This window comes from Gobio gobio (genome assembly GCF_949357685.1).
Source record: "Gobio gobio genome assembly, chromosome: 12".
Classification (NCBI taxonomy): Eukaryota; Metazoa; Chordata; class Actinopteri; order Cypriniformes; family Gobionidae; genus Gobio; species Gobio gobio.
In genome coordinates this window covers 13,457,385-13,509,694 of record NC_137105.1, presented here as the reverse complement: position 1 = coordinate 13,509,694, position 52,310 = coordinate 13,457,385, and the positions used below count along the sequence as shown (strand labels likewise).

The window sequence follows — 52,310 nt, the reverse complement described above, 5'->3', positions numbered from 1 at the left end:
GGTGTACATCAGGAAAGAAAAGGCTATCTCATCTTCTGTAATGCCGACTTTTAACAAAAACATTCACTCAAAACACCAGACTAGATTCACACTCATGTCATTTCATTGCACACTACCCACATTTCTGGCATGTCCCGGTTTTTTTCCACTGTTATCTGGTCACCTCATGTGGCCCAGTGATCATTTAGAACATCACCTTCTCTATCCTCAATTAGAATGTCATCCATCATGGCTGTAGCACCAAATTCCCACTCCAGTCAGAGAGGTGAAAAGAGCTGAACTGTAGGAAGAGTGCCTGCGAGTGTCTGACAGAGGGAATCACTCCACATGAGTGCACCTGACTGGCAGGACGTCACCCTCAATCTCTTTACTGACAGAACTCTTTGAGTTCTTAAACAACAGCTCATTTGCATCATGCCACTTCACATACATAATGGGCCCTATCTTGCACCCAGCGCAATTGACTTTGTACACCGACGCATGTGTCATTCCTATTTTGCACCCGCGCAAAGCGCGCTTTTCCCTCCACAGAAGCACGTCGCTAAACTAGTGAATGAACTTGCGCTCCCTGGGCGGTTCAGCGCAAAAAAGGAGGCGTGTTCCGGCGCAAACAATCCCTGGTGCTATTTTGCTGTTCCATTAAACAATTGCGCCACTGACCAGAAAAAACCTAGTCTAAAGTCAGTGGCGCGTTGCGCGTTGTTCATTATGCTATTTTAAGGGCGCATGCTTGACCATAATGTATAGCGTGCACAACGCGCATACACTTTGCTCATGTAACCTACACAGATGCAACAGTTATTTTTGCAAATCATAAATTGTTACACTAAAAAAATATTAACACATGAGATGACGAAAATCATTGTGGTGTGCCACGAAGATGTTACAGTTTTTCTCAATTGCTAAAACACTAAACCCTATTGTCTGAACCAAATGCTCAGTTGCCTGAACCCACTGATTGAATCAATCACTCTTTTGGCAAAACCATAAGCACTTTTCACCTGTTTAGACACAACTTGCCAACACATTTTCATTGTGATGCACCCGTGCTGCAAAATGGTGAGCACAGGTGACAAAAGTCAAACACAATTAAAGCACAGATGTCACCACTTGAACACAACAACTCAAAATTGATCACACTTGTGGCTAATGATGTGAGGGAACATATACAGTAAGCCAGTTCAGAGAGCACTGGTTTGTGAGGCCCTACAATGGATAGAAATCTGAGAGGAAGAGTTCGTGAGAGAGGAGGTCAAGGTGGTCGAGGTGATCAGCGAAGACAAAGAACAGTAATTCCTGATGAAATCAGAGCTACTGTAATTGACCATGTTCTTGTCCATGGTATGAGCATGAGGGAGGCTGGACAAAGGGTACAACCAAACATCAGTAGATTCACTGTGTCCACCATAATCCGAAGATTTAGAGAAGAGAACAGGTAATTACCTTTTTTTGACATTATAGTACAGTATGTAAATGTTTACAGCAATTATTGTATGACATACTATATACTGTACCACAGTATACTGTAAGTAAATTTATGTTTCAGTACATCACTGTACCAATATACTGTAGTATTGTATTGGAGGGTTTGTCTAACTGTTCGTAGGCCAAGTATTCCATGTATATTTTTGTACTTTATTTTCACATGGGCTTACTGTACACAAGTGGCAAATGCATAAGATTTCTGTTTTGTCTTTTTGTACAAGTGCTAAATGAACAGGTTTTTTTTTTTTTTTGCAACATGCATTTAGCCTCCAGTGAACAATAAACATGTATTTCTCCAGCTTCATGTCCTGAGCATTGTGTTTTCTATTTTTCTACGTAGTGTTTAGTGACTGTTCAGTAGTGTTTTTAATTTTGATTGACGCGGGGCACGATTTGACAACATAGTTCAGTTTTGAGCAAAGATTGAACTGTTTTGAGGTGAAAGTTTGGTTTTGAAAGAAGAGTCTGAGGTTTTGTGAATGTAGCTTGAAAATTGGGTTTTGTGTTCACAGTTTAGAGAAAAGGAGAGCAGCATTCAAGAAATGTGTCTTAGCAATCGAGAAAAACTGTAAAAAATAGGCATAAATCTAACTTACAAATGATTCAGGCTAATTGTAATAATTAAGGATAAGTACTGTTTGCCCAATAGTGGCAAGACATATATGTATATAAGGACATCTGACAAATTGGTTTGTCCGTCAAGAACCAGGAAAAAAAAATCGACTGAAAAACTGAAAAAACTGAAAGACTAAAAAAAAAAAAGACTGTGAAATCACCTTTACCATAATGTACAACATTACAACTTCACTTCTCTGTCTTTCACTGCTCTTACAAGAACATCAGTCTCCTCGGCTGTGAACCGCTCCTGGCGTGCGCCTGGTAAATAAGCCATAATAATAGCAATCCATAATGGAACTTGCGCACCTGCTTTTAAAGGGAATGTTGGATGACGCTCGGATTGGTTTATTCACGTTACGCCCAAACCACACCTATGAATAATGAAGCTACTTCAGACCAACCCATTTTAGATTTGCGCCGGGCGCAAGAGCCATTTATCCCGCCGGGAAAATAGCAATATCCCGCCCACAAAGTTACTTGCGCTTCGCGCTTTGATACTTGCGTTTCAGATCGTTAAAATAGGGCCCAATGTGTTAAAAAAAACCGGATGTTTTGATATTAAGAGTTAAAATTGTTTATATAAAAACTGTGTATTCTTCTGTGAGATTGCTTGCATTGATGTAGCTCCTCCATTATTTAGAGATGTAAATAATCTAATCTCTCTCTGTCCGATGAATTAATGTGCCATTCAAGCATCATTCATTCACTCACATTTCAAAGCCGTAATATTGCAGACATTAGTAACAGTAACCAAACACATCACACTTTAAATAGCCATGAAAAGTAACCCTTACAGCCTTAACCCAGCAAACATACTCAGAACTTTGAATAACATTATGGCAAGGTTTTCTCAAAGTTATGAACAAACATTCTTACAGTAACGTTAACCGAATGTTCTTTCAAAGTTTTTTGGTATTAAATAATCTTCTCAAGAGATTAGCACAAAAACATTATTTATACATCGTTCAAGGAACTTTTTTTTTTTTTCTGAAACGCTTTAGTTGGACGTTCATCTGTTTTTTTTTTATTGTTACGGTATACTTGTTACTTTTGAATGTTCTCTTAACATTCGCATAATCAATATTTTTTAAAACCATATTAAACCCTTTTGAACATGAAAGAGAAGAAATAATATTAAAGGATTAGTTCACTTCAAAATGAAAATGTCCTTATATTTTACTCACCCCCATCTCATTCAAGACATTCACGTCTTTCTTTCTTCAGTCGAAAAGAAATTATGTTTTTTGAAGAAAACATTCCAGGATTTTTCTCCCCGTCATAGACTTCCATGGCAACCAAAATGTTGAAGGCTTCAGAGGCTCTGCGCAATCCCAGACAAGGAATAGGGTCTTATCATCTGTCATTTTGAAAATGAATCCTCTGCGACGTGCCAAGGATTGCGCAATCATGTTAGATAGGTCACACTAGACGTAGATGGAACATCTTGGATGAGATTTTCATTTTGAAATGAACGAATTGCAAAATTAACAAAATATTCTTAAAACATTTTGGTTAGACTTTATTTGCGATGGTCCACTTTAGACATTACCCTGTTGAAACATATGATGGTTAGGTTAGGTTTTAAAGCATGGCAGCTGGTTTGAGCTGGTTTAAGCTGGTCCTTAGTTGGTCATGAGCTGGTTTAAGCTGGTCAAATGCTGGTCCTAAGCAACTAGCTCCAGCTCAGGACCAGCTTATAACCAGCTCAGGACCTGCTTAAACCAGCTCATGACCAACGAAGGACCAGCATAAACCAGCTCAAACCAGCCGCCATGCTTCAAAACATACCTAACCAGTATTTGCTGTTTTTTTCAACAGGGTCTGCTATCTATAAATAACTTGTCAACTAACAGTCAGAGTATTAGTAGACTGTAGTTAGGTATGGGTTAAGTTTTAGGGTAAGTAGAATAAATTGTCATGTAGTAGCAAAGTTACTTATAGTCAGTAGAATGTCTGTCGGGGGAGCATCAAAATAAAATGTTAGCAGATATTAAAGGTAGGGTAGGCAATTTTCTGAGAGGCTAGCAATAGCGAGGTAGCTTTGAAAGCATAAGATCCCACCTCCCTTGTGAGCGTCTCCAACACCACGCCTCCTTCAAAACACACAAACGCATACAGCAGGGAGCCAACAAAAGCATCACGAGAAACGGTGTTAAACTAGTTCATGTCTCAAAGCACATGACATTACAATAATAATGAACATAAACAACTTAAAGAGCACTAACCTGTACCACCTGACTGCTGCAGATTCATTTCGGCATGATAGTGTTGCCATTGAAACACATAAATTCGCTTCACAAACTGCTCCAAAAATAACTTCAACGGTTTTACATCTCTTCCAAATTACAGTAGTTATGGTGTGAACGCAGGGTGCGTGGAGGTTGACAGGCAGGTAGGACATTGTAGCATTGTATTCGGACCGAATGATTGGACGAACATTTTATGGTTCTACACTTTCCACAGACGATATATAGACGATAAAAAATATCTGTCGTCTACTAATAAATGACTGGTTGACATGTAGTTCCAAATTTACTTATAGTTAGTAGAATGCCTAAAGTGAATCATTGAAATAAAGTGTTACCCATATTTTTGTTAGTTTGGAAAGACATTTCAAAATTAGTCATATCGATGTGAATCTACACGAAAACCAGAATAAGTCACTTCTGCAGTTATAACGGAGTGAAAATAAATGCCTTCATATAAAAACTGAAATCTCATAAACTACTAAAGAAGCAATGAGATCATAATGTATCCATCTAAAAGGCAATAGAGAATTTAGCGTAATAAAATCAGTGTTATTTCTAACATTGATCTTTTGCTGAAAGTCTAGGAAAATCAGAGCCACACATCATGCAGCAGCAGGCGTCCACAGGAAGTGATTCTGGACATTGTGGGAACACTGAATTGCCTTAATGGCCATAATAATGTTCAGCTATTAGCGTAGGGCAGTAATATTTGATACAGGCCACACATTTACAGTGCTGTTTAATCCTGCTGCGCAGTGGATAGCAGTGCTTTGATTGACCCACTAATCTGCCAGTGGTTCTGACCCACCTGCAGTTTAGTGCATCAGTCCATTAGCTTCCTCACCATTAGTGATCAGGATGGGTGATTTTAACATCTCACTCTGTTCTCCTTTCAAATCCGCCATCACTCCCACCACCATACATTTCCATGCATACTATGCCTTTTATCTTATTTTATCCCTTTGAACACTGTCATTTATTTTGATTTGTGTCTAACTTCTGATAATGAGTGTGAATGGAAAAACTAGCAGTCCTCCTCCCAGAGGAAATGTCATTGCTTAAATGTTGTTTGCATTGCACAAAAGATGTTTTATTCAAAGTCAACATGAAACAGCATTCACAACCATTTTAATGGGGTGAGAAAAAAAATGTAGGATGGGACTTGATTTTATCCACTAGAAACTGATTGAATCATGAAAAAATAAGAGCACAGATGTGTCACAGGCAGAGCAAGTTATATATTGTTTAAAAATTATGAAGACAATTTTTTTTTTTTTTTTTGGGTTTATATAGATTAATTCACAAAAAGGTCAGGAACATACATCAAAGTAAAGTATTTTAATTTTGTCTGATATTTCTTCTAAAATCCATTTAAGAGAAATAAATAAGACAGTTCACTCAAAAAATTGCTGGGTTAAAACAACCCAATTGCTGCGTTAGTCCATTTTCAACCCAACTTGGGTTGTTTTTAACCCAGTATTTTTTAGAGTGTTGTTGACATATAGCTGTGGTCAGAATTAATGGCACCTCTGGTAAATATGATCAAAAATAGCTGTTACAAAAATAAAATAAATCTGCATTGTTTATCCTTTTGATCTTTCATAAAAAAAAAAAAACACAAAAATCTAGGGGGGGGGGGTACTGAATACATTAACATTAGGTCAATTCAGTCATTAACATTTAGTCAGTTCATACATTAAGGCAATTCAGTTTTGGAGAAAATACTTTTTTTCAGAATTTGTTAGGAGTAAAATATCTCTGAATTTTTTAAAAATATTAAAGGGGACTAGGAACCTGAAATTGTCTAGCTATGACTTCGTGTTTCACAGCCACAGGAGTATAAATATGAGGAAACACAAAGGCCAAATTCCCCTAATCATCCACCACAATGAGTAAAACCAGAGAATATAGTTCTGATGTGCAGCAAAAGAGTGTTGAGCTTTACAAAATAGAAAGTGACTGAAAGAAAATAACTAAAGCATTGAAAATCCCCATTTCCTCCATCAGGGCAATAATTAAGAAGTTCCAATCAACTAAAGATGTAAGGAATCTGCCTTGAAGAGGACGTGTGTCTATATTGTCTTACTGCATGGCGAGGAGGAATGTTTGAGTGGCCAAAGACTCTCCAAGGATCACAGATGGAAAAGTGCAGAGATTAGTTGAGTCTTGGGGTCAGAAAGCCTAAAAAAATAATCAAACAACCCCTACATCACCACATTGTTTGGGAGGGTTTCAAGAAAAATCCAAGGAGGATTTTTCCATCCAAAAAAAAAAACTCTGGCATATTCAGTTGTCAGACACGACTGTAACTTCAAAAGGGACCTGGTTCTATGGTCAGGTGAAACTTAAAAAAGCACTTTTTGGCAAAAAGTAAAAAGTAAATATAGTGCTGGATCTTTAATGTTGTGGGCCTTTTTTTTTTGCTGGAGGTCCTGGACATCTTGTTCAGATACACGGCAAATACCAACAGATAAAATATAGAAACCTGACGGCTAGAAATCTTATAATGGGCCGTGGTTGGTCGGGACAACAATCCAAAACAAACATCAAAATTAACACAAAAAAAGTGTCACACAAAATGAAGCTCCTGACATGACCATCTCAGTCCCTTGACCTGAACCCTATAGAAAATGAGTGGGCTGAACTGAAGAGAATAAGCAGAAACATGGAACTGGGAAACTGAAGGATCTGAAATCTCAGAGCTGTTATCTTGGCAAAAGGAGGTTGCAAAAAGTATTTAATAAAAGGGTGCCAATAATTATGGCCAACTTGTTTTGGAGAAGAGCATTTATTTCATAATGTAATTCTGACCACAACTGTATCTAGTATAACTCTAGAGGGTGCAGACTGTAAGCAATCACATCTTCACTGCATGGCACAAGCTGATTGGCCTCTGGTGACCCTGCATTTGTTCAACATTTAAATAGTCTGGTTAATTTTTTGCTGTATTTTTTTAGCCAGTCCTGCAACGTGCTATAAGAGTTCCTCTGAAACCCTGCACCTTCCCCAGCTCCACTTGCCTAGATCTGCTATGGGATTTATGTATGTATATTTATGCAGCACAAGAAACATATCTTACATGCTCACAGCTGTGTGTCTGAGCTTGCTGATTTTCATTGCATACTTCAATATTTTGGCAAATCTGCACAGTTTGAGACACTGATGAGGTCTCATCTGAAACAATGACTGGGGTGTTTCAAGTTTTCTTTTAGTTAGTATAATCTGCTGACTGTGAATGCTGTCTAGAAGCTACAATTGAAAAATGACTGTAAAGAGATCTCATTTGTGATATTTCTTTTCAAACTGGATTATCCAGAGCTAGCCGCAAAACCCCCAACATCTGATATGGTAAATAAGACATAATTTTAACAGGATTGAAATATACGCCTTGGCGTTTATGCTATTAAACACTCTGCTGTATGGCTTAATATGTGTATATAATTGGATCCTTGTGGAGCCACTCAAACTGTTAAATGCTCAGAATGAGCCGCCAGCCCACATCTCAGCTCAAGCAGAGAGAACGAGAGAAAAATGTTTTTTTCCTATCAGTACAGTAATGCTACACAACCACGAACTGTTAGGAAATTGGACTTGTGACAAAGTCACAAAAAGATAAATGCAGGATGGCAGATTCTTGAATTTATGTAAGCTCTATTTGTGATACCACTATATACAGATCTTCCCAGATAATTCAAGAGTGAATTGGCACAAACAGGTAGCAGGTCTGCATAGCCTCGTGGGCTCCACCAAAGTGACAGAATCACACAAACACACGCTAGATGCTATGCCTGGCGAACTCATCAAGATGTATGACACATTATAAATCAAGTCTACATGAGCTGCCCCAGAGATTTAGTCCTTAAATATGATAAGACAGATGGAGCATTGCACTCCCTAGGTATCCACCTCTCTCTGCCGCTTTATGAGTCTGTCTCCTTTCATTGTTCCCTCAAAATTTACTCGAACACCTTCTGCGGTTTCTGTTGAGATTGCATTCCAATGGCTTCTTTAAAGTTTATGGCAGCCAGTGTTGGGGAAAGTTACTTTGAAAAGTAATGCATTACAATATTGCGTTACTCCCTTAAAAAGTAACTAATTGCGTTACTTAGTTACTTTTTAAGAAAAGTAATGCGTTACGTTACTTTTGCATTACTTTTTCTCACCTGAGCTGGGCTTGTTTTTGTTTTGTTTTTTATAACAAAAAAGTTATATTTTTCTTCATACCAAAATTGAAATAATAAGCCCCAGGCTGAGATAAAAATGCAAATTCACACATGAACAGTAGAGGGCGCAGCTCTGCTCTGCTGCCATTCTGGATAATGGTAGAATAGGATGCAGGAGAAAAAAGTTTTACCAATAAAAACAAAAAATCTAGTAATTTTCATCATCAAAGGTCAGCAGCAAGACATTGGTAAATTAAATATAAAGGTAGATTAAGCATAAAAATAGTTGTTTTATTTAACATTTAATTATTGGAGGTTTGCATAGTACTCTGATTTTGCATTTGACTGATTTTATTTATTTTGAGGAGTACAGAATCTTTATTGTGCAAGTGAGATAAATAAATGCTCACATTTAGTCTGGAACTACAATAACCATCATGTTTACACACAACGCCTCTGCACTTATTTTTCTCAACATGGGGGCAGGAGAGCTGTCAGGCAAATTAATGTGAAAAAGTAACTCAGATATTTTTTGTGAATTTGAAAAGTAATGCGTTACTTTACTAGTTACTTGGAAAAAGTAATATTATTACGTAACTCAAGTTACTTGTAATGCTTTACCCCCAACACTGATGGCAGCATTAAACGAATAGTTCACCCAAAAATGACAATTTTGTTATCTTATCCTCGTTGTTACACAGCACACTAGAATTCTTCACACTAGAATTATTCTATTCTTTACTGATTGGTAAATTGCAGCATTCCACAATTTCCTAATTTTTTATGTCGTCCATGGTAGCACTGGACATCACTCTGATCACCTGGGTAACGTAAACTGGTACCCTCGGATCACACCACAAAAACACTCACTTTCTTGTTTCATACAAATGCAGCTCCATCTAGTGTCATTTTCACAATAATCAGTTTTCAGCATGAATTTTACTGTAATATTGCTACAGCGTTCATCCTGTTGCTTGGCCAATTGGAATACATTTTTAAGATAATAGGTCTATACAGGTAAATAAAATATTTATCTCAAATTAATATTTTATGTCCATGTTTAATTGCAAACAAAGGCTACTGTACCAAATATTAACATTGATTTTCTCAGGTGTTCAAATACTTATTTGCAGCTGTATAATACAAATAAATAGTTAAAAAATCATACATTGTGATTTCTGGATATTTTTTTTAGATTATGTCTCTCACAGTGGACATGCACCTACGATGACAATTTCAGACCCCTCCATGATTTCTAAGTGGGAGAACTTGCAAAATAGCAGGGTGTTCAAATACTTATTTTCTTCACTGTATATTTTGAAAAATGTGTGGGGTAATTTGTCCATTCAATGAATGGTTTTGGTCCCCAAAAGAACTATATAAATACCAACATTCTTCAAAATACCTTCTTTTGTGTTTCACAGAAGAAAGAAAATCATATAGGTTACAGGTAAATGAAGACGAATATTTAATGTTGGTGTGTCTTTGATACTTGGACACAGTACACATTTCTGCTGAATTCAGGCGCGTTCACAGTGCTAAAGGGGCAAAAGTCTTTTTATCATGTGTAACAGGTTACTTATTTTGCTTTGATCGTCCATTAGGCAAACTGCTGTTGTGTCACAGTACTACTGAACAACAGTTGGCTGTTGTAATGGGGATACAGAGAGCAATATGAACAGCCTCAGGCCTTCATGCACATGAAACAGAGTTTAGCAGAAGTGTGTCTTCATATCTGTTGTGCTTCATCAGCCACTAACAAGGACAACAGTGGGATACAATACAGGTCCTGAATATTAAATAGCCCAGTTTTAATTAGCTATCTTCCTTTTTCAATTATAAAAATTCAGCCCCTCATCTAGGAAAACGTGTCATGGTTGTTTGCCTCCATGTTCCTTTCATCAAAAAATACAAAAGAGAGGAACTTGTTCTGCTCTCTCTATTACATGACGAAACTGCTTCACACAGCATATTACATCTATTATTTGACTCTGTCTTTTAACTCACAAGAATGTAGTAATAATAGTATGATCTAATTACAGCAGCAGCCGTTTGTTTTCATTTGTTTTTTCTAGTAATCCTATGTTTTTGTCCTAGACTTGCATTAAACTGAAACGAACGACTAAATTCGTGTGTGTGACTGAGAGAGACATCTAGTGGTAAAAGCAGAGTCACACCTTCCACCCTTTTATGTACTTTGTAAGTGTTGATGTATTGAAATTTCCAGTCTATGACGTTTGACACAAGTAATGTATTTTCTCTTACCTTTGCTGTTACATTACATCAGCATATTCATCCACAGCTTTATGAACTCGACAGTGAGTGTTCACGAGTGTTGTGGTACAAATTTCTATCATTGCCTTTAATGGGCTTTCCAGGTTAGTGTTTCGTTGTCTTTTTGCACCATCTAGTGGTGTTTTCTATTTGTACTCGTTTAAAATTTGCATACTAGCATTTAAAAACATTTAAAAGCTAGCATGTATTTCCTGTTGGTGTTCAGCTTATGTTTATGGTGACCAAAATAAGTTTCCATGGGCTTTCTTCATTTTGGAAATATCATTTTAGTATTAAAAAAAATATTAATTGAATCCTCACCATTCCTTTGAAGGATGTGGTACCCTCACTATGCTGAATATTGCCTGCAGGCTTATCTTTTCTAAGTATTTCATATCTATTTAATTTGTTCTGTCGTGCTTCACTACAGTCTTTGGGCTCATCTCATAGTCTTTCTTGAAGTTATTTCAATCAACACAAAATTGAACATGCCATTAGGCCAATAGGCATTTATAATTGTCACAATCTTGGTGTTTTCTTGTCAACATGCATGAAGAAGTAGGAATTCAAAATGCCTTAATAATCAAACCAAAAGATAACAGGTGAATACACAGGAATACAACATAGCATAAACACACTCAAAGTAAAGACAATAACTTACAGTAAACTGAACAAAACTGGAAGTATAGCCTATATATGCACAGAAGAAGGGGACTAAATGAGACCGGTGTAAGAAAGCAAGGGATGTAACAAGGGAATTAACAAGACTAAACTGCAAGCAAACACAAGAAACATAAGCACATGAACGAAACAATGAAAACTGACATAGGGGTCTTGGAGGTGGATGAGGAGCTGCCAATGGTCAGGGAGCTGAATGAGCCAGTAGAGGGAAACACCACAGTGGAGCCGACGGAGGGAGGAGCCATGGTGGCGCCCTGATGGATTTCCTGGGCGAAGCCTGGGGGCAGACCGATGGCGGCATGGCATGCCTGGAGGACCAAGGTGATGTCGTTGGCTCAAGTCAATGAGACAGAGGCGGGAGCCTGGGAGGATGGGGTGACACCGGAGGAAGCGAGGACCAAGGCGGAAGCGGAGGGAAGGAGGAACGCAGTGGAGCCAAAGGGGTGGATGGCTGAGGCGCAGCCGGACGCTCAAACATCCATGGTGGAACCAGGGTGACGCTGGACCAAGGTGGAGCCGGAGGGACGAGGGAGCCTGGTGGAGCCTGAGTAATGGCTGACCACGGCGGAGCTGAGTGAGCGCAGTCCAAGGCTGTCAGGTCATGGTGGAGAAAGAGGCCTGGAGGTCCATGGTGCAGCCGGGGGAGCTGCCTCATAGAGCCGAGCTGGTGATTGAGAAGCCCGAGGCAGAGCCGGAGAGTTGCAGGAAGCCAGTGACGAGGGTGGAGCCAACGAGCCAGTGTTCCCATTCTGGTTCTAGGGTGGACGGCTCTAACCTGGACCCATGGGCGTAGATTACGGGGGGGACGTGTCCCCCGCACCTTTAATAAAACGTAAATTCGTCCCCCGCACTTTACCGAGTCTCACCGGTCCAAGTCGACCCTCTCCGTGGGGGATTCAAACCGGCGTCTAGTCGTACCGCTCTTACTGGCCTACGTCTGTTACACGGGCAAGTTTGATTACGTAGAAGCCAATGTGAATAAATCTACATGACCTGTCATTTTATTCGTATCCAAAAACAAGGCGCTCTGAACACCATGGAGTGCTAACACTCTCGTGCAACACTCCAATTCATACTCGAAGCAGGAGGGCGCCCTCTCACAGAAAGTCCAAAACGGATTCGTAGAAGTTATCACGTTCCAAAGGCATTCACAGCGCTGAACCCGCAGCTAAATAAAGAGAATTATGACTGATGAAACGCGACGACAAACAAATGATTTCGACATTATATGGTTCATGTGTGTTTTTCAAGCCATCTCAAGGTATTTATTGACAATAAAGTATATGAATAATGCAGTGCTAACTGACATTCTTTTTAATGTTTAGTATCTTCTGCTCACCAAGGCTGCATTTATTATATAAAACAGCTGTTTACTATGTAACTGAGCTAGTAAACGTGTAATTTATTCCTGTGATCAAAGCTGAATTTTCAGCATCATTACACCAGTCTTCAGTGTCATATGATCCTTCAGAAATCATTCTAATATGAGGATTTGCTGCTCAAGAAACATTTATGATTATTATAAATGTTGAAAACAGTTGTGCTGCTTAAAAATGTTGTGGAAACCATGATGCATTTTATTTTTCAGGATTCTTTGATGAATAGAAAGTTAAATTAACTGCATTTATTTGCATTAAATAAATAAATCACTTATTAAATATAAATCTTTATTTATATTATAAATATCACTTGTGATCAATTTAATGCATGTTTAATTAATAAAAGTATGAATTTCTCTCTTTTTTAATCTTACCACCAAAGTTTGAATACTATCATGGTTTCCACAAAAATTAAGCAGCAGTGTTTTCAGCAGTGAATTAAGTAAGCAACTGTTTTCATCATTGATAATCATCATAAATGTTTCTTGAGCAGCAAATCAGCATATTAGAATGATTTCTGAAGGATCATATGACACTGAAGACTGGAGTAATGATGCTGAAAATTCAGCTTTGATCACAGGAATAAATTACTTAATTTCTTTATATATTCACATAGATAACAGCTGCTTTAAATTGGCATAATATTTCACTGTATTATTTTTTTACTGCATTTTTATTAAATAAATGCAGCCTTGGTGAGCAGAAGTCTTCTTTCAAAAACATTGAACAATTGTAATTTTTTAACTACACTGGCTTGTTCAGTGATATTTTTTTTAACATTGCATAAAATCCATGGGTACTTAAAGGGTTAGTTCACCCAAAAAATGAAAATTCTGTCATTAATTACTCAGATTTCAACAAAAATATCTTTATTTGTGTTCCGAAGATGAACGGAGGTCTTACGGGTGTCGAACGACATGAGGGTGAGTAATTAATGACAGAATTTTCATTTTTGGGTGAACTAACCCTTTAATGCACAAGTGTTTGTAGTGCATAAACCAATCATAAAATTGGCATAAAATATAGGGGAAAATATTGTACATATTAGTGGTTATTGTTCAGCAGTGTATTTGATATCTTACTGAATTAAAAGCACTAGATCAATTAAATCTGTCAATTAGACAGAGGTCAGAAAAAAACAGGTATTATACCTGACATTTCTGTCCCCCTCACTTATGAAAAGACGGCTACGCCCCTGCCTGGACCAGACAGGACTGATGCAGCAACCAACTTTGGCTCTGCGGTGGACTCTGTGCCTGGCTCTGGCTCTGGCTCCGGGGATGAAGGGGGCTCTGGCATGTGGTCCGCGGTGGGCGCTGGCTCTGGATCTGTGGTGGAGAATCTCTCTCTATCTTATCTAGAGCTGGGCAGAGAGATGGCTGCTGAAGATGTTAAAGGACCTGGGGAGTCAGAGCTGATGGTATAGTCCTCCACGACTCCCACAGTGAGAGAGGATCCACAAACACACAAGGCATACTCCACAAACTCAAAGAAGCGGTGGTGATTCTCCCTCATCAGCAGCATCTTTTCAAGAATGTCATTCATTCCGCTCCAAAGGGCATCGTCCCAGCATATACCTCATTATAGAGCTCAGGATGTCCTCTACAAATTCCTCCAGCATGCGAACGTTCTGCGTTTAACAGTCCATATTGAGGGGTATATTGAGGTTCAGTTATTATGTCACGTTCTTGGTGTGTTCTAGTCAACACGCACAAAGATGTTCTAATTAAAAAGTCTTTAATAAATAAACCATAATTCAAGAGGCAACAGGAGGATATCCAGGAATACAAAACAGCACAAGCACTCAAAGTAAAGACAGTAACCGGCAGAGAAGCAAACAAGGTGTTCTTAATAAGACTCAGGAGTAATTAATTAGAAACCAAGGAAACTAACAAGGGGATTAACAAGAATAAACAGCAAGGAAACTCAAGAAACATAAACACATGAATGAAACCAATGAAATCTAACATAACCTCGACAATAATATAATATAGGCTTATGTGTATAATAACTATTTTACTATATGTGAGCACTGAAGAAAGCAATGTGCTGAAACGTTTGCTCGTGCTTGTCTAGTTTTTAATTCACTTGCACTTTCGCACTATACAATTTATAAAATAAAATATTTTTGGATCTCATTCAGTGTGTGGTTAGCCATTTCTTTGAATCAAGTTTGTTGCACAAAGGCTTACCACTAGGTGGACATTTCCAACCACACTTGGTTTACCTTAATACATTAGATGGGCTAATGTATAGACAGAGTATGTATATGGGATGTTGTGATTCAATTTAAATGCTGATAAATAATGAATTTTTTCTTCAAATTTATTTTTAACCTATTAATGAGATTTAAGTGTTTTAAATTAGTGGAGATACATGCTACTGTTTTATAATTAGTGATGTCAATATATTTAAAAAATAACTAATTAATCACACATTTTTTCTGTAATTAATCACGATTAATCGTGATTAAAAACATTGATGTTTTTAATATTGTCTTAATTATTTTATACTTGTTTTTCTTTTCTTTTTTTATACATCTTTTAATGAATGAAGGCCAGTTTCACTGATACTAAAACTGCTACTGATGTCTCTATGAAATTGATTTCTTCTTTTTTTACATTAATCATAGACATTCAATATTACATTATAATTGAAAGCTATATCAGTTTCAACATTTATTAGGCCTTAATAAATAACTTTTGATTTAAGTGAACTTAAAACAATCTTAATAATAATATATAATAATAATAATAACAATAAAAATGAATTAAATATAGATGAATCCTTATTAAAGCTACAATTTTCTATGTTACCTTTGTTCTTTGATTAACATCAACAGACATCATCACAGCAACTGGTTAATTAGGCTGCTGTGACTTTAAGATCTGCCGCTGCCGAACATGACGCGCATCTCATTTCTCATGACTCCTTAAAGCTGCTGTCCGTAACTTTTTTTGGTGTTCAAGATTTACAAAAAATATGAAATAAGAATGTACAACAAGAATCCATCTTCAAAACCGTGTTTTTGTCTTACCCTGAATCATTATGGTACACTTATGATAAGTGTTTATTTTGGGACTATTTCAGACCGGACTGGTAGGAACTGCTGCGGATGAGCACAGTCCCTGCGTGACTCGCCATAGACATAAACAGAGAGAAGTAGCTCCGGCTGCAATGTTCTTCCGCAAGACGCATGCAGTTCTGTTTTAGACCTTAAAACTCATTTAAGACTGCTCGTGATCATATAATGTAACTAGCCCAAGGATGTCAAAAAAAGGGATGCTGCGTTAAACTGAAACAAATTATTTAATAACAACATGTGTTAAGGTGCCAATTTTGACAGCTCTAATTTATCATTATTATATTATATTATATTATATTATATTATATTATATTATATTATATTATATTATATTATATTATATTATATTTTATTATATTATATTATATTATATTATATTATATTATATTATATTATATTATATTATATTATATTATATTATATTATATTATATTATATTATATTATATTATATTATTATACATCCTTGAAGTAGCCTATGTTTCTTTATTCACCAATGATGTAAATAAAAATCTCTCTGGAGGAAATCAGCAGCAGTACCAACCATCACCATCCCCTACCATGGCGCTGCATCCCTGACTGAGCTCTTGGGCTCTGGGTGGGGCTTTGCCAGCAGTGGGGCATTTCCTCCAGTGTCGGGTTTCTCCAGCGCACTGGCATTTAAATCTGCTGCAGTGGAAAGCCCGTGGACGCCTGTCATCGTGGGTGAATCTGCTCCGCTGCAGGATTTCGCGCTCGTTTTCTTTTCCCTTTCAAATTTCCAACATTGTGTCTCTTGCGTTCGCTGAGTGATACATTGTTGCGTCTAGCGGCGCGCGCTTTTATTCCAACAAAGCCTGAATGAAAGGCTGCCTGTTTGGCTATGTTTTGACCGTGACATATACGCAGAATATTATGTAATGCATCATATTTTGTAATTATGGTCTAGTCTTTTGTGCATTTGTGTCGTGAGCGGCCTAGAGACTAGGGCACCTTTTCAATGGACTCTTAAATACATCTACGTCAGAAAAAGTCATTCATTTGAATACTGCTAGTTGGTGCATATTGTGAAATAATTGTCCAAGAAAAACAGAAATAATCGTGTAAAGGTTGCCTATACTCGATTTGCATCATGTTCAGCTGGTTGGGAACCGATGACAGGAGGAAGAAAGATCCAGAGGTCTTCCAGACTGTCAGTGAAGGACTCAAGAAGCTCTACAAAACCAAACTGCTTCCACTGGAGGAGCACTACAAATTCCACGAGTTTCACTCACCCGCTTTGGAGGATGCAGATTTTGACAATAAACCCATGGTTCTCCTGGTGGGACAGTATTCCACTGGCAAAACCAGCTTTATAAGGTATGATGTGTGTTTTGGCTCCTGCTAAACAGGTGCTGGTGTCCTGAGAACTTAGGAGCATCAGTCAGGAAACTTTATAATCAAGCACTTCATAAATATGTTATGAGTAAGTCATACATGCATAAAAATTATACTGAGTACATGAGTAAGATGTAATGAATGTATATGAATAAGTTTTGTTTTAATAATGCTGTTTTAAGTAGTATTTAATGCAATAATATGTATTAATTTTATTCATGAGAATATATTCTAATAATATATTATTTAACAGGATACATCTATGAATATTTTGTGTCTCACCCTCACACCTAGTTTTTGAGAAATATTTATTCAGGACTGTGAGAGCTCGCAACATTAGAGTGTTTCAGTAAAATCAGACAATATTCCAACGTTTATGATTTATTGAAATAGTCATCTCAAACGCCACCTCTTCAATATTTTGAAGAAATATCATTTGCAAATCACATTTGCAACATCCAAAACCAGTTTTTCAAGTTTACATCTGTTTACATGAGAATTTCTGTGTTCATTGAATACATATCTTGATGTTACAAAGTTTAACATAGTACTATAATTTTAGCTTAGACAGAGACGGTTAACCTGTAAACAGAACAGGCCTGGCTCCAGCTCTAAGATGTATCTGTGTGACACAATGTCGCTGCTGTGGTGATGCTTGTCTACAGGGTTATTTAAGGCTTTCGGGTCCAAAATGAAAGGCAACAAACTACTAAAGATCACCAGGCAACAAGAGACACTTCAAATGACTCCAGCATTGCCATAGTAACTGGTCACTATAGGTTCCAGAATGTAGAAAAGTTACAGAGATGTAAATGTGAACGAGACATACCAATTATCCATTATAAAAGAAATCATGTGGTCATTCCAACATTTAAGATTATTCTGACTGATAAGTTAAACAACTTAAAGTTAGTACTTTGTAAGCAAGTGTGATAGTATGTTATTTGAGCTTTTTTGTTGGTCTATGGAAACCTGAATTCATCAGCAAGTTGTAGAATTTTAACAATTTTGTAACGCTAAAATTTGATTTGAGTCAACTTTTCTTCAAACCGTAAATTATACTACTGTTCAAAATTGAGGTTAGTAAAAAAACTATACTTTCATTCAGCGAAAATGCATTAAATTGATTCAAAGTGACAGTATATAGACTTTTGTAATGTGACAAAAAAATCAAATAAATGCTGTTCTTTTGAAATTTCTAATCATGAAAAAATCCTAAACAAATGTACGGTTTCCACAAAAATATTAAGGTGCACAACTGATAATAATAAATGTTTTTTGAATGCCAAATCAGCATATTAGAAAGATTATTTTATAAGCATCATGTGACACTGACGACTTGAGTAATAAGGAATAAATGCATTTTTAAATGTATTCAAATAGAAAACAGTTATTTTACATTGTAATATTATCTAAATAATCAAAATATTACTGTTTTACTGTCATTAAATAAATGCAGCTTTGTTATGTTGACCATAAACTCCTTTCAAAAGCATAAAGTCATACCAACCCCTTAAACTTCTGAATGTAAGTGTATGTATTTTCTGATTCATTTCCATCGTAAAATGTAATGTCATTGGCTCTAGTTAATTGTAATAACATTATCTGGGATTTTTGGAATAACTAGGCCATGTTTGTACTCGAGGTGAGCCTTAAATGTGAGGTATTGTCCTGCACTAGCAGTAACAAATGTGCCTTCTCATTTTGGCTCTGGCTCTCTTTCCTCCTGTGCATTATTCATAAGGGTCGTGAGAGCCTCAGTGGACACAGTGTCTGTTCTGCTGACTGCACGCATAACTATGAAAGAAAATAAGCTCAACTTTCTCTATATGTTTCCTGAATGTGTGAGAGCCCATGAAACACTTCATTATAATGTCATGAGAAGTTTCATGCTTAACATTGAATCTTTTCAACATGGTTGCATAATTCAAAAGAGGTGCTCTGGTTCAACTTCGTACATTGTTTTTAAAAAATGGCGGAGGTACCCCTGGTTTTGACATCACAAAATGGCAAAGCTCATGAATGTTAGTTAGATTACTGTTTTAATTGATTGAATATACATTGTGATGTATAGACCAGGAGATCAGATCTTTATCTTAATATTTACTATTTTCAAATTTAAATGTCAATGACAACATTACAATTTAAAATGTAAACATTTTAACAACCATTTTATTCGCACATTGCACATTCATACATCAAATGAGTTAACTCATTACACAGTGATATGAGGGAGCAGTCATTCTAGCTGACCGGTTCAAGTGCTCAAACATGTCATTTCATCCCTACATCCATCACTGTTGTTCCTAGGTCTTTGTAGGTCAGTGGACAAACACATAGATTAGCAAGTAATCAATGAGGTGGTATAACTTTTTGTCTAGGGGTAACAGTTTTGCTTTGAGCACCATATGTAACCTAAAATAACAGGTGTAGATCAGTGCGTACACACTACCAAAAGTTTAGGCAATATTTTTTTAATCTAATGCTCAAAAACACTAATATTCGCAAATATTATTCCAATTTAAAATAACCTGTTTTGTTTTTTAATATGTTTAAAAACGGCATTTATTCCTGTGCTGACAAAGCTACATTTTCAGCAATCCCTACTCCAATCTTCAGTGTCACATGATCCTTCAGAAATGATTATAATATGCTGATTTGGTGCACAAAAAAACATTTATTCTTCTTATTATTATTATTATTCATCAGTTGTGCACATTAAAGGGTTCTGTCATCAATTCCTCACCATCATGTCGTTCCAAAACCGTAAGGCTTTTGTTCATCTTCGGATCGGAACACAAATTAAGGGTGCTTTCACACTTGGTTCGATTGCCTGGACCGAACCCGAGTTCGATTGCTCCCCCCTCCCCTGCCCCCCGCTGGACTGTGTTCATATTATATTATTTGGATCCGAACCGGGGTGCGTTTGCGTCATTAAAGCAGCAGCTGTTTACCCGGTTGCTTAGTAACGACAGCGAGCGTGAAGGCGGCAAAATGCATAGCGTTGCTCACCTCACTTTTATATTTTTGTTTTTACTTTGCTTCAGTACGTAATGGCACTTGCGTCTAAATGCCACAAATGTACTGCAATGCTCTAAAGAATGCTGAAGACGAGCAGAAATGAGGTTTACAGCTCTCTGCTTTCAGTATGTCAGTCACGCTCATCAGGAAAATTAGTGAAACACACACAAACACAAATTTTTATCAAATCATACGTCATTAATAGCGGTTCACTTCCGCGATTTAGTACGATTGCGTTCACATCAGCAGCGAACCGTACCGGAGTTCACATGAACCGTACCCCAGACCACCCTTTTTAAGCGGACTCTGGTACGGTTCGCGGGTGCGCACCCGAGTTCGGAAGACCGTGTTCACATCATCCAAACGTACCGAACTCTGACGTCAATCGAACCCGGGTGCGCAACAAAACTGCTAGTGTGAAAGCACCCTAAGTAGCCTGACAAGCCAGACCCACATCAAGATGTTGGGTCTGGGAACACACCATTGGCAGGGCTCAATCCGAGGGGCGGGATAAACGGTTGTCTTTCAAATTCCCTCTGCACGCAATAGGATAGCGCTACAACCAACCAGAGCAATGAAGAAGGTGAAGCGGAGCTAGGTGATAGATTAAACTTTTGCCGTATCCGGTCGGCAAAACTCCGAACACATCTTCCTTTTTTAAGAATGACTTCAGTGCCGTTCTTTGTTCTTTTCTCAAAGAAAAGCTTAACAACAAGTCTTCCAGAGTCGCGGCCAAAGCCGATTCGAAAGACCGCCGATTCGAAAGACAGCTTCTTTGTTTACAAGTAGCACACGGAACCGTGGCAACTCTGCCGTCATTATGTTAAGCCCGCCCACCGACTCTATACACGATGTGATTGGCCTGACTAGAGTTTGGTTTTTCCAGCTTACAAGCCAACTTAGAGTTGCTAGACTTCCCTGGCTACAAATTAAGATCTTTTTGATGAAATCTGAGATTTTTCTGTCCCTCTGTTGACAAGTACAGGCAACTATCACTTTGACGCTTCAAAAAGTGATCGCAAAACTAATCGAGCGGTTTAGTCCAAATTTTCTGAAGAGACTTCATCGTTTTAAATGATGAACAGAGTTAATTTAGGCTTTTATTCATATATAAACATTGATCAGCAAACATAAACAGAAGCTCAACCGTACTTGCTTGATGCGTGAGAACAAACTTCATTGGTTTTTGCGGAAGCTCAAACGTGCTGCGTAACACGAGAATGAACCTCATTGGTTCTCACACGTCAAGGAAACATGCTTGAGCTTCCGTTTACCACAGCTGATGTGTCAATTGATGAATGTTTATATGTGAATATAAGCCTAAATTCAGTCTGTTCATCATGTAAAGCGATCGAGTCTCTTCAGAACATTTGGACCAAACCACTCAATTCATGGTTTTACAATCTCTTTATGAACTTTTTGAAAAGTCAAAGTGGTAGTTGCGTAGCTGTCAACGGAGGGACAGAACGCTCTCAGATTTCATCAAAAAGCTTCATTTGTGTTCCGAAGATGAGCGAAAGTCATATGGGTTTGGAATGACATGAGAGTAATTAATGACAGAATTTTTTTATTTTTGGGTGAACTATCCCTTTAATATTTTTGATCAAATTAATGCATCCTTGCTGAATAAAAGTATTAATATATTGTGAACCGGGGACAGATTTGTTTTAATTTGGTTTTGTGTTTTCACAGGGTTACAGAAAAGCGATAGATAACTTCCTCTGTATTAGATGCACTGGCCTTGGCAAAACATCCAAGTGACGCCAGTGTTCAGTTTACGCTCTTGTGTTACTGGCATAAACTGCAGCTAATAATTTCTCAGCTGAGGCCAAGTGTCCTGCAGTTACTCAAACTGTCATTTTGACCTGAACTGTAATCCAAACAGTCTTGGTGCTGTCACATGTCCACAGCAGGGATTGTTTGAATGACTGTGCTGAGAAGAATAAACATTATCTTAGCAAACTCACATTCTTTATTTGAGTGTGATCTTTGCAGTGTTCCTTTAACGGCAGCAGAAATCATCTGAATCATGTGAACATGGTCTTACATGAGGTGTCCATTACAGGGAGTCCCAAAGTCTGAGAACACACTGGAGTTTCGGGATTTTTCCTCCCGTTTAAGTTTTATAATTTTGACAAATTTAAAAGAAAATGTATAACCTAAAATAAGTATATACTTGTATATAATATTTAAGATTCTGCACTGTTTTTTAAAGTAATTTTTTTTTAAATTCAAATTTGCAATCACATTTTTATGTAGATTATTTGAAAACTTAATTAACCAAAATTGTCTCAAATCAACAACATAGTTGTCATATTTATTATTCACATGATAATGTTCGTTAGAAGTGTTTTAATCTAAATGTATTTCTTTTTATAGATATCTCCTGGAGCAGGACTTCCCTGGTATGCGGATTGGTCCAGAACCCACAACCGACTCATTCATAGCAGTGATGCATGGCAACATGGAGGGACTAATACCAGGAAATGCACTGGTTGTGGATCCCAAAAAACCCTTTCGGAAACTCAATGCCTTTGGCAATGCCTTCCTTAACAGGTGAGATTAAAACAATGTTTTATTTTAGTTCTCGTGCTGAAAATGGGGGGGGGTTAAATGTTATGTGAACAAACCACATAATACAAGTATAGTCCAAAAATTCTTGAACTAAGTACATTAAATTAAGTACATTAACAATTGATTACAGCATTTTAAAAAATAAAGAATGGAAGACAAAAAAATAAAAAAATAAGTAAATACAATGATACAAAATTAATATAGAGGGAAATAAATCAAAAGTTTTTCATACAATTTCTCCGTTTTGCCACTTTATATTATTAATTGTTTTTAGTGTCTTAAGTAATTAAAGAAAATTGTAAAAAAAAAAAAATAATAATAATAATTACATTTCCTATTCTATATTATTATTACAATAAGGGAATTTTTTATACATTTTAAAACAGATTATATCACACAATGTTAAGGCAATATCCAAAGCAAGGAATTTTCATAGATTAGACCACAATTTTTTGACAAGGGGACATTCGATAAAAAAAGATAATCAGTTGACTCAAGATTTTTTTAACAGAAATTACAATTCAAATGTACATTACCAAATTTCGATGTGATCTCAGTAGTGGGGTATATTTAATGTAAGATTCCTAAGTGTATTTCTCTAACTTTATTGGGGATACAAAATTTGTATGGTAAGAGCCATGTTTTTTTTCCTATTAATCTTGTCTACTAAAAAACTACTTTTTCTTGACTGAAAAAACATTTCTTATAGATTTATTATTACATTTTGAGTCATAAACAGCCGCGGCTCATCTGTATGGGCAGGTAGGGCAGAGCCCCACCAAAATATTAATCTATTCATGAATTAAAAATAAATTATAAATGTGTTCAGAACATATATTTTTCAGATTTTCTTGACTATTTTAAGTTGTAAGGTGAGCAGGATATATTAAAATGTAGCGCATGTATCATGATACTAAGCGCGGCAGCCAGTCTCTGAGCCCTCCCTAGCTCTACAGTGCCCCACAAATTTCCAGTGTAAATCAAGCGGCAACCTTCTGCTCTCTCTCTCTTGAATCCAACATGGAAGTGACTTAAACTGCAGTTCATCGACTGGCTTCTAGAGACAGGCTCCAAAAGGGAGTCAAGCCCATAGACCCCCAGTTTACAGCTTGGTACAAAAAGTGGTTTTGGTCTATATAGCTAACTTTGCCCTTCATGAAAACTGTGAGGGGGTGAATTTTTTTTATAACTCATCCGTTTAAATTGTATTGAGCCTTAAAGGGGTGGTTCCGTGTTTTTTTCCTAGGCTTAGTGTGTTTATGGGGCGCAGTATAACATGTCTTAATACTTTTTTTTTTTTTTTTTAAACGCCATATTTTTCTTATATTTTACCTTTATTCCACACCGCTGTCTCCACTGTCCTTTGAACGGCTCGTTTGCTTCCTGCTTCTGTGAAGCCCATCCCTCCGAAAAACGCAATGGTCTTAGATTGGTTAGATGGCCAAATGTAGTTTGTAGTTCTGCAACAGCTCTCTCTCTTTCGTAATGACTGCGACATGGCCTCGCCCACTTTGTTGCGTGTTTGCGGGGGCAGTGTTTATGTTAATAGCAAGGGTTTATGATGTCACCAACCCGGGAAGAAGCTTGTTGTAGTCCAAACCGGCCGTTTTTGTAGGCAATAAACTGCCATAACTTTAAAAGACAATATCTCCGTTTGCATTGAACTTTCAGCGCTGTAACTTTGCAGATACTGTTTATGCTCAAGCAGCGACATTACACACTAACTAAAGTTAAAAAAGTGAAATCGCATGCAACCACCCCTTTAAAGTTCTGCATAATTAAGGGTGTGGTCACTTGAGTGACCGGTGGATTGGTGCTGCTGTAACTACTTGCTGCTTGTCTGCTGTCTGTTAGTCCACCCACGTCTCTACCCATTTTCCATTATCCGGGGTGAAGCACAGTGATGCGGTGCCAAGATGGCAACCGCCGGATCTGCTCACTTTGGGTTTCAAAAATGCTTTTCAGAAACCTACGGGTGATATTACGGACACTACGTCCATTTTTTTATACAGTCTATGGTGTAAATCTGTGGTGAAAAATGGAACTGCAGCGCACTCACATAGAGAGCAATTGGGGCAGATTTCTGGCTTTCCCGCTTATTTTCATGTTATACACATTATGTAACCTCGCTCCAAACCAATACAATATCAATCCGCTTCAGATATTTGTCTGCATCAGGTTAGTAACCAGTTGGCATGTCTGTTCTTCCTATGTGGAGTAGCATATCAAATGAATAAGGATAAACCCTTTAGTTTAAACATGCTCATGTGAATAGATTTTATATACAGTAGTTATGTTGTGTTTGTTTTATGTTTGTTCTGAGAATAGACATGACTTTTTTTTTCCTAACTGGAATTCCTTGCTTGTAATATTCTAAAACAACATTTGGACGCAATAAATACATTCATGCAATTCTAAGATGGCATTCTGTGCATTTGTCATGTATACTAAAGTCTGTCAATCATCATTAGAGCGCCATCCTCAGCCTGAATAACGCAAGGACATTATAATTCTGCCAAAAGTGTGTCTGATGTGTTCAGCAATTAGTATACGCTTACAAAATGTTTTTCATAAACTACCGCCAGGACCTAGAATCTGCCCTACCTAGATTTATTGCCAGAAGCCACTACTGGTCATAAAGGCTAACTAAAACTAAACAATTTTGGCAGAAGTAACAGTCTTCCATGATGACATCACAGAGGGGGGCTGTACCTCATTCCTCCTCTTGATTGAGTTTCCTCATGCTGTCTGATCTACTGACCTCCCGTCACATGATTTAGCCACAGACAAATCATACCATCAAGCTCACCAGCACATTAAGCAGGCTATCATTCAGTCTGAAAATTACACAACAATAAAAGTGTGCGTCGAGTGGCAGTCTTTTATGAAACATCCCTAAGGATGCAATCGCATGCATGTGATTATTTGTGCAGGTGGTCTGTGTTGCACGTAGTAGTCTGAGGGTTTGGCAGGCTGTGCTGCTTGTTGTGCAAATCAGCAGAAAAACACTTGAGAAAATTGTCTCTTTGCCTTTTGCAATCGCAAAGCTTGCATATTTTCCAAATGGTCTCATGCAATTCTTTCAGAAGACCTGCAACACACACTTTGTAAGGAATAGTTCACCCATAAATGAAAGTACTGTCATCGTTTACTCGCCCTCGTGTCAGTCCAAACAAAAAGACAAAATATCTTCTTTGTGTTCCACAGAAGAAAGGAACAACATGAGGTTGAGTAAATGGCTACAGAATAAAATTTTTGGGATGAAATTCCTCTTTAACATCTGAGGTTTTTCTGCAAAGAAATGTTCTCTTCACAGTTTGGTACAGGGAGGTAGTAAACATGCTCATGAGGTATTACTTGTCATCTACTCTTTTTGGCTGTGGGTTTATGTAATTTGAAATGCTTGAGACAACTGCCCTGGTTTTCAGATATATTTTTAGATATGTATGTATGTAATTTATGAATGCACAAATAGCAGAAACTCCGTATACACAGTGCAAACTACTGCATATAATACATCAAATAATTTGACAATACAAGCAAGACCGCTACAAATATGGTTATTTTGTAATTAGATTTTTTTTATTTTGAGTAGTTTCTCATATTTAAAAAAAACTCTCCTGCTTAAAACATCATATTTGGCCTAAACCGCTTGATATTTTGTACTAGTGTGTAGTCTGGTGCCAGATGTTCTGCAAATGTACATGCTAGAATGTGCTCCTCAGTGCTTTTGACTTGTTTGTGTCCAACATGTTTTAATAGAAACTGTCAAAAGAAGAGTAAATGATGTTAGGAAAAAGTTTCTCTAGCCGGAGGAGCTTAGCGATTCACTCCAAAACATGACACGCTTTTTCTGGGCCTAGTTCACACACTATAAGCCACAGAAGCCATGCACAACATTTTGGCTTGCTTTTAAAGTGTCTCGGGGCAGACATTTTTTCTCAGGCTATAAAAATGTAACGTCTTGCTTGCTTTTTATGTTTTAACATTTCCAACTTGGTCAAACTACAAGCGTAGATTGTAACAAAATAATGATGTATGGCACTCTGCTCTATTTATCTATGCCAAGTTACTGCGACTTCAAAGTTTTGGATATTTAGAACATTTTAGTAGAGAGCTTGTTTTAATCCAGTGACAAATGTATATTTTCACTTTTAAAGCTCAAATCAAGAAAATGGGAAGAAGTAAGATGGCAGTGTCCTTGAGTGTGACTCCTGTTTGTTTGGGTTGGCCTTCAGGTTTGTGTGTGCCCAGCTGCCCAATCCGGTTCTGGAGAGCATCAGTGTGATTGACACTCCAGGAATTCTGAGCGGAGAGAAACAAAGGATCAGCAGAGGTAACCCACTGCCAAAACGCATAAACGCACATGTGCACAAAGGAAAAATATCGACTGAACCAGGAGCTTTTGTATATACACTACTGTTCAAAAGTTTGGGGTCGGTACACTTAAAAAATGTAGCCACCAAGACTGCATTTTATTTGATCAAAAATATTGTGATGGCAAAGCTGAATTTTCAGCATCATTACTCCAGTCTTCAGTGTCACATGATCCTTCAGATATCATTCTAATGTGATGATTTGGTGCTCAAGAAACATTTCCAATGTTTAAAGTAAGTCGCTATATATTTTTTGTGGAAGCCATGATACATTTTTTTCAGGATTCTTTGATGAATAGAATGTTCAAAAGTACAGCATTAATTTTGAATAGAAATCTTCTGTGACAATGAAAAAGTCTTTAGATCAATTTAATGTGTCCTTGCTGAAGTATTTAAAGAATCTTACTGACTCCGAACCTTTGAACTGCAGTGTACATGACATGAGATACTAGTGCAGTTTCTCCTGGTCTTCCACAAAATGTATCAAATGTAATTAAGTCAAACCTTTATTTCATTATACATGTTTGTCCTGTTTTGGTTTTTGCATTTAATTTGTAATATTTTGCAGGAAATAATCAAATATTAAAGGCTGGAGGTTTAACATTTTTCATTTTACACATTAGCATAACTAGGTTTAATGGTTTAGTATGGTTTTGGCTGGTTATACCAGCCTACAATGTTTTCAAAATACAACAGGATATCAAGTGATCTCAAATTTCCAATTTGAATACTAGCACTTATTCCCCGTGGCATCAACTGAAAAAGATTTTCCTTAGGAAATTCTAACCACTTACATTTAAGACTTCATCTTGAAAAAAGTTAATATAATTTTTTCAGTATTTGTCTTCGTGATTTTCTCACAAAAAGTAAAAGCATGTGACGGTGTATTGTGTAACTGAAGTTTCAATCTGTTTTTAATTGTGATGTGTTGTAAGTCTTAGAACATGGTGAGATCAGGTTTTATCAAGATACACCCTTCATCTTGATAAAAACTGATTTGGTTTGGTTCGTAAACTATAAGGATAGATACAAAAGTCAAAAAATATTTGGTTTTATAATATAAAAGTCGATTTTTTTTTTATAAGCTTTGACTCTTAGGGCCAGATTTGCTAAACAGGGCAAATAGCGTGAGAGCGCAATTCCAAAAAAGTGCCGATGGGAGTTCTGCAAGTGCTTTTCTGACAACACAAATTAAACAACTCAGACGCAGCCGGATAATTTCCATAATGACCAACTACCAGTAGACTCAACTACCAGTTAGCGTCTGTTTTTTGGGGGCGGTAAATAATCGCGCAAACCTTAGTAAATCACCTTGCGTGATTAATTTATATACTCTCCTCCCATAAACATTTAATGCATGGTCGAACATTCTGAACTTTCATATGGGGATGCACCAAAATTTCGGCTACCGTACATTTTTGGCCGAAACAGCTTTTTCGGTTTCGGGCCTAAATAAGTGACTGAAACAGACGTTTAATTAGCTGTCCTCCGGTGGCATGTTTTTACTGTGTTCAGCCTCTGTTTTGTGCACACAATTTGGATGAGCTACAACAGTTAAACATGTCAGCTGTGTGGACACTAGCTCTGAATTGACAACATTAATTTTGAATCGGTAATGATGTAGCATCTTAAATTTAAAATCTTTTAGTCTGTGCTGTTTTCTGTTGATGCGCAGTATGAACAAAACTTCACTAAACCTTTGTAGCACACCTGCCATCAAATAATTGCAAACACCTTTGTTGCTTTTAATATGAAGCAAAGTCTCCACTTTTAAAATTCTGTTCATTTCATTATGAAATTCTAACAGTGAATGTCTTTTGACACTCTTAAATATGGCATATGACAGATTACTGTAGCCTCCTCAGTTCAGCACGGATAAAGCGCACATGAACCGAACATGAAGTAGAAACAATTTGGTTATTAAAAAGTTGATACAGAAATGTGCAATTTAAATGTTTGATGAATTAATTGATTATGAATTTATTATTTATTTTCAGTTTAGGTTTTTTAGTGCATCCTGAATTTTCGGTTTCATCCCAGAATGTTCATATCAGTACGTCTCTATAATAAATGTTATGACATTTCAGTGATATAAAAGTTGCTATACAGTAAGTTGTAGTAGAATTTCTGTACAGGTGGCCTTGTAACAATAAGCGTTTAACACCATGGTTACCTCATTGCTCATTCAGAAAACTCCAATGCAGCGGAGCGGCCATAGTATTACCGCTGGGCTCCCTGGCATCAGCACTTTTTTTATTTTACCCAGTCACTCCCCTCCCACCGCACTGAGCCTCACAGACCGATCTGATATGGCCAGAGGATTACAGCCACTCATGTTTCTGAGGCCAGAGCCAAGAGCTGGGCTCCCCAAGGTCATTTCAGATATGATTTCAAAGAACAAATATTTAGCAGCTCAAATTTGCAAAGAAAGTAGTAAATGTAGGTTTCAAGGTAGGAACTTTAATTTGACAGTGAAATTAGCCGTCATCTGATACTTGAGCCTCTCTAAAACGTATTTACATTTCTATGCCAGTAGAGGCATCAAATAGACACACACTAGAGTACTTGTGTATACATTCAATACTGTGTACTATTTTTCAAAATATAATGTGAAACGGTACGCATTATGCAATGATAATATTACAGTAGTATGCTACAATGTTGTCATATTATATTACACACATATTTCATATTGTCATATTATATTGCCGTACAGCAATCATCTCAGAAATTAAAATAATATTTTGCATCTGTGTTTGTGTAAAAAAGTCAACTTTTGGTCAATCAAATAATGAGTCAATAAAAATGTGATGTTAATAGCTTACTGAAAAGGAAGATCAAGCACATTGCATTGTGGGATACAGTGACCCATGTGTGCTTTGGTTGAATACTGCACATGTTCAGCAAATTTACTCCTGATATCTCATCTATAGACATACATTTTAATTCTGTACACTCAAAGTATATATACTACCAAAAAGTTTGGTGTCAGTAAGATGTTTTATTTTTGAGGAATTTAATAATATTCGATAAGAATGCTTTAATTGATCAAAAGTGTCAGTAAAGACATTTACAATTTTATAAAAGATTTCTACTTCAAATCTATTATATTATTTTTAACTGTTTATTCATCAAAGAATCCTGAAAATGTATCATGATTTCCACTGTTTTCAACATTAATAGTAATAAGTAATATTTCTTGAGTATCAAATCAGCATATTATAATGATTCCTGAAGGATCATGTGACACTAAAGACTGGAGGAATAATGCTGAAAATTAATCTTTACCACTACAGGAATAGATTACATTTTAAAATATATGAAAATAGAAAAGAGTTATTTATAATATAATAATATTTTACAATATTACTGTTTTACAGTAGTTTTTGATACAGCAGCGATAAGCATAATATTCTTATTCACAGTGTTTATACTCAGTTGACAAATGTTGTACAGTCTTTCAGGGAAACAGGGAAAAGTATTTTAACATCAAAATAATTATATTTCTGTTGTTGTTTAAAAAATAACAGCACTAGAGTGGACACTTGGTGCTAAAAGGGTTTTAAATTGACCGATAATGACTTTGGTGTGTGCTAGTCTGTGTAGCTCTGGCTTGAAAGAGCTATTGATTTGCAGTGAACACGTTATTTGTGAGCTTTTAAAGTGCCATTGAATTGTGGATTGAGTCATTTGGAGTGTTCTCACACATGAGTGCATGTGTTAAGAGCGAGCAGTTTCTTGACAACTAGTGGCACCTCCACACGGAACTGGATTAATACATTCAGCTTTAATCTTGTAGTGTTTAGCGATCTTTCTTCCTGCTTGAACACTGGATCTAAGCATTTGCTGCTAGAACGGTTATCTTGTTCACTTTCTCTTACAGTCTGTCTCTTTTTTTTATTTTAAGGATTGGGAACCAAGAACTGGGGCTGGTTGCATAAACGCATTAAAGGGATAGTTCATTCAAAAATGAAAATTACCCCATGATTTACTCACCCTCAAGTCATCCTAGGTGTATATGACATTCTTCTTTCAGACGAATACAATCGGAGTTATGTAAAAAAAAAAAAATGTCCAAGCTTTATAATGGCAGGGAATGGTTGTTTCTGTTTTGAAGTCCATAAATGTGCATGTATCCAAAAGTAATCCACATGGCTCCGGACGGTTGATAAAGGCCTTCTGAAGTGATTTGTTTGTGTAAGAAAAATATCCATATTTAAAACTTTATAGACTAAAATAACTAACTTCTGGCGGTCAGCCGTACGCAAGTCAACGTACGGGAAAAGAGTAACCCCTGACGCGACGTATAGGAGCATCGCAAGCTGGGCAACAAACTCAAGCCCCTCTTCTCTTATATCGAAATCCTCTGCCATTTCTCTTTAAAAATTCTCGTTTTAGACTTCTAATTCATGACCGTTGTTTTGTTCTATGCTCTGCGCTTCTGTGTTCGTCAATATGCATGCGTCAAGGGTTACTCGTTCGCCGTAAATCGATGTGTGCGGCGGTCCACTGGAAGTTAGTTATTTTAGTCTATAAAGTTTTAAATATGGATATTTTTTTCACACAAATGCATCACTTCGCTTCAGAAGGCCTTTATTAACCCCCCGGAGCCGTGTGGAGCACTTTTATAATGGATACATGCACTATTATGGAAAAAAAAAACATTCCCTGCCATTATAAAGCTTGGAAGAGCCTAGGATGACTTGAGGATGAGTAAATCATGGACTAATTTTCATTTTTAGGTGAACTATCCCTTTAAGACTAGTCTTAAAAGAAAAAAATCCATTATATAAAAACGAAACGAAACGGAAAAACGAAAATTTGACACAGAAATGTCAGACTGAATGCCCCTTGACTAACTAGTGGGTCAGATCTTAAGACACTGTCTTAACATAAGGGCTATGTTTATGCAACTGTTTGCAAAAATTTGGACTAAACTGTTCGATTCATATGGAGTAGTTTTAAGGTCTCTCTTTATGAACTTTTTGAAGCATCAAAGTGGTAGTTGCGACGTCTGTCAATAGAGGGACAGAAAGCTCTCAGATTTCATTAAAATATCTTCATGTGTGTTTCAAAGATGAACAAAGGTCTTACGGGTTTGGAACGACATTAGGGTGAGTAATTGATGTAATATTTTTCCTTTTTGGAACCAGTCCTTTAAAGAATAAGAGTGAACCAGATTTGTTAAATTAGCATCCCTACTGTCTTCTTTTTCTCTCTCCAGAAGTCTCAGTTGCACGTCAGTGTGAAGGTTGTATTTAGCAGGACGTAATAAGAAAATGTCTGTCATGTGCCCTCTGTTCTATGACTATGTCAAGCATGACTGTGGAATTTCACCAACAGTCACATGAGATGACAGGGAGGAACGTTCTCTCATATTCATGACTATAGGCAGCTCATTTCCCTTCTTCCAGTAGACAGTGGTTCATATGCACTCAATTAAATCAGTAAGGCAAGATGTCTGTTGTTCCTGCATTGCCGGTGTGCTCTGTGAGATTTGTTTGTAAGGAGGATTCGGCCAGGTGTGTTCAGCCAGGTGCATGTGTTTGTTTATACTCACTGTGTGTGTCTGTAATTATCTGCTCTTATTGTCTTTCTACTCAGCTTTAGTCCCAGACGGCACACCCACATCATTTGATGCATATTGCAAGCATACACAACATAAAAACTAGCTGAAACCGTCACAGTCTGATTGCATTCAGTTCTGTAGTGTTTATAAAGAGCTTTACAGAAAACATACATACAGTGAGTCCCAAGAGTCTGAGACCACATTTAAAATCTGGGGTTCAAGATCAGATTTAAACATGGAAATAAAGTTTTAGGATTTTGAAATATTTAACATGACGACAGACAAAATTTTGATAAAAAAAAAATGAAAAAAGAAACATAAGATTCAACGCTAATTAATAAAATGGGCAATTTATAATTAACCTACATACTTTTTCAGTTTGACTTAATTATGAATTTTGAATTATGCGATTATTGTAATTTTTTACGGAAAAAATGTAAAAAGCATTTTCACTTGTGATCTTACGACTTTTGGACCCCATTGTACATGTAGAGAAAAATTCACATTTTAAATTTTTTTTTAAGTCTCTTGCTCACCAAAGCTGTATTCATTACAGTAAATACAGTAATATTGTGAAATATTACTACAAATAAAATAAAAAAACACTTTTCAATTTTATCATGTTTTGTAATAAAATGTAATTTATTCCTGGCATTTTCAGCATCATTACTCCAGTCTGTCACATAGTCCTTCAAAAATCATTTGAATATGCTGATTTGCTGCTCAAGAAACATCTCTTATTATTATCAATGTTGAAAACAGTGATACTTTTTCCAGATTTTTTTTATTGAAAGTTCAAAAGACCTATTTCTATAAAATAGACATTTTTGTAACTATGTAAGTCTTTACTGCCACTTTTGAATAAAAGTATACATTTCTTTAAAAAAAAAAAAAAACACCTTTTAAAAAGATGAATTCAGCCTTTTCCTGACAGTACCTACATGTATCACTGTCAGAGTAACCTGACCGATCTAAAGCTGTAGTGTATAGAGCACCAGCACTGTAAGATGCTTCCTCACCCAGATCACTCCATTAATAACGTCTGGACAGTTCTGACACCCATCAGCACTTTTTCATGCATCCATTACCAAAATGGCATCTTAGTGGAAGCATTATAAACTTTGTCTGACATGCATCGACACAGCATATATTCGCAATATACCCCAGCCTTGAGAGCTTTTTTTGCTTTTATTGCATACTAGCATTAAAATTTTTAATATTCTTTAAATTGGTATTTTATTATGCAGATTAATTTAACGCTATCTTCCTGCAAGAAGGCATAACATTGTTTGTGGGTAATGATATATTAGGCAGCAAGTGAACATTTTGTCCTCTAAGTTGATGTGTTAGAAGTAGGAAAAATGGGCAAGCGTAAGGATTTGAGCGAGTTTGACAAGGGCCAAATTGTGATGACTAGACGACTGGGTCAGAGGATCTCCCAGTCTGCAATGGTCAGTATCTATCAGCTGAATGGTCAGTATCTATCAGCTGGCTATACAGCTGAATAAAATTATGCTGCATTATTTTCCTGTTTAACACTGTAAAGCTGCTTTGAAACAATCTACATTGTTAAAAGCGCTATATAAATAAAGTTGACTTGACTTGACTTGACTATCAAAAGTGGTCCAAGGAAGGAACAGTGGTGAACCGGCAACAGGGTCATGGACGGCCAAGGCCCTTTAACGCACGTGGGGAGCGAAGGCTGGTCCGTGTGGTCCGATTAAACAGACGAGCTACTGTAGCTCAAATTGCTAAATAAGTTAATGCTGGTTCTGATAGAAAGGTGTCAGAATACACAGTGCATCGTAGCTTGTTGTGTTTGGGGCTCTATAGCCGCAGACCAGTCAGGGTGCCCATGCTGACCCCTGTCCACCACCGAAAGCACCAACAGTGGGCACGTGAGCATCAGAAATGGACCATGGAGCAATGGAAGAATGTTGCCTGGTCTGATGAATCACGTGGAACACATGGCACCAGGATGCACTATGTGAAGAAGGCAAGCAGGTAAAGGCAGTGTAATGCTTTGGGCAATGTTCTGCCTGGAAACCTTGGGTCCTGCCATCAGTGTGGATGTTACTTTAACACGTACCACCTACCTAAGTATTGTTGCAGACCATGTACACCCTTTCATGGAAACGGTATTCCCTGGTGGCTGTGGCCTCTTTCAGCAGGATAATGTGCCCTATATATATAAAGCTTTTGGGCTTCTATCTCTTTTTTTTTTGCAACGGGGCCCATATGATCCTAGTTACTCCATTGCATAAGAGTCATTAGTAGAGAATGGCCATTATAGCTTCATCAGTCAATTTTTCATCACTGTAATACTGAAGGACTCCTTATCCCTTTCTCCCTCTCTTCTACTCCATTTTCAAGTGTTTGGCAGTGCAGCGTGTTTCTGAGCGTGCAGCTGTAAGGCTCTATTGACTGCGTGCCAGCACTGCTCCCAAGAGCAGCTTTATCATTCCCAGTTCTCCTCTACCTCCACCACAGTCAGGTGCTGTGAAATAGACCTTATTTCCTTCAGGAAATGCTTCCTGCCAAATCCAATCACTAGAGTGGTTCTGTTGTATTATATGTTCAGCTGACTGTGTAACAGATGAGAGTGGCTCCGGTGTAGGTATGTAGATACGCAGTAGTCACTTAAATTGCTCTGTTTGTGGTTAAGGTTCATTTAATGGCTTTAGTGTTAGAATTAGGGATGCACCGAATCCAGATTTTTGGGGTTCGGCCGAATACCGAATCCCCTGGTTAAGATTCGGCCGAATCCAAATACCGAATCCTACTCCCATCCTCAGTCCATTATCACAGTAAACACATTAACGAAGTAAACAACGTCCACAGCAGTGTTGGGATGCTATTGACCATTTAACCGTTAACCGAAAGTAAGAACTTTGACAGATTAATACTACCAGTTAAACGGTTTAAATGTTTTTAACGCTTTTTTGTTTGTTTGTTTTTTGATGCATGGTTAAGAAATATATATGCTGTATAGCGTTATTTGTTCACTCACGGAGCGCGTCGACATGTGCAACCACAAACCAGATATATCTCGCAAAATGAAGCAATGGAAAAGCTTACTGTGTGGGACCATTTCGACAGAAAAATACAGCAGTAGCACAAGCTCTGACTGATGGAAAGCAAATGAAAGGCGCTTCCAGAGGCTGGCCGCTCTAGCGAGGCGTTATCTCTTCCCGGGACATCAGTGCCATCTGAAGCCTTGTTTAAGGCTTTTAATAGTGTGGTTTTGGTCAAGTTTACTAAAGTAAACATTGTCGCGTATGTTTTTCTCACTGCTGTTTCCTGATGGTTTATAGAAAAAATACCCCGAGTCGTCCTCTGTCGTTTAGAAGAAAAACAAAACGGAGAGCGCAGGGGGCGCGCGCACGCTGTCAGCCGAGGCTCGCGCTGCGGAGACAGAAGGATTGAGAGGGTGTTTTCTGCCGCGGGTTTAACTGTCAACAGGCTGCCCTCCAGACTAACCCACATCACTTAGACATGTTACTTAAAAAACAAACAAACAAACAAACAAAAAACATATAAGGTGTAGATTGAGGTAGCCTAGGCCTTCTATTTTTATTTGAAAAAAAAAAAAAAAAAAAACGATTCCGGTTCTGTATTTTCGTTTTGTCATCTTAATTTGGTAATTATTTAAGTGAAAAATATTTAGTGTAGGCCTATGTATTTTATTCTTTTTATTTATATTTTATCTGATCTATATGCGGCTGTTTGCACGGTAAAATAAAATAAATTTTGGCTGCTGTCTGTAGATTCCTTCATGCACAACTCGTATTCTCTTGGATGTTTCATACGCAGATGTTTTAACAGCGGCTGTTGTTTAGGGTCCTTGTCACCACGAGACAAATTGGGATTGCAAATGGAACATGTAGCTCGACTTGAATCGCCTTCTTTTGACTTAAAGTAGTTACTGCCACGTTTTCTGTTCATGAGTTCCATTTTCACTTTCAACGGCGGCATCATTACGTTCGACCAGTGGGGCGCGCATAGTGCAAGCCTAGGGTTCGGGTTCGGTGGAAAAAAATTCTGAGGTTCGGCAGAAACCGAACCCCGTCAAAAAGCCCAATATTCGGCCGAATCCGAACCCGAATCCTGGATTCGGTGCATCCCTAGTTAGAATGCTGTGTTAAATAATGCCTTGGCTCTGAACCACACGGAGCTCAAAACCACACACCTGATGCTGTTTGTCTTTTAATTAGAAAAAGGTTAGTGGCTCAGATTGCAGCAATATGTGAAACACCTTACCCTACATTGAAATTAAAGTGTTAATTGATAGTAGTTTGACAAGCATTTTTAAATCCTATTGACTTAATTATTGAATGAAAAATTCTGCATTAAACTTGCTGTGAATGTTTGTCATTTAGGGGCATCAGACTTGGTGTAGTGTGATTCACAAACAAATGATTCTTATGAGATGGTTCTTTTCAGTGAATTAGTAACATCTGGCACAACCAATGTAGTCTGATTCATTAACAAAGGATTCTTATGACCTTGTTCTTTTTATTGAATCACTATTATCCGGCACCAACTGTGTTATCTGATTCATAAACAAATTACTCTTATCAGCAGGTTATTTTCAATGAACCAGTAACACCCAGCACCACTAGTGTAGTCTGATTCCTGGACAAATCAGTTGGATCTTAAAGGGTACATAACACACACAGTTTCTACCTCATGTCTCATGTTAATCTGCATCCACTGTTTCCTTAACACTGGGTTATTTGGGAAGCTGAACAAGGTTATCTTTCCCTCACAACCAAAAACAACCTTCTTTAGTGACATTGTTGATTTTGTGGTCTAAAAACAAAATTACAGCACTGCCGACAGCTTCTGTAACCCCGAACGAAGCTCGTTGATGGGCGTGCTCTTGCTCTCTCTCTGGTTGACGTGCGCACGCGCTCATCCGGGAGAAGTGCCCATACAAGGAATTCCTCACTTTATGGAGTCATAAAGGGCCATACTCGAAGGAGTGTATTTGAGTGAACTACTGTCATATATTCAACTCGTTTTTTTTTATTTTGGCCATGTTTATCATGAGAATCAAACTCTTTAACAGTGTAAATAAGTCAGAATTTTAATGTATAGTTCAAAAGTTAGGTTACCAGTTTGAATCCGTCTTTCACTGGACTGAATCTATAAGAGCGTTTTCTGAATCTACATCTTAACTGAACTGAAAGAAATCATTAGTTTCAGTGATGACATTGTCTACTGAAATTATGATTGTTTTGATTGTGCATGTTATATCATTTAAAGTTGTGTCATGAACTGGCTTTTTACAGGTTTTTTTATACTGTTGTCTGAGGTCAACTTATGACGTTCGCGTGGTTTTTACATTCAAAAACATCATAATGAATAAGTAATAGGCTATTTTCTACCCTGGTTTTGAGGCTCTCTCCTAAAACGTTCAGTTTTTATGGGCGTGCCGCACTGGAGACTTGGAAGTAAACGCCCACGGCTAGGATTGGATAAGATTTGCATATTTAATGAGCTTCGGCTCCCCTGTCAGTACATGTGGGAATTGTTTTGAAAGCTTGTGGGAAAACGGCAACCGGAATGAATCGCCCACAGGGCTTGCAAAATATCTTTATCAAACAAACACGATGCATCTCTCATCCACCCACGATTAATTTGAATATTATTATTTTTTATTACTTGGCCAGCCCGATCGGTGGATATAACCGCGAACCGTACACACACGCACGAGCCAAGCCTCACTGCAGAGTCAGACAAGTCACTTCCGCTATTGTATTTTTTCCCTCAAATATTAAGTCGAGAGTGAACAACGCACATCAAGAAAGGAATGTTATTTTCACTTTTTAAGATAACCCGTCGGCAGGCCGGGCTTGCGTTTTGGTAGCCCGTCTGGAAAACACATAGCCCCGGGATGTTGGGCTTTGTGAGCCCTGGCCCATAAATGTCAGAGTCTGATCCCGAATCGTAATGAACCAACAAAACCACAAATAAAGGATTATCCAGCCTGTGACAGCGTGCTAAGGTATGTTCAGTTAGACACATACACATAATCAATATCAAAAGATCTGTGTAACGATGCAATACTATCACATATAAAAAACATTTTTTACTTGCATTAGTGTGTTGCTTCATTCATTCATGTAATCTCATCCTGTCTGCAAATCCAGTCTCTTGTTTACAAACGAATTCATGGTGAAATGAAGGAACAGACACGCAATGTCTTCCCCACGTGAGCTGGATATTCATTAAAAATAAAGTTCATCCATCCATTCATAATATTGGAATCCAAATTAAGCTTATGCGGTATGTTTATTGCTTAGAAGTTCAATCCGGTTTATCTCTTTGTAGGCCTATATCATGTCAGACACGAGTTGGTGGGCGGGGCTACAGAATCAGGCGTTGTTCTTCTGTTAAGGCAGTGTTTCACCACACGATGACGTCAAGGTGTGGCATATTCTGAGATCAATCGTTTGCTGGGCCTGGTGTCAATAAAAGCTTTTCTTTGACTAACAAGAAAGTTTTCATCTCTGAAACTTACAGGATATTATTGTATTACCATGACTTTTCATATATCAAAAGCTCAAGGGAAAACTGATTTCTCAGTTCATGACCCCTTTAACATATTTTTTTAGAATTTTAATCAGTTCAGGATGTTGCATGCTGTGTAGAAATGCAGCACAACCAAAACCATTTTCTTTTATTTGGAAAAGATAAACTGCATTATATGCCCCTCCTCCCTTTTTAATGTCATTTTAATATTTGTATATGTTCATTCCAGACTGTATCTCTCCTTCTAGTGCCATAAACTACCTAAACTTTCACTTTTGCATTCAAAAAAGAATTTGAGACATTTCTAATATTAAGTCTATCCTTTTTTTCCTGTGTTACTGCAAGTTGACATCTTTGTATCTTTTTCTTCCCATGAACAGTTGCTACAGAAGATGGCTTTGGTTATAGCTGCCTGCATAAATGTCCGTACGGAGGTATTGTAGATATTGCCAAACTACTGTTAACACCTGCAGCTTATTACGCCAATGAAGTTCCAGCACCGCTCACCTCCAGACGTGCTGTGAAATCACAGGGCCTCCTGATATTAACACTCAGATCTGTCCCTCTTCAACAATATAATCACAGCTGTAATGCCAAGCCCAGTTTCACCGCTGTTATTGTCCTGCTCTCAATGACACTGTCTCATGTGTCCGTTACTGTAGATGTTGTCTTTCTTAGATCTTTGAGTTTCCTAGTCTCAGTCTGAAGTTACAACAATACTGGATAGAGAAGTTTGTTGAAAAGACAAACCACACTATTGCAGGTGACAATAAAGCCTCTCCATGTGAAACTGCCAAATCGGAAGGGATGGTCCACCCCATTCCTGTAGGCATGGGATCTTCCTATGGAAGAAAGGTTATGTTGGACATATTCCATGTCACTGATTTGAAATATTAACACACTAATTCCTCGCCAACTTTGAAATATACTTATTTTCTATTAAGGTCATGCCAAAACCCTTTGGGTATAAAGGTAGTGCAAGTGACGGTGTGACTTGCACTAAGCTGGATGATGTTACAGAAGATATACGTCAGAACAAAAACAATGACAGATTGACCTAACTCAACAGTAGAGTTTGGTCAGAATCATCATCGCCTTTCAACTTAACATTACAGGGTGGAATATATTACAAAAACATTCATATTGTTTTCCCAACATGTGTGTCCTAAATGGTAATTATTGAAAGAACACTTAAAATGTAAAATAAAAGCTAATTCAAAATATGAATTATAAATACTATAGTATATTAATATAAAAAAAATGTATACTATTATTAATAATAGTATAGTATGTATTAATATTTTCAATAAGCTTTTATTTTATATTTTAAGGTTTCATTTTAGTTTAAGTAATTTTTTCTTTTTTATTAGTTTTGTTTTAATGATTTCTACATAGTGTCATTTTTGTATTTCAGTTTTAGCATGTAGCATAGAGGTGGAGCGAGGGGACAATAATATTTTTTGTATTATCTTTTCAAGGTTTTTCTCCTGTCAGTGTTAGCTTTTTTTTTTCTCTAGCAATATTATGATTTTCTTGTCACTAGCACACAGTGTCCTAACCAGTTGCAAGGGGATAGTAATTTGTCTGTCACCACTAAAAGCAAACACTGCACAATAACAATCTCCTGTTGAGGCTGATTAGGACACAATGCCGTGGTTTCTAATTTATTTTAACTGTATTGAATTGACATAACCTCTTTTTTTAGTCATCAAATCATCCTAGAATTAAGTCTTTTTTATCCTCCGTTGCATTGCAGCAATGGAAATGGATTTGGAGATATCGTATCGGTCTAAGACTAATTAGACCGTCGCATTAGGTTTCATTTGAAGGATTGTGACCCCTTTCAAAATCTCAGCTAGAAAGTTGAACGCGCAGTCACCCAGATAATGTAAAAGCTAGTTTTACACTCCTCCACAAGAGTCTGCAGCTCCTTAAAATGAGAGCCAGACTTAAAAAGGGTCATTCTGAATCATACAGCTGGGCTTTTGCCATAAACATCTAAAGTACTTGATTTAGACTTTACTTAGAAGTATGTACAAATGCCTGGAAATGTAGTATTTTAGATTATCTTGAAAAAATATTGTATATAATGAGGATATTATTATTTAGACTAAATATGAAAGGCATTTGCTAAATGCATAATCTACTTAAAATATTTCCAAAATATTCTACATAATGCAGCTTTGGTTTAAAATGAATTGCCATCTTGCTGTCCTCTTGAATGGTGGACTTGCTGTTTGACTCGCTGCATCCCCAGAGAGGAGGGGGTGAAGTTGAGCTGCAGAAGCCATTAACTAGCAGACGTTAGATCATAAAAACCACAACAGGCCTGAGTATTTTAACGATACTTGGAAAAGAGTCAACAGTTTCTAGCGTCTAACAAGGTCATTTTGCCCGTTCAGATTGGCCGGCTGCCTCTCCGCTCTCATGCGAGCATCCATGCGGTGCAAAAGCTTTGTGAACCGTAAATACTGGACAGGGCGTCAATCTCTTTTCCAATCTCTCCTTCAGGCTATGACTTCGCTGCGGTGTTGGAGTGGTTCGCCGAGCGCGTGGACCGCATCATCCTGCTGTTCGACGCCCACAAGCTGGACATCTCGGACGAGTTCTCGGAGGTCATCAAGGCCCTCAAGAACCACGAGGACAAGATCCGTGTGGTGCTCAACAAGGCCGACCAGATCGAGACGCAGCAGTTGATGCGCGTCTACGGCGCCCTCATGTGGTCGCTGGGGAAGATTGTCAACACACCTGAGGTGATTCGTGTCTACATAGGCTCCTTTTGGTCGCATCCATTGCTGATTCCAGACAATCGCAAGCTGTTTGAGGCGGAAGAGCAAGACCTGTTCAAGGATATCCAATCGCTGCCCCGCAATGCCGCTCTTCGCAAACTCAACGATCTGATCAAGAGAGCTCGTCTTGCTAAGGTAAACTTCTTTTACTTGAATCGATAAAGTTTGTCATGTAATCCAGCAAAGAAATAACCCACCTGAGGTTTTATCTAAGCCAGACACTGAATTTTGCATTTAAACATTGATAAAGCATTATGACCATTAGTATTTTCTGGAAATTACTTTATAAAGCCATTTACTCATCCGCACCCCAAATCCATTAGCGGTTATTTTTCTTTGGAGCTCAAAGAATACATTTGAGGAATCTATTTATGCAGCTATTTTTCATACAGTAGTTTCAATAGTGACCATGGCTATGAAAAAACTGCACAGCGCTATGAACTCTTCTTGTATATGGGAAGATTCTCCTTTTGTGTTCAGAAAAAATTTGGAACGTTAGACAATAATGTCAGAATGTTGATTTTTGGGTGAACTAATCCTTTAAGTTCCAAAGTCGTGAGTTCTGAACCAAACCACCACTGAAACCAAAAGCTGGATATGGTTAACAAACTGCTCAAAGTTTGGCAAGGAAATGTTGTCTGAACAAAAACAAGAGTCAGCGCTTATGCTTTTATATGCTGATGTTCAAAGGGAAAATATTTGGGGTGTGTGATTCAGAATAAAAGGTCTGTTTCTCCATTTATTCAGTTGACATGGTGCTGCTCCAACATGTTTTTGATGTGGTCCAGCATATAGCTCTAGTGTAAAAGTAATAGCAGTTGTATACATGCACTTTGTGTTTACGGGCATTTTGTCTGTCTGATCTTGTAGACTTTGCACAGTAATGAGGCCATTTTCCAAACTGTACAGTCTGCTGATGTGGCTTCTCGATGTTTGGCTACATTTTTGAACAAGACTGAACTCAAAAATCAGCTACATCTGAAAAAACGAGACCAGAAAATGCAAAGAAAGTCCTTGACTTTGACTCAGGGGTCATTGATTAGTTGGGGATTGTTAGATGTGCTGAAAGATACTGAGGGATCATGAGTCAAAATGTCATTCCCCACAAAGACATGATTATAAATGCCCTTGAGTGATTTAACAGTCGCCCTTGCTTTAATTACAAATGATAACATAGCACATTCATTTAAAGTAAGTTCACTCAAAAATGACAATACCGTAATCATTTACTCATCGTGACTTTCTCTTCAAAAGGAACTTTTATAGACTTATGTTTTTATAATGTTTTTTCTGCTGCTGTAATGGCCAAATTCCACACTAAAACAGTTTTTAGCAGTTTTTGCAGCTTGGGTAGTCAAACATAAAGCTGTCATTTAAAAGGAAACTGAAACTCTTATGACGGTCCAATTTACGTCTGAAATCCTTTATTATCCCCATCAGTACAAATGTTGCTCAGAACACAAGGGCTGGGCCAACGAGACCAGCTCTGGTAGAGGAAATGTTGGAGACTGTCAGTACTAGTCACTTATCAAACTCAATTTAGATCTCCAGGTCCAGCCGGATGCATTAAAAAATGCATTTAAGTTCTCTCCCTGTCCCTCACCCTGATCATACAGATGTGCTTCCCCTCCTGTCATCATTTATACAGTCACCTTCCTTCCACACAGGGGCCAGACGCCTCTCTTCCGCACCTGACGATTTATTTAGTAGCTTGTGTATTCTTGCTACTATTCCACTTCATAAAGAATGTTTTAACTAAATACAGTTATGTTTGGGCTAAATACAGTGGGCAAACATACAGCTACATATTTTTTTTATATATACAGTCAAACCAAAAATTATTCAGACACCAGATATCATTTTTTTTACTAGTGGGTGCAGGACACTATAGTTCATTTATGCAAGTGAGGATAGCAAAATAAAGTAAACTGTGACATATTATACCCAAAAACTCTTTATGCAGTGGACTACCGGTAAAATTGATGATCATTTGGGACCAAAATCACTTTGATTTGACCATGTTTTGCTTAAGTGTTTTTTCTTTAATTGCTAATGCGACCTTTCACACCACAGACTGAACAAAATGAAGCATTGCTTGGTAATTGGTTGACCTAAACTGGTATTATCTAATTGTGTACTTAAATTTGACAGCTGATTGGTTGATTGTAATCCATTACATACCTTTTTATCAAAAATTTCTGACATTATCAAGATGAATTTGTTCTGACACAGGCCCCGTCCACACAAAGCCAGAGCTTTCCCTATCCAATCTTTTTTTTTCCTCGTTTCAAGAAATCTCTGCGTACACCCGAGAGCAATGAAAATGACTCAAAAGGATGGTAGTATACATGCCAGGCCAGTATGTGGCGCTGTAATTCTGCCACAGAAATAAACTAAAAACGAAGATGAAGAAGAATTGTGGCTAGAAGGGGTAGAGCAACAGTCGGAGGTGAGGCAAAATCTCACAATAAAATAATAATAAATAAACGTGCTACTTAACAGATGTGTTTTTTTAATGCCTGCACCCTAAATGTCACAATATACAAATACAGTAATTAAATTACTCAATATTGATGTGCGCATGCCAGAGATGGGCACTCGAGTTAGTGACTCGGACTCGTCGCATTTTATGAGACTTCAGACTTGACTCGGGCCTTGACCTGAAATGACTTCAGACTTGACTCGACTCGACAAAAAAGACTCATGAAATTTTAAAAACTACTCAAGTTAATCCTTTAATCCTAATCTATCCTAAATGGGGAAAAAAATCTTTATTTGAATGTTATAATATCTGCTTCACATGTATGTGACGTGATGACCCTTGTTATATAATTTCATTACGGATATCCGTGTATTGCGTGCGTCATAAGAGTCCCATGATGAAACATGACAGGATCCATCATATGGATTTATTACCGTGTCAGATCGGCTAGATGGAAAGAATGTGTGGAAAACAATTCAAGACGCAGGAACGTCCTTTTATTAGACATCGCGTCCACAGAGGTTATTGACATTAACTCACACAGCTGACGGTGTGTTAGCTGTTTTACTGTGGTGTAGCTGGGTGGCTCTTTTGGATTGTCAGCCTGTTAAAACATTAAGAAAATCTAACCTTTAAACCTAGCACTACGTTTTACTTTTATCAATCTTTTCGATAGCTTTTCTCTCTATTAATGTAGACACGAGAGAGAGATAGAAAGATGTTAATCCATTGATTGCTTAAAGCGCATATTTTAATGTATCGCAATCAGCATGCGTACAGTTTTCTATTGACTAGAAACGTTCGGTTTGATTATTTTCTGATAATGTCTGTCGTCAATAACAACACTGTGTAAAAAACGTGACTGGCGCCATCTTGTGTCCACTCAGCGACTGTATTGAAATAACTACTTGTCTTGTTGCTAGGACAATCGTTTTTTTATTTTGCATTATAATGGATTATAAAGTAAGGCTGGATGTATCCCTTACATCTTAGGACTTATTACAAACAAAACAGGTGATGGAAAGGTCATATTTTGTCTATTACAAAAAATATATATATCATATTCAAAAATCCTTTTTTTTTTTAAGACATAAAATGACTTGAGACTCGACTCTTCGAAAAAAGACGGCAGACTTGACTCGGACTCCAGATGAAAGACTTGTGAACATCTCTGGCGCATGCCCAGTGTCCGTAGTTGTATCCCTTTCGAGTCTTTCCCGCGCGGGACGTGGTTTCACAAAATATACGGATTGGCTGTACACACGAAAACGCAAGTGTGTTGTTTTGAGATTTATCCACTCTGGGACCCGTTTTATGCTTCCAAAACGCCGGATCCGTGTGGACGAAACGCTGATACGGTACAAAATTCGAACGTATACAGTTAAAGGGGTACTTCAGCGCTGGGAAGATGAATGTATATTTAAACTGGGTCGTTTATGTAGTAGAAATGTGAAATTATTTTTGAATGACTGAGAAAAGACATGTATTTGTCTCATGTGGATGAAAGCCAACAACTCCCAGATTCCACTTGCTTCGCTGCCCTACGAGGCCACTCCCAAAGCCACGGCTACTGGTTATCACATTCCCACCATTACACCGCCCCCACCGCTGTTTTGATTTTCATAGTAATAAAATAATTTCGTTCAGTTAGAGAACAGACACTACAATTAAAATCTGAACGTGTCTTTTCAATAAAGTGTGAGTGAGCCGAACGAAAGTCACGGCACAGACGCAGCAGGAGTCAGAGTTCATTCATCACGAGAGCGAAGAGCTGAGGTAAGCGCGGCTGTCAGTCACGACGCATGTCCAGTCTGGCCCGTTATTAGATCATGCCTATGGAAGCTTAACTTTCATAGGAATTCATTGAAAAGTTGAAACACTCACTTTGCTCCGCACCGCTCCGTTATGAAAGCCCGAGCCGAGCGGCAGCGGCCGTTTGCATTTACATTCTGTTAGTGAGATCCCACCCCTATGGGCGGGTTTAAAACATGGTGAACTAGCTCCTTCTACAGTCTGTAGTCTCTAGCCTGACGATAAAATGACGATATTTGCATCATCTGAGGATTTTTTCCAGAAATAAAATGCATAATTGTCTCGTCTCAGGGTGACATGAGGGGGGAAAGTACCATAATTCGAATATACTACCGGGTTTCTACTGGTACAAAGCTTAATGCTAAACTGCTGAAGTAACCCTTTAAACGCGTCTCCGTGTGGACGGGGCCACAGTTTAACTTTTTCTTGTCATATTTTATTACCCTTTTCTAAACTATAGCAAATAAACTGAGATAATGTGAGAAAATGTTGAAGGTGTCTGAAAAGGCTATACAATCTAATGAAGCCAGTTAAAAATATGTTCAGGTAATTTCTCAGACCAAAATCAAGGAGAAATTTAAGCCTGCTTTAGTAATATTTGGATTGACCATTCACAGTCATTTTGAATTTGAGGTTGATTTAGCTGTATTTTTAAGGGCTGTTTTTGTTACTATAAAAGATAAAGGAAAATGTATTTGTTTTAATATTAAGAATTTTCCATGATAGTTAACCACATTCCACATACAAAAATAATTACAGAATGTCATCATGAATCATGTATTCCAGAGAACAATTATTATTGTGTAAAAATGTTAATTACATTGAAAATGTCTCAATAATAATAATAAAAAAAAACTGGTTTCAGTTTCCTAATGTTATTTATTTATGAAATAAGGTTTTTTTGAGTGACTCAAATGTTTCAGTCAGTTATATTTTATGCTTTTTATTAGTGTGAAATAGAAACCAGACATGCTCTTTGTAACTGTAGTCTACTGATCCTTGCTTTATAAACTTACTAAGAGCTTTGTTTTGTGCTTTCACAGGTCCATGCATACATCATTAGCTCCTTAAAGAAAGAAATGCCCACAGTCTTTGGGAAGGACAACAAAAAGAAGGAGCTGATTAACAGCTTGGGTGAGATCTACAGCCGCATTGAGAGGGAACACCAGATTTCCCCGGGAGACTTCCCTAATCTTAAAAAAATGCAGGTAATGTAAATTTAAACAACAGCGACTGATTCAAGAATGCTTCACTGAGACTTTTAAAAAGGTCTTTCTCTAGAGTCACATTGAAAGCATTACTTTTTCCACATTATTTCATTAAATCCATGTGACTTTTTTAATAAACAAAAATCAATTGAGTAAGAATGCTGTTTATATAATTGTTTCTTTTATAAAACAGTTCTACAAACAAATGAATATTGAGTAATTTGGCCAGTTAGTTTGTATGTTTCTCTCTGCCAACACAAAACTATTTCCAAAAGACGCCAAAACATTAAGATTTTCATATTGCCAAGTAGGAACAGCCTGTCTGGAACAGAGTATGTGAGGGGAGTGGAGCTGTTTTACCCTAGAAATATCAACAGATGTTGACAGGATCTTTTGTTGCACCCTACAAGTGCTTTTTTTTCTTTCTTGCTTTTTTCCCCGCTGAATAGGAGCAGCTTCAGGCACATGATCTGAACAAGTTCCAGCCTCTGAAAATGAAACTTTTGGACAACGTGGATGACATGCTGGCCCACGACATCGCCCAGCTTATGGTTCTGGTGCGCCAGGAGGAGACGCAGCGGCCCAATCAGATGGTGAAGGGCGGCGCCTTCGAGGGCACCATGAACGGGCCGTTTGGACACGGATATGGCGAGGGAGCTGGCGAGGGCATTGATGAAGTCGAATGGGTGGTGGCACGTGACAAACCCATGTATGATGAAATCTTCTACACTCTCTCACCCGTCAATGGCAAAGTGACTGGGGCCAATGCCAAGAGGGAGATGGTGAAGTCCAAGCTGCCAAACACTGTGCTGGGTAAGATCTGGAAGCTGGCTGACATTGATAAAGATGGGATGCTCGATGATGAGGAGTTTGCCTTGGCCAACCACCTGATCAAGGTCAAACTAGAAGGTCACGAGCTTCCAAGCGAACTGCCTTCTCATCTTGTGCCGCCCTCCAAGAGAAAAGTTACTGAATAAGATTGACGCGGCTTGGAATCGGGATGGATTTTGGAAAAGCGAATAGTGTCATTTAGGTTGCAGTGGAATTGTTGATGGCTGGACAACCATTATTATAGAAAAAACTGTGACTTCTTTGAAATGTGTGGCTTATGCTTCACTAGCAAGAATGGATTTGAAAATGATCCAGCTTTTTGACTATTTTGACCTGTGTATGTTTTTTTGTTTGTTCAGTTTTTTATGATCAAGTCGTACTGTCTGCAGTGTTTAAAATCGTTTTATGTGTGCTTTCAGATTTTACAGTCATATTTTTTATGCCATGATTTCAATTTCATCTGTTCAGCTATCATGACTCTAACACTGTGTCCTAACCAGACGTGTTGCGACAAAATATATGTAAAACAGCACACTTTGTCAATCGCTTGGTTGCATTTCTGCGACGTAGTGTTTGCTAGCTTCGCCCACAGTGAAATCTCATTGGTCCCACTTCACGTAACCACACTAAACATCAATATCTTCTGATGGGTTGTCATTGTGTCATGTTGCATAGCTGTTTCACGTACAGACAAATTAGCTACTTGTTGCGTTGCACCTGGTTAGGACGTGCTAAAATGCTTTATCAATATATTTCACTTTCACGTTCAATTTACACTACTGTTCAAAGGTTTGGGGTCAATATGTTTATGAAAGTAGCTTATGTTCACCAAAAATATAGTATAAAAAACTAGCCTGACAAGCCAGACCCACATCAAGATGTTGTGTCTGGGAACACACCATTAGCAGGGTTCAATCCGAGGGGCGGGATAAACGGTTGTCTTTCAAATTCCCTCTGCGCGCAATAGGATATCGCTACAACCAACCAGAGCAACGAAAAAGGCGAAGCGGAGCTAGTTGATAGATTAAACTTTCGCCGTATTCAGACGGTAAAACTCTGAACACATCTTCCTTTCTTAAGAATGATTTCAGTGCCGTTCTTTTCTCAAAGAAAAGCTTTACTCCAAGTCTTCCAGAGTCACGGCCAAAGCCGATTCGAAAGACCGCTGTTCGCCAGCTTTCAAGTAGCACGTGGAATCGCAGCAACTCTGCCGTCATTATGTTACGCCCGCCCACCGACTCTATACACGATGTGATTGGCCTGACTAGAGTTTGGTTTTTCCAGCTCGCAAGCCAACGGAGAGTTGCTTTACTACCCTGGCTGCAAATTAGATTTGCTGCCGCTAGGGTGCGTCTAGATTTCTAGGCTAATAAAAACATAATATTGTGAAATATTATTACAGTTTAAAATAACTATCAGCATCATTACTCCAGTCTTCTGTGACACATGATCCTTCAAAAAATCATTCTGATGTTGAAAACAGTTGCGCTGCTTAATATTTTTGGGAAAAGTGAGATACATATTTCAGGATTATTAAAAAAATAATTCAGAAGAACCGCATTTATTTAAAATCAAAGCCTTTTGTGTGTGACATTATAAATGTCTTTACGGTCACCTTTTTTTAAAATCAATTTAATGTATCCTTGCCGAATAAAAATAATAAAACACATCTTACTGACCCCAAACTTTTGAAAGTGGTGTATATCAGACTGATCTGTGTCTCAGGTGGGGTGTGAGACATCAATTACTGCAGAAAAACGTGAACTTTATTCTGAATCTTTGTATCAGCTGTTGTTTTACGTGCGCAACTGGTAAAATCGAATGAGTAAATCAAAATTCCTTTTATAACTAGGTGTAATTGTTATTCTCTTCATGTTAAGGCGGCATCTTAATGAATGCGAGTCCTTTCTAGCCTGACCAAGAGACTGTTAAAACTGTATAGCCGTCATGTCGGAAGACTCAATGTTTAGTGTTTTGATGGACCCGTAGAGCTAGCATCCTTGTCAATAGTATACTGTGTTAATGCCTAACATATCTAAACTAACTTGGGTTATCGGAGTGTTTATATAATTCCGGTCTGATATCCAAAGAAAAAAAAAATAGAATGACGCTGCAAAAAAGCTGTTACACTTTATTCAAATGATGTGAACTTCTCTTTCTGAGCGTTTCTACTCTCTCATTGAAAGAGCAGCGGCTTTGGATCTAATATGTATTGAGTACTATTACTTTATTATATCAGCATTTAATTAACTCTTTACCTCTCTATCCACCCCTTGAAAAGCAGTTATCTAGAGCTGTAACATCTTCTCCCACAGATTTTTTGAATTTGAAGGTGAATTGATAAGGTTTTATGCACTGAACTAAATGGTCTTCAAAGGGATAGTTCACCCAGAAAATGACAATGCTGTCATTATTTACTCAACCTTGTGCATTTTCAAACCTGTATGATTTAAATACTGTGGTTGACAACAAAAGGAGATGTTTCGCAGAATAGTCACACTGCTTTGTTTCTATACAAGCTCAAAAAAGCCCCATAAAGTGTCATAAAAGTAGTTTGATACAGCTTATACACTGTCGTCTTAACTCAAATTGTGATTATTTGCTGAAAATTGTCATATTATTTACATATTGTAATTTGGCATGTCATGATTGGTTATGAGACACACTGACATTTGGCATCACAGACATTAAAAGGGATGGTCCTCCCAAAAAACGAATTTACTCACCTCATGTCAATTCAAACCTGCACGACTTACTCTCTTTTGTGGAACATAGAAGAAGATATTTTGAAGAATGTCAGTAAATAAACATTTCTGGTTCCCATTGACTTCAATTGTATATAGACAAAAATACAAGGCACACTTTTGTGTTCAGGAGAAGAAAGAAATGCACACAGGTTTGGATGACATGAGAGTGAGTAAATGATGACACAATTTTAGTTTTTTTAGGTGAATCGTACACATTTTTATGGACATGATTAAATAATGATAGGATCTTTTACTTTGTGTACTGTTCCTTTAAATCTGATCTGCTTTGATTTGACTGGCCAGTTGCTTATGTGAAATATCTCCACTGATCCAAACTAAACCGCCAAGCCTGTTTAGTTTGATGAATTAAACCTAAAATCTGCCTCGGTGCCTTGACACACCCGCCTCAATCAGATTTGTGACACTAGAGATGTATAAAACACATTGTCGTATTCTACAATACCATTACATGCTAATAAAATTAACTGAAATTCTTCAAAGACTCTCATTAACGCTCCATTTACAGTTTGATGTGAGTATCAAATGAAAAAATTCCAGAAGTTTTGCACATCAGATTTTTTTTGGGCCATAATGTAGGGTTATGTATTTGTGTGTTTGACCAAGTATGTACATGTATATGGGTGCAATATGGTTTGCAAATGTATTGTGAAGTAGTTTGTATACGTGTGCTTGTGTGAAGCACAGATGCTCTGTTGCTCATTGTGTTTTAACCAGTGCGGACAAACTATGTGAGGCACTACTGTTCAGGGAGGTGGACATTATTCAACTAAATAAAGATCAAACTCATTTAAAGGTCTTTTGTGTGCAGGTTTCTTGTTTGAGTCTTGTTACATGTCAACATAACTTATTCCCGAGTAAAACAACAACTCTTTACTTCCTTGTCTGATTCATATGGTGGGAATGAACGTATTTTTAGCATCTGGCTTCATGGTTGGTGATATTTTAAGTGCCCCTATAGTGAGACAGAATCGATTTTATTTTAGGAGGCAATATCTTTGCAGACCTTGTACCTTCACAAACAGCTGTATTAGTCAAGTCGCCTTTATTTATATAG

At 37.6% G+C, this 52,310-nt stretch overlaps 1 protein-coding gene across 1 annotated transcript; it reads left to right on the top strand.

The window, feature by feature from the left end:
* The first annotated feature begins 16,541 nt into the window (after positions 1-16,541).
* ehd3 (EH-domain containing 3) lies at positions 16,542-52,052 on the top strand. Its single transcript, XM_079830731.1, has 6 exons — positions 16,542-17,271; positions 22,690-22,866; positions 27,123-27,220; positions 41,878-42,290; positions 47,493-47,657; positions 48,107-52,052. Exons 1-6 carry the CDS (start codon positions 17,045-17,047, stop codon positions 48,632-48,634), a joined length of 1,608 nt encoding a protein of 535 aa, XP_079686857.1. The 5' UTR covers positions 16,542-17,044; the 3' UTR covers positions 48,635-52,052.
* The last annotated feature ends 258 nt before the right edge of the window (positions 52,053-52,310 follow it).

Bases quoted from the DNA above. Each gene is read 5' to 3' on its own strand.
- ehd3 (XM_079830731.1), top strand. From the start codon at position 17,045: ATGTTCAGCTGGTTGGGAACCGATGACAGGAGGAAGAAAGATCCAGAG. The intron at 27,221-41,877 runs GTAACCCACTGC...TCTCTCCTTCAG, and splicing joins GAAACAAAGGATCAGCAGAG to GCTATGACTTCGCTGCGGTG. The intron at 42,291-47,492 runs GTAAACTTCTTT...GTGCTTTCACAG, and splicing joins AGAGAGCTCGTCTTGCTAAG to GTCCATGCATACATCATTAG.